We start from the raw sequence: 60,948 nt of genomic DNA, 5'->3' as shown, positions 1-60,948 counted from the left end.
TAAGTGCCTTTTATTTCAATTGTTTCAATTAGCCTTTAGATTCTGTTTATTTAACTGCATTTTGAATCCCTATCTTTTCTTTCCCTATGCTGAATATAGGGAAATAGGCAACATTTGAGTAAAAATTGGCAGGGCTCCCCCCCCCCAAATATAAGTTTTTATTAGTGTCATGTTGACTTGTAGCCTACTTTTGCCTAGCAAAATGGATTTACTTTGTGAATGTGAAATAAATCAGTACTTTATTGTTGTTGGCATTTAGTTATTAAACAATTTTAAACCTACAGAACATTGCACACATCAAATCAGTATTTTATTGTTATCTTGCCAGAACTGTAACATATCAAATTCCATGAGGAAGGCTTGGCTCTAAGTTGCCGTAACTTTTTGACTCGAAGATCATCTGATAAATACAGACTTGAACCTCAATTCTTTATTATAGATAATAGTTCAGTATGTACTGAAGATGGCCACAATTAGCTCATTATCTTTCGGTTTGTAGCTGCCAACACCTGCCAACATTAAAAAAAAAGATGTTGAAAAACTAGAGCATACCCTACATTAGATGTGTTCTAAGCCTTAATACGTATAGATGTTTAAAAACTAGTTTTAGATTAGATATATGAAGATACTCAGCTGCCTTGCTGGTTACAGCCATGATTATGAAAAAATAATACACATGCAATAATATCCCACTACAACATCATACTTTCATAGTTGCATCCTGATACTAGATGCAAAGGCATAAATTTTAGTATTTGAGTCATGAAGCACACCTTTTCACATGCCCTGTGCCCCCCCCCAAAGCATGCTTAAAATGCAGCTGCCATGTAACCCCCTAAAGTTATAGCTGCTTTAAAGAATAGAAAACAAATATTATATTCATATTTCCAAGTGCACTGAGGCATCTTTTTAGAATCAAATCAAAAGCATTGCATACCCCTATCCACTATTCCAGGCATGTCCAACACACAGCCCATGAGTTGCATGTGGCCTTGGACAGTTAATAATACAACCCCGCAGAATAATTAAAAAACCATAAAGGAAGCTTGTTATTTAGATTAGCCACATTATTAGCATTATGTGTGGTTCAATACAATTCCTCTTCATTCAATGTGGCCCAGGCAAGACAAAAAATTAGACAACTATGTTCTATGCTATTATATACTTATGTCAACTTTATGCACATCTATAACTGAACATCACTAATGTTACACAATCATTCATTAGTTTAGAAGACCAGTTAGACTTCTCAACCTTCTGTCCCTCTGTTTCCACTGAATCTTCACTTTGCTATTGTACTTCTCAACCTCTTCAACTTGATCCTTTGCTCAGTCTTTTTCCAGGACAACATTTCAGCCCTAACTTCATTTGATTGATGCCCTTGGTTGATGCCCTTGGTTATTATCTTCCTAGACTGTGTGCTGAACTGATTAACAACCTTGATTTTTCTTGAGTTGCATATCAGTCACTTCGGTAAATAGGTAAAATAGGTAAACAAATAGGTAAAATCTGTATATTGTGTTTCTTCTGTATACCTTGCCCTTTGGGAATTGGGCATTTGAATAGGCTCTCAATTAATTGCAGCATTTGGAAAACTTGTCTGGGGTCAAAAGCAGGGTCAAAGCTGATTAGTCTGAATAGGCTATTTCTAGGACATCACACATAATTTCAGTGTTGCACTGAGAAAACTACCTAGATATATGAGTGAAATCATGAGAAGTTCAGCTCGACTTGAAGACTTTGCCATATGAACAAGCATTATTATTTAGTCTAGTTGTTATTGTTGTTGATGATGATGATGATGATTATCCTATAGCTGCACATTCACTAACAAGTTAATCATAATTAAGATGTGTGATAAATGCTGCAGGTATCTGGAGGAACTATATTGTATCTTTCAGCACTTTCCTTCTTCCCAAGAAAATGTACCTTGTTCAAGGGGTGTTTTGCCACTGAGGAACCGCCAGTAGGTCTTCTCATTGGTGCTGCCTTGGAGGCCATTGATAGAGGTGACCATGGGGCCCCAAGAGGTCTCCTCTGTTTGGAAGCTGTAAGGTGCCAAATTCATTAAAATGTAGCAAGAAGGAAGGATGAATAAGAAAATGGTGAATTATATCACAGTAATTTAATATATGCACAAGAGAAAATGAAAGAACCAGAAAAGATCAAGAATGTTATAAGGGAAAATAGTTCATAGAAATCAAATATTCAAATTTATCCAGCCTCCAACCCAAAGACAGTTTAAAATACATTGATAAAGGTTTGAGGTTTCCTGAATTAAAAATTTGAACAGTTCGCTGAGGAACTGCCAGTAGGTCAGTAGTTCACATCCTGCTGGGTTGAATCCCTCCCCCTCCCTTAAATGACAGATAGAATCTAAGATGAATCTACCAGGAGTCTATTTACCTGAATTCATTCGCATTAAGTTGTTGAGCTGCTTCCAAGACAGCGAGCAGCACAGAACCCTTTGGCACTTTCACAGTTGTGGAATACTCGAAGTAAGGTTGTGTTCGCTTATTGATTACAGTATAATGCACTGTTACTGCAAAGAAGGAGAAAAGAAGGCAGATGAGAAATAACTCATTATACCCTTAGCATCTAATTAGCCAATCCTAGGCTTGAACAGTTGAGATGAGGGATAGACATGAGATGAGACTTGGAAGCACCAATTGGGATCCATTTGAAGATGCTTAAAATGTTACTATGGCTAGCAGCGGCAGTTGATTTTCATCATTATGGATGATCCATTCAGTAGAAGTGTCAGATCCATAACAGAGAGTTAAATGGATCACTCCAAAATAGGCAATCCTCAGCCCCACAACACCTTTCCTTTTTTTAAAAAAAAAATCCAGAATTAAGTGAAAGTTAGAATCAAGCTATGTGAAAGTCGCATAACTTCGTGGAGCATTATCTGATTGTTCCCAATGTTATTAGATACTAAATGACGCAACTGTGTTCTCTCCTTTTCATTTCCAACATTCATCAGTTCCTTTCTTCCAGAATAATTCCAGTGTCTCGAAGGTAATCAATAATAGCAAAACTGTACCTGTTCCTGGGATAGAAAGGTAGTGATGGGGAATGCAGACCTATAATGCAGAACTCATGACTCAATCTCACTCTAGATCAGTGGTTCTCAATCTGTGGGTCGGGACCCCTTTGCGGGTCGAACGACCCTTTCACAAGGGTCACCTAAGACCATTGGAAAACACATATTTTCAAAAAAAATACAGAAAACATAAAATAATTTTATGGTTGGGTGTCACCACTGTATTAAAGGGTCACGGTATTAGGAAGGTTGAGAACCACTGCTCTAGATGAATCTGCTGTTTTTTCTTCTTCAGACAACAAGGGAAGTGCCAGAGGAGTTTCTTTCTACCAAAAGAGGTTGCCTTACCAGTTTCGGAGCTGCAAATGGGACTTTTCACATCCAAATATGTTTTGCCCACCAGGGAAGGCAGGATCTGAGAAGCAGCAGCTGGAGTGCTAAAGGCTCCCTCAATGATCTCACTCAGCACTTCTTTCAAGGTCTTTGAGCAATTCCATGCATTAGCAGAGTAGAACTCAGAAGTAACACTGAGAGCCTGGGGGAGGGGGGAACAAAGAGAGAGGGGGGAGGGGAGAGAGGGGGGAGAGAGAGGGGGAGAGGGGGAGAGAGAAGGAAGGGGAGGAGAGAGAGATACTCAGTAAGATTCAAAGGGATAAAAGACCAGGTTGCTGGATTTTCATCCCTCCCAAATAAAAGGTCAAATGTACCTGCATTGCAAGGCCAGTGCTATAGATATTTCCAAGGAGGCCATTGGGCTGCTGTTCATTAAGGATTTGCTCTGTGATGTGGTTTAAGGCTGCATGTAGAGTTTCTGTAATTTTGCTCTGAGATGAGATCCTTCCTTCATACACACAGAACAGTGCCAGACTTGCTACGGCACCAGTATCTGTGAATTACATCAAACAATTGAGTGCACAGTGAGGAGAAAGTCAGGAGTATTTGCCAATCTAGGAAGAATCAGGGATCTCTTTGGTATAGGACCTGGACAATAGCAGATATCTGAGAGAAGCAATCCAAATTGGAAAAGACTACTTATTACAAGTTGTCATTGTGGATAGTGTAATGCAGTGGCCCCCAAAGTTTTTGGCACCAGGGACTGATTTTGTGGAAGACAATTTTTCCACAGATGGGGGGTGCAGGAGGGGGGAAAGAGGAAGAAGGTTTTGGTTTTGCTCACTCACAAATGGTACTGGTCTGTGGCCTGTGAGTTGGGGACCCTTGGTTTAATGGGTAATGGATTGCAAGCTTATCAATCACTTGTTCACCATGATGTTTCCCAAGGTCCCACTCACCATCTCTTAGTCCAGCCTATTTCCCAGGATCATTAAAGGGTATTATTAAGAGGTCTATCTTGAAGTCCTTCAAAGCTTAGAATAAAAGGTAATTTAAATCATATTCAAAATCATATATGTGTTTGTGTCTCCATGAAGCATTATCTTACCTACAGAGTAATGACCATCGAATTGGAAACGATTATCCAAGGCTGCCTTGGCCAGGGTGGTGCCAGCAATTTCTAATTCTGGACTTTTTTCTACACACAGAGCCAAAGTATCTAGAGCCAATTGGTAGTAGGTTGTCTTGGGAGTCCCAGTGGTATCTGAAAAGTAAGCAGGTTTAGCAGTTACTTCCTGTGTGGTCACAGAAGACATCTACCTTCAGCCTGTTACTGTTTGGAGGTTGAGTTCAAAACGAGGCAGAAATGGAAAACTAATTCTAAACAGTAGCTATTGGAGAAGGAGAGATCTGAAATCACAAACTTGCTATACTTCAGTGGGATCCCCATGGAATTGATAACCATAATGGTGTAGGATTCACGAAAAATAACCTTTTATCAACTAGCATTTTCCAAACCTCTCTTAATTGATATAATTTATAATACTACCTACTCCATAATATGGACAGTCGTTAACTTGAAATCATTTGTTTGGCAACTGTTCAAAGTTGCAATGCTACTGAATAAAGTGATGACTGGTCCTCACATTTATGGCTGTCCTGGTGTCTACATAGTCATGTGATCAAAATTCAGGACCTTGGCCACCAGTATGTACCGTATTTACAACCGTGGCTGTGTCCTGTGGTTAAGTGATTGCTATTTGCAACCTTCCCAGCCAGCTTTTGACAAGCAAAGTCAATAGGAGAAATCAGGTCTGAATAATGTCTACATGATTCACTTAACAACTGCAGTGGTTTACTTAACAGCCATGGCGAAAAAAAGGTTATGAAATCAAACATGACTCACTTAGCAACCATCCTGCTTAACAATGGAAATTCAGGTTCCAATTCTGATCATAAGTCAAAGACTACTTGTTCTGACTGTTAGAAATTCAGGATAGATGAGATTAATTGCTAGATTGCTAAACTGGATTTTGTACTTTATGAATTCTACTCTGTCTAGGATAGAATTGCCTGAACTAAGACAAATCTTCCCCACTATTTCATCAGTGCACCATCGCCTTTCAGAGATCTTGCAAAGATTTTGCTGTTTTCATTGGTTTTTATGTACAATGTTGATTGGCAGAAAATGTGGTATGTTGCATGGGAAAGTTTAGCTATAGTATCTGGTCTTTTGTTGTTAATGTTTTTATTGTACCTAGATAAAGATTTATTTTTGTGGACAGCTGCCAAGAATTTGGTTTAGGATGGGCAGCTATAGAAAAGTTTTGAATAAATAAATGCATGTTACAAATCCATCCTCAATTATCATTACCAGGCTGGATCAATTTTGCAGCTGTTATAAAAGTGCATTTTCTTCCTTTAAAAAATAGGAAAATATTGCAAAATGCAAAATGTGGGATCAGAATTCACAGCAGGCTCTGTATTCCAACCGCAGATTGATTCGCCTGTCATCTGCGTTATGAAATAGAGAGAAAGAGGATTTGAGTTATCTGGGGAAAGGTTGTACAGACAAGTTGTACCAGTCTTTCAAATGTAAAAAAGAAAATGTTACTTGCAACTGAGACAAAGAACAGACATTGCCAACATGGCTAAGAGAGCAACTATAATAGACTACCAATTGGGCATTTCAGTTCAATTGAATACCATCCTTGGAGGCAATGTTGGGGGAAGAGCACAGAGAGTCAAGAAGCCGTGCATTAATCATCCCTTTTGCATCTTTTTATTTGAGTGAAAGGCAGGAATCTAATGCCCATTTGTCTCCTTACCGATATGCGTAATCTCTTCCTTTGTTTTCTCTTCAAGGACTTGGACCAGGTTGACATGTTTTTCTGGCGTGCTGACATTAGCAGGATTCTGGCAGGAGGACCGAAGAGCTAGGACATAAAGGGCCACTTTGCCAGAGGTCATCTCTGCAAGAAGGGATAAGAGAGGACAAAGACTGAGTAAGCAATGCTTCAAAAGCAATTAAGAACCCTTTCCCATCCTGGCTGGAAGTCTAGACTGCAGCCCAAAACATCTGGGAGAACTGCTTTACAATTGGAGATATACAGTAACTGGAATCAGACTTGTGGAGGCTTTTCTACTGGTTCTCAAGGGATAGAGATGGGGAAAACTGTTGGATGAGATTCTTGTAATATAGGTGATCAACAATTAAAAAAATGTTTTGGCCTATTCATGAAATTGTTCTGGTTCCCTGTGCCAAACAGTAACAGGGAAACATTTAGCCAAGTTTGCCAAGTATGGATATATGGTCATAATGAAAACTTTGCATTGTACAGGTAATCCTCAAGTTACGAATGTAATTGAGCCTGCCAATTCGCGATCTGAGGATTTGTTAATTGGATCGCATTATATGAATGTGATCCCTCCCTGCTTTCCCCAATGCATTAGTTAGTAAAATGCACAGATTGTTAAATGCGCATGAGGTATTTTGGGGGGGAGGGGGAGACCATGGAGGCCCTGCTTCCAACCACCCAACACCTCCTCCCACCCACTGAGATATCTCATGCTCCCCTTACAATCTCCTGGAGTCCCCCTAGTTCCGTGATGGCGAACCTGTGCACACGGAGCCATTTGTCAGGGCACGCGAGGCGTTGCCCAGTCAGCTGGCCAGCACACATGCGCGTGCTGGCCAGCTGACTTCGGCCTTCTTTTGAGGCCATTTTTCGCCCTCCGGAGGCTTCCTTGGAGCTTCCAGAGCACGAAAAACCAGCCCTATAGGCAAACTGGAAGTTTGGGAACGTATTTCTGGTTTGCTTGAAAGGATGGTTTTAGCCCTCCGGAGCCTTCAGGAGGCTTCCCTGAAGACTCCAGAGGGCAAAAAAACGACCCTATGATCATACCGGAAGTCACTTCCTGAACTTCCGGTTTGCCCGTAGGGCTGGTTTGGCCAGCGCTGTTTTTGCCCTCCCCATGTTCCTATAAAGTCTCTGGACCTTGGGGAGGGTGAAAAAAGCACGCCTAAAAAGGGGCCGGGAATGCTGGTCGTACACGCATGCATGCTGGGGTCGTGCGCATAGCATTATGGGTGTGGCACACCCGCGCATGACCCCCCTGCACTCCCCCCGCTTTTGGCCGGTTTGCCCGAAGTGGTAGTAAAAAAAGGTTAACAAAGTAAAAAAAAGTTCCTACTATCAGCTGTGCTGCGCAATGGTAGGAACTTTTTTTAAAACTTTTTTTTAGCATTTGGAGTCCGTTTTTGCTCCTGGGAGGCTTCCCTGAGGCCTGCTAGCCAAAAGTGGAGTGGGGTGGGGGTGGGGGCGTTTTTGCTCCCAGGAGGCTTCCCTGAGGCCTGCTAGGCCAAAAACCAGTGGGTGAGGGGTGCTGTGAAAGGAAGGAAGGAAGGAAGGAAGGAAGGAAGGAAGGAAGGAAGGAAGGAAGGAAGGAAGGAAGGAAGGAAGGAAGGAAGGAAGGAAGGAAGGAAGGAGGAGGGGGGAGGGAGGGAGGGAAGGAGGGAGGGAGAAAGGAGAGGGAGGAAGGACCACACTGGCACTAGATGCAGTTTCAGAGGATACCTTGAAAGAGCACAGCAATCCAGGGCTGGAAGAGATCTGGAGATCATCTAGTCCAACCCCCTGCTCAGCAGGATATTGTTAAAGTGAGTTTCTGATTCTGACCCCCCAATCACATGACTACATAGCCATGCCACCAGTCACATGACACCCCCCCCACCAAGCCACACCCACAGAATCTGTAGGAAAAAAATTTAGATTTCACCACTGCAGCAGTGCCATTTCTTTGCAGAGGCAGGGTGGGGACAAGTGCATTTTGCTCAGTTTGGCTGACTCATCAAGGCTGCATGTGCAGGACACCAGATCCACTTTTGGGGCATTGGGCAGCCTTGGTGAGTCTGAAGGAGTGCAATCTCACGCTCCTTCAAGCTTCTGTCCTCTGAATCAAAATCTTTTGCAAAAGGGACGGACACCTGAAGGAGTGCAAGATTGCTCCACTGAAGGCTTCCATCCCCTTTGCAAAAACTTTGGTGTGGAGAACAGAAGCTCCTCTGCAGAACCTCCGTTCCCCATTCCAAAAGCCTTTTGCAAAGGGGACAGAAGGATGTGTAAGAACACAGGATCTAATGAAAACATCTTCACCATCGTCTGAGAAGTCGACCACTTTTCTGCCCCATGGCCCTGACTCTGCAGATGTTCGAAAGGTAAATGAGTGATCGATGATAGGATGGGGGCCAGTGGGCTAGCATAGCAGATCCAATGCCTGTTATGTCCCTGCGGGTGGATGGGGGAATAGGCAGGGGGAATGTTGCAGTGTCTCTGTGGTTGATCATAAGGGTGAACAACTGCTGCGGTGCTGCAACATTTGTAACTCCGGGACTGTATCATGAGTACTTTGGGGGATGGTGTCATAACTTTGAACCATTGCTAAGTGACCTATCATAACTTGAGGATTACCTGTAGTGTTCTCCCCATTATATTACCAAGAAAAAGTGGCAATTCTAGAAATAGAATTGGACTTACTAAGTTTTAATTAAGTTTGGGAGGTACATCGTAGTCAAAACTAGGATATACTAGTAAAAACAAAATAAATCATAAAGCTTCATGGTATTTTTCATTATCTCCTCAGCTTAGCGAGTTCCCTACAGTTTTCAAAAGTGACACATGAAAAACTATTTCCACATTTCCCTCTTTCCAAAATGGAACAAACTAAAGATATGAACTGGTTCAAAGCGGTTATAGAAATCAATAAACTCATTCATGTAAAAACTTCTCATTTCAACATCATACCTGTTCCAGCTGTTTCTTTTATCCGCCTCACCAACTGTGTTATCACACTAAGATTGTGGTCTTCAGCCAGGTTCAAAGCAATCAGGACACTGGGATCAGGTTTAATCTGTAGGCTGGCCCAATTTTCCAGTTGAGTTTGGAGGCCTCGAACCAACCATTGCTGATCACTTGGGACATCTATAACAAAGACACCAGAGGTTTATCAAGAACAGCACCTGTTCCTAGAGAACTCTGATGCAGCTTGTCAACAGAAGTACCCTTCAGCCTCAGAAATTGTCTCTATTATTTTTTTCCTCCTGCATTGGTAGCGTTTGGGGCTCTTGCTCTTTTTTTGTGCACCAAAATTTTTGTTCACTAGTGAGTTCTGTAATTATAATACGGAGAACTTCAAAGTCTTTGTGTATGTCATGCACGATCCATACAACTGAATTGTTAATATTCATGTCGCAGACTTGTTATTCATAAAGGTATCCAGATCTATGTGGATTTATCTGCTTTTGGGCAAAAGCATTGCACATGAACTTTATCACTGACTGTGAGCCAAAACAACAACAACATTATTTAGTTATCGGTATGCATTTAATTTTTTTCCCACTTTTGTTTCTCTCTGTACTTCTTTTTTTTTTTCTATTGAGGCTATATACAATTGTCTGAGCCTCACCTTCAGCTATGAATGTGGATAATTTGCTACGCTACAACCAAGGGATTGGATCCTAGCCAAAATTGCCATCCCACATACCCTCGTGCAAGGTTTTGTCAGAGGTCACGCAATCAAACTTACCCCTCTCTTGCTCTATTTAAGCTGAACTAACTTATTGAAATCAATGGCAGAAGATACAGTACATACAAGTTTAAGTGCCATTGTTTTCATTAGGAATACAGATCAAGTAAGTTAGAAAAATTAATCCAGTTCAATACACGTGAAGCATTTTTGCTCAATGAGGCACTAAGCCTTTGACTTTTTGTATATCGTCTTCTGATGGGCTACTTTTCTATTCTCTGTGTCTTCTACTGACTCACTGTGATCAATGAAGCAAATGAAGTCATAGTAATGGATCAGCAGGTGGTGGTAGTGGGATTTAGATAGGTTGCTGGTCATTATCTCTAAACAGCTGCTTCCCTAACTTCCTTCTGTCACTTCTTATATTCTTTGATAATTTTGTTGAAAATTATCCCATCGACACTCATTGGTGGGCATATCATACCAACACAAACATTTGGAAGGCTATTAGGTTAGGGAAGGTTGCACTATGATTTTATTACATTCCAGATCATATCAACAGCACATAAGGAGATAAACCAGTTTCTGCGTTGTACTACTTTATTTTTCTACATACAGTAAGTGATTATTTAGCTCTATAAATCTGTATTGAAACTATTTGTGTATTCAGAAAGCTAATGTGCATGCTGACTTGGAATCTTAGCTCTGCAGTTCAATTAGGTGGGAATCATATGAGAGAAAGCTTCCTCACCATGTCTTGTTTTTATTAAACATGAGATGATTTAGATAGGACAGTTTTTCAGCTTCATCATTAATGATGAATGGAGAACAGAAACTGGCAGTCATGATGGCTCAAGTTCACAGTTTAGTTACAAAACTATTTCATGAAGGAAAGTTGATCCAGCCTAAGTGCCCTCTACGCATCAATATTTTATTCAGCGCACAAACATTTGAAATGTTTACATAACATTATCCAGAGTTGTGCAAAGAGACATTTTGCACAGTACATTTGTACAAATGCAGCACTTCCTTTCGAATTGTTAAACAACTGGGTCCTTGGCGAAGCGCAGGTGGCTGCTGCAAAAGTTCATTCTAGTTGTCGTATGTGCACTGCAGACATTTTTGGTGAGGCTGTCAGTGAAATAATGTGACTGCATGAGCATATGGAGACTCTCAGTAATAGCCTTTGAAACATTTACATGAGCCTTGGAAAGGACATAGCTGCAAAGATGGGCTTTCAACTGTGTAAGAGACCTATTGCCACTTAGATATAGTGCAAACCCTGCCCCAACTTGATCACCGTGACCAACCCATTTGGAGATCTCCAAACGTGTTGGACTATAACTCCTTCAGTCAAGTTATAGACTGACTCTCATATCATCCTTCAGTCGAGTTATTAGGTTAATGGACAAGCATTAGGGTAAGGAAGGCTAATGCAAGAGGAAAATTAACTTGAAATACTTACAGCAAGTTCCTGAAGAACTGGAAGCGACATTAGTGACTGTGTAGAACACATACATGACAATAGTGAAGAGGAACATTTTGAGCTCAGATATGGGTATATCCTTTCTTAGATCAAATCTTCCTTGATGTGGCAGAATATTGGAAGTCAGGGGTGAAAACTTGCTTGTCTTCCTTTATATAAACTGCCAGGACAGCTCTGGATCCTCCCTACCAACCCTTTACCTTCGAATAGTCACTTCAGTTTCTAGCACTGTTGACTTTCCTTTGCTTATCTCAGTTTCCTCAACACTGGGTCTGACAAGGTGATGCCAAAGAATAAAAACCTTTCAGGAAAATTGGTGGGTGGCATATTAGCAGGAGGAAGGCTACTTGTATAACTTGGCAAGATGTTGCATACCATCTGTGAAAGAACAGCCACTTGCTAAGCAAGCATTTGATGAGTCATGTAGGTTAACGCCTAGGATGGGATAAATTTCACGGAAGAGAAGTTGTGTTGAGAAAGCTGTGACCTACCGACCTTTCTTGCCCAGGAAAAATAGCACTGTATCTTCCTCCAGGATTCATGCTTAAAAACACTAAAGAAAGGGCATTGCTAGGCTACTCTAGAGAAATAGAAGATGGCAACAGATCTTCTCCCAGGCCTTTCTGCTACCACCCATATGTCACTGTGTATGCCAAAACCGTGTCTCTTAAAAACATACTATTGCTATAAATGATCCTACATTCATAACCGTGGTGGGATCTGTATTCCATTCCAACCGGTACGGAACGGTTGGAATGGCCCCGGCATCACCCACATAGGTGATGCTCCAGATGCTCGGTGGAGTGTCACGCAGGTGCCGTACACGTCATGTGCTTGCGTGGAAGCACCAAAAGCTTAAAGCGCAGGTAAGGAGGTGGGTCCTCTGGAGCACTGTACCAGAACGATATCTGGTGCTCCGGGCAGGCTCCGGTACGCCCGTATCAGGGCGTACCGCCTGCAACCCACCACTGATACAGAAATAAGTTTGTTCAGGTTTTTTTTTAATGCAAGTGTAGAACCATGTGGAAAAACACAATGGTACAATTATCATTATAGCAATGTCATGCAGATACTAGAAGCTCTTCAGAAATGAGTGTTAAATTAACAGAATTAGATCAGGTATTAACAGATGAAAAATTAATAAAAAATATATAGCTATTTGTTAAGTATTAAGATGGAAGAGGAACAAGGAAAAGAGACAATGATAGCATGGTCTAAAAATTTTAGCTATTCGATTGAGTTAGATAAATGGCAGAAATTATGGGATAGAAATTATAAATTAACAATGTCTACTGCATACAAAGAACATCTTTATAAAATGTTTTATAGATGGCATTTTCCACCTTCAAGGTTAGCAAAGATGTTTAAAGATAAATCTGCAAAATGTTGGAAATGTCACGAGATACCTGGTTCATACTATCATATGTGGTGGACATGTCAAAAAGCAAAAAAATATTAGACAAAAATACATACATGGCTGGAAAAAATGATAAAACAACGTATAGATTTGAAACCAGAGACATTCTTGTTGGGCATTTTATCAGGAAAGTATAACAAAGGGAATGTATATCTGATTTTACATGTATTGACTGCAACAAGAATAGTTATTTGCACAACAATGGAAAAATGAAGAGATCCCAACAGATGAAGATGTGATTAGAAAAATATTAGAAAGTATGTATTAGATACTATGTAGGTATTAGAATTAGGTATTAGAATGATAGATAAGTTGACTAGAATATGATGGTGAGAAATTACTGTACACTAGCACTATTTAAAATAGTATATATGTTATTTTGTTTTTACCTTTGTTTTATGGCAAGTGGAACGCCAGGACAATTACATTGTACTCAATATATTTATATGACGACAATAAAAATATATTTTAAAAAGAAAAATATTATAATGTACAGAAATGGATAAGCTAATACTTACAATTAAGGAAAAGAAAGAAACTGAATTTTTTTTTACTTGGGACTTATTTTATGAATGGTTAGCTGACAAAAACAGGAGCTAGAAACAGGGAAATATATGGAAGGATCAATGATATAAGGAAGATATGTTAATTTGATTAAACAAATAGAATGATTATTATTGTTATTAATATAATTGATATTAATGCAATGAATATTGTTGTAAATACTTTGATTAGTTCCTAAAATGATTGGTACCCAGACAACACACTGTTCAATTGAAATTGGAATTTTTGTATGCTATAAAATAAAAACTTATTACAAAGAAAGAAAGAAAGAAAGAAAGAAGGAAGGAAGGAAGGAAGGAAGGAAGGAAGGAAGGAAGGAAGGAAAGAAAGAAAGAAAGAAAGAAAGAAAGAAAGAAAGAAAGAAAGAAAGAAAGAAAGAAGTGATCAAGGCCAGCCCAAATTGCAGAAATGCATCCTACTCTTCTTGAGCTTACCTCTCTGGAAGATCAAAGGCTTTTCCTTAAGTGTCAAAGCTTAAATGGAGCTTTTGGGGCAATTCCTCTGATTACTAAATAAGAGACCGGCAGTATGCATATATTTACAGTTAGTGTAATTCTGCTGATATTGTTTGGATTCTGAGTATGTTTTACTTTATTTTTCAAATCTCACACCTTAACCATGAAAGCCAGCTGGGTGACTTTAGGCTAGTCCCTCTCTCTTAGCCCAACCCAGCTCACAGGGTTTTTGTTGTGGGGAAAATAGGAGAAGGAAGTTATGTTCACTGCCTTGAGTCATATGTAAAAATAATAAATAGTAAAAATCAATACCACTTTGACTTATAATCTACCCCATAGTGCTTTAGAGACCTCTCTAAGTGGTTTACAGAGTCAGCATATTGCCCCCGACCATCTGGGTCCTCATTTTGCCGACCTCAGAAGGATGGGAGGCTTGCCTGACCTTCAACTAGATGTATTCTAGCAGAAAGAATGTAGGATTTGATGTCAAGAAGATGAAAAGGAGGGTGAATATGGAGATGGAGACAACTGGAGCTGACAAAATTGATATGAGAAAAATCTAATTCAGTCACCTAATCCAATTGCTGTATTAAAAATTCAACTTAATCGCCCAGTTTGTAGGAAATTGTTGAGGTTTTTCAGGGTATGAAGATAAGCTTTCGTCTCTGTGGATTGCTGCAGAGTCTCAGCAAAAGTTCAAGGAAATGATGTTGCATAAGACAGAACTGTATGAATGATCAGGTGAGCAATGAGTTTTAGAGGACAGATTAATCTGAATTCTTTTTGAGGATTCATTTCCAAAACATTTCCCTGAATGAAGAAATTAGTATGATTACCGCTGAGACAATCTGACTTAAGACACAACAAAGGAACAATTCAGAACCACTGTAGTCTTTTCAATGTCTCATAAATCAAGTTATTGCTGGAAAACTATAATAATACATTGGAAATGGAACCTGGACAATGATATTGGTGATAATTCATTTTTCTTACCCAACTAAGAATCTGGTGGTATGGATAGTAGTATAGTAGACTACTGTGCCAAATTGGGAACAGATAATAAAAGACATGGTAAGATATGTAATGCCAATAAGAGTTCCCTAAGGATCTGATATAAAACTAAGATCAGTTATAGTAAATCTGTTATTATTAAATTATGTGTACCTGTATAGTTGTATTAATTAATTATTTTATCATGGAAGGAGATTATGTTCTTCCTTCCAAGGAAATTGATGTTGAGCATCCATTAACATTCCCAAAATCACCCTTTAAAAGTGGAACACAGGCAGCTAACAGTCGGAAAGCACAATTTTTGAAGTTGATTACATCCATAATAAAGCTAGTGAAGCATAAGTTATCACAGCAGATATTTGGTACTGAGGAAAAATGTATTGTGTTTTCTAAGAGCACCCCTTGAAATAAAGGAAATAAGGACCTAAGGAACAAGGAATCCGAATGGCCACATCCAGTTTTTCCTACTTACCACAGTTAAAGCACTGCTGCCCTTGGCTGAGAAGCAGAAGCAGGAATCCTACTAGAACTCTCATTATCAAGCAGGACTATCATGCAATGTGAGGAGCACAGGGAAGTATTTATACTGTGATTGAAAAGCAGAGGCAGCAGGCTCCTCCCTTGTCCTGTTGTTTTCCCATAACAAAGCAAGAGGTGTTGAGTAATGCCTCCTAATGTGGACATGTCCTTCAAGACATGAAGGCTGACACAACTGTGATCGTAAGCCTGGAAGATGGGTGATGAGTACTACTGAAATATTATTCCCAGAGAGTCCTGTTTAATAATAAAACAAGGTTCAACTAAAACCACTGGATGAGCCAAATGTTTATCTTGCCCAGGTTTCAGTTTTGTAATCAAAGATCAGAGAAGAAAGAAAAGAAAGATGAGTTTCACCCCATTTTATGACTTTTCTTGCCACATTTGTTAAGTGAATCACTGTAGTTGCTAATAACACAACTTGTTAAATAAATCTGGTTTTTCCATTGACTTTGCTTGTCAGAAGGTTACAAAAGATGATCACATGACCCTGGGGCACTGCAACCATCATAAGTATGAGTCAGTTGCCAAGCATCTGAGTTTTGATCATGTGACCATAGGGATGCTGCAACAGTCATAAATGTGAAAACAAGTATCAAAATCTGGTGTGCTAGTTGCCTTGGGCCCCAAGGGGAGGGGTTACTGATGGAGGTAATTGATAGGGTAAAATCCTTGCTGTCTGTCCCTTTGGTTCTATTTTTACATATAGTCTTTAAAACTTGTTTTTAGGAACCAAAGCCTACTTAACCACTGCCTCACTTAGCAACAGAAACTTTGGGTTCAATTGTGGTCATAAGTCAAGAGCTACCTGTACTCAGGTAGGATAATGAATTGGAGGCTAAGATCTGTGCCTTCTCACTGGCAAATTTCAAAGATCCACAGAGTAAGAGAGGATGAGGTTAAAACTAGAACCCAATGTCCTTTTAAATAAGTTACCCAGGAAAAGGGTTGTTTCAATTAATACCTCTGCACATATTACATACTAATATGTAATTACATAGTGTAGGAAGTTAGCACATAGCCCTCTCCTAGAAAAATGAAATATCCTAGGAAATATTGAAAAGGCAGAATATTATATTTCCCCGGATGTGAAAAGAGAGAAACATGTTATAAAGTAGCTCCCTGCAGCTTCCTGCCCATTTGTCAATGGGCCATTAAGATGCCCAAGCCAGTCTATTCTACATAATAAAGAGTTCTCCCCATCAACTCTGTGGTGATGGGATTAAGGCATGATAGTATTAGCCCTTTACCCAACTCACCACATGGCATCTGAGAATTCAATCAAACTTGGGACTCAAAACACAGCCTAGAGAGGTGCCCCTACATGGCCCCATTGGAGTGACAACCAATCAGAATACATTTCTTACACAGAACCCTAACCCTAACCCTCTGCTCTCTTCTTCTTCACCCAACATTGAAGCATGTGATCACCTTTTCTATTCGGAACTCAAGCCATGTGGTCCTGTCCACCATTAAACCATCTTTCCAAGCAGCCTCCATGTCAACAATGTGTCTTTTTCCCCACTTGGAGCCGAACCCCGAAGGATATTAGGAAGTGAGCTCAGGTGATCTCTCATGGGTGAGATCATAGTGTTTATGGGCTGTTTTAGACAGATATGGATGTGTCCCCCTCCTCTCCGGTCCTTTTTTCTCTAGTCCTTCTGCTTTTATCTCCCTATAAAGTTGGATAGAGAAGTGCCACATTGGTGGTCTACAACATGACTATCATTAACACTAACATTAACATTAAGACTGCCATTGATACTAGATTATTTTGGCAGTATTCTAAAGAAATGAATTCTTATTTGATGGCCCAGTATTTCATGCCACACAACATTCTTGAAAGATGAACACATTGAAAATCCACGGACAAGTGTTTGAAAATAAATTATATTGAGCGTGTGTTATAAATTATCCCATTTGTAGCTCTTTTATTCCTTATAACACACAGTGAGCTTGATATAGCAATAGCGATAGCATTTAGACTTATATACCACTTCACAGTGCTTTCCAGCCCTCTCTAAGTGGTTTACAGTGTCAGCATAATGCCCCCAATAATCTGAGCCCTCATTTTACCCACCTCGGAAGACTGAGTCAGCCTTGAGCTGGTGAGCCCCGAAATGCCAAACTGCTGGCAGTGAGTGATCAGCAGAAGTAGCCTGCAGTATACTGCATTCTAACCACTGCACCACCATGGTTTGTTTTAGCCATGGTCTGCTAAACAAGCAAACTGCTGGCTTTAAATATCATACTATCCAAAGCCAAAGCAATTATTAGTTCTGTCTATGAGTTTACTTAGAATATATTGTAACAACTTTCTGTATACTTCAATCTATTGAACATACTAGAATGCTGAATTCAGAATAGCTGCCGTTTTGGATTAATAGAAACTAGAACGTGTAACCTTCAATAAATCTTGCTTACAAAGTTTATTCCTGGTTCCAAAATGTCTTAGTATTTGAACAACATGGTGGAATTGCTATTGACAAAAGTATATTGCATGAATTAAGCAAAAAGCAGCCTGTCTTTTATCCCAGAAAAGAGTGTGAACTTAGCCTGAATACCACTTTTAAATTCTCTCAGAGTAGAGGAAATGACTTCATCATTTAAGTAAGGAAATGGCTTCTAGAGTTTCATTGGAAGAAGCCACGGCACCTGAGTATTGCATGAGCTATAAATGAAGCCAATGAGAGGCCCCAGGACTTGGTTCCCACCTGAGAGAATTCCTGAGTAGACGCTGTGAACGATGGAGAATCATCTAAGAATATGGGTGTTGTTGCTTTTAATCACTGGTGTTTCTACTCAGAGCTCCTCAGGTAAATGCAGAGAGGGAATACAACTTGGAGAAATGAAAAGAAAAGGAAGAAAGATTAATTGATTGCTCCTTAACTAGCTATTGTAATTTGTTTTTGGTTTGTACTCAATCCAGAGAGAACCAGGCTTAAAAATTTTTGATCACAGGTTGTGAACCTAGGCTAGTGAACCAATGCTGGGAATGGGGAGAAAGTATATTTATTAGAACATCTTATCAAATTGTAAAATGGGGAAAAAGTGGAGAATTTTGGTTCAGAATTAGAAAGAAAACTCATTGGGTTTTTTAGTTCTGGGCATTTTGCTAGATTTAGTATGCTTTCAGATCAATGGACAAGCCTTATTGGAGAACATTTAATTAGATTAATTTGTGCAAAATCTTTAGTTGCATGAAGGTTTGCTGGCACTGAGTTAAGAAAAGCATTTTTTTAAAATAATGAGTAGATAGTGCATAGAATCTGTGAGTTACACGTAAAGAAATATGTTCAATTTATCTTCTGGAACTTTTAAAATGGAAGCTCAACTGTAATAGTAACCAGTGCTTGGGGATATGCAGTTTCTAAAAATATAAATCAACTGACAGCCCACCAATTTTAGTTTCATCTTTGCATGGTTTCCAAACTGGGCCAACCAGGAAAAAACCCAAAGAGATTTAAAAAAAAATAGATCCAGGGTAAGGTGTGCCTTAAGCTGTTTTATTTATAAAATGCTTGTAGGGTCTTAAGAGAATTTAAATGGTGTTAAATTAATGGTGTCAATTAGGTCATCTCTAGATACAGTAAAGGAAGTGTTAAATAAGTTCATGACTGTTAAGGGGGAATCTAATGGTCAACATTAAAAAAAATGTTACTACTGGAGACAACCTGACTTCACTATAGATTCATGCATAGGCAGTTTATATGTGCACATTATATATATATATTATATATATATATATATATATATATATATATATATATATATATATATATATATATATATATATATATATATATATATATATATATATATATATATATATATATATTTAAACAAACATAAAACAAACAGACATAGACACACACAATACATAAAAATCATCCTCCAGTTACATACAGTATGTCAATTGGTTACAAAGCTTTGTGCTTCCTCACAATAGTCCCCGCTTACAGTTTACACAAATTCTCATATCATCAATCCAATATATATATAAACAATTATTATGATTATTAAACATTGATTTGACTATAACTGTTATTACATCCTTTTATATAGAATATTCTAAATTTAAAGTAAATCTATATTATGGCATTTCATTACTTCCTCCTAAAATCATCCAATAATATTACATCTTTATACCATATTCTATATAAAAATTGTTTATCTTTAATAGCAATGCTTTTAAACATCCTCTCCATAGTCCTGACTCACAATTTGTATAAAATTTCATATTATCAATCTAGTGTATATATATGCATTATTATCAATGTTACTCATTTATTTGACTATAACTATTATATGTGCACATTCTTTAGCATAAGAGTTAGGTTACTTTTTCCTAGGAGTCCTTAATTGGGCCTGTTTGCTGATCAAACGTTTGTTTCTTAATTGTTAAGTAAAATACTGGAAGTTTTCCTACCATTGTCTGATTAATTGGGATAGCTGCTGGGCCACAATATTTGGAAACAGCCCATAAGACAAATGTGTGCATGTATATGTGTGTATACACGCACACACAAATTGAAAAAATAAAAACCTAAAAATGGAACAAAGAAAAAATAGAAAAAAAGTTGCAAAGAAGTAGTTTCTGACTTCTTTGCAGAAATTGTAAGTGCAGTTATAAGTTACATCAATATATTCTGTGCATTGGAAAAGAGGGTAAACCATATTAAAAGAATTGTATAAACTCAGCCAATGTATCGTTAAGGGGAGCTTAATGAGAAATGCATACAAGGTAAAACTCCCAGAACCACAAACTACTAATTACCTTTTAGATTTACATATTGTAATTAGTTCAGGGTTGACAATTGGGTCAATTGAATAAGTTGTAGTTTAGTTAAGCATGAGAAAACAGCAGGACATGTAAGCAAAGCCACAAAATGGCTTGATAGGACTGTCAAGTGCCCAAAGAGCTTAATGGCTTAGATATAACAAAGAGTTTGATCCTAATTTTCTGCCTGAGTAGTTACTTCATCTGAAGTGGCTGCTTCTGTGCACCTAAAATATACAACAAGCTTTGAATATGTGATTGCTTCAATTACTTGTTGGTTTTATTACAAAAGAATGAGGGATGTTTGAAAAGCTTTCTAGACCCTCTGATTTTTAAGCAGAGGCTTGTGGTTACAAAGATTTGATGGTGTTAGAACAGCACACTTCCGATGGCAGTAGATTTGACATAAGGACTTCAGACCAGCCAAGGTCCTCTCTTCCTCTTGTGGCTTTCTTCACTCTCCCCATTATCTACCCTCTGAGCTGGCTAGTTGCTTTGCCAGCAGTTCTGAAGCTAATTGGTGGGGGCCAACAACAAATGAGGCCCTTATGTCTTGGTTCTGACCTCTTGGAGGCATCTCATGCAATGTGTATAATGATAATCTCAATTGATTGGGGCTCTGATTTGATTCTCTGGATCCTCCATCTTTTCAGGAGCATAATGGTGCCATTTATGAAAAACCCTGCATGTTCCTGCTTGTGGAAAAATATGTTGCTACAGGTTGCTCTAGCCTGACCCCTCCTTATATCTTCTGCAGTTTCAGTGTCATGTGGAAGCTCGCATCTAGTGATCACCGTTCCTGTGAATCTCTTTGGGACTGGTGTGATGGTTAATGCCAATGAACTCATTCTGGGATCTGGCTGTACAGTGACAGCTGTACGTCCGAATGTTCTCCTGCTTGAATATCCTCTCTTTGCTTGTGGAGCCACCAGACAAGTAAGATAGCTCTCTGTTTGGAATTTTATGAATAGTTTTAATTATAGAGGTCTTTGCAATAACACTACTCAGGAAGGCAAGTACCCTTCTGGATAATAGCAGTAGAATGACAGAACCACTAGATCTCTAGAGGTCTAACCTGCACCTCCTTCCTTGTTATTTTAACCCTTTGGATATGGTTCTGCCATAAATGCACTGCTGCTTATATGCAACAATCTTCATGCTATCATTTCTCCCCTCAGTAATTTTTTTTATAGGTAGGACATACCCAGATGCTTTAATTACAGTTTGATTTCCATATCATCCATCTTGGTTGCACTTTTGTGAAGTTGTTTCAAGATGTCATTGTCATTTTTGAGCTGTATTGCCCAAACACTAAGTATGTCCTGATTTGTGCATAATAGAATGAAATGGTTGCTTTCCCATGATTTGAATTTATGACAAATTGTGTCTTGAAAATTATTTAGCAACAATTGTTGGATATTTTCTACAAGTGCAGATATTAGTATTGGGATATTATCAGTAATAAATAGTATTTACAAGCATAGCACAATATATACATTTCTCCAAAGTTTTCATTTAGTTTTATTTCTAGCCAAAAAACCCAAATAGCAAACTACAGATAAAATCTAAAATGTGGCATTAGATAAAGCAGTTTATACCTACCTTATAGTTCTTTATAATGGTTCTTCTTTTTCTTCGTGTTCTTATTTATTTAAAATTTTGAGATAATTGGTGTCATTTGTTTTCATTTGTAATTTCTTGTCTGGAAAGCAATGGTCTGTTTATAACCTTTGGGCATTTTGAAAGTTATTTCTCTTCCCAGATTCTTCTGCTATATCATATATCACCGTTTTCACCATTTGCTGAATCAGTTTGGTGAGGGTAAAAATTGTCCTTATACTCTGTTACAAAGTTTTTGATTAAGAGAAATGTGCACCCATTTTCTTACCTAATTTATTAATAGATGACTGAAGTTGCTCCAAAATATCTAACACCAAGTAGGAGGTTTTCTGTTGCAAAGTAATAATTCTAAATCTAGCTGACGAGGTTGCTTTGTCAAAAGATAAGCTGGTTTTATTTGTTATGTCATCCTCTACCCAACTATAGATGCCATTTTTGGGGATGAAGCTATAGCTTTGGTCTTGATTATTGGCAAGAGTGAGCTGCTTAACAAGAATCACATTAATTTCATTGATCCCCCCCCCCTGAAATCATAAAGAAGGGTCTGTTAATACAATCTTACTAGCCTTGGAAAAAATTGATTATTTGCAATCTGTTGGGATTTCTTTTCATTCTTCCCAATTCAGCAGAATGTTGGAACAAAATTATGCAATATCCAAATAATACTATACTGTTCACCCATGAGCAGAACAGAGGCATTAAACAGGATAAGGATCATTGGGGGGGGGGAGCTATATCCTCTTCAATTCATGTTTGTTTATTCAAGGATGGGTGAATGGCACTTTAATTCAGAAGTGGGGAAAGGCCCTTAGTCATCTTAGATTATAACCTTAAAATGAGCTTCTGTATATATTTTTTTATTTGATCTCATAGCTCCTTCCAGGAAGCCTCCATTATAAGAACATTCTCCACTATGTGCCTTCAGCTCCAGACGGGGTGATCAGAACCAATCCATTCTCCCATGCTATAAACTGTTTCTATCCTAGGTAAGTCATGGAATACTGGTGAAAGAAGTGAGATAGTCTCCGTTGTAATTACTCTGTGAATTTAGAGACTAAGTCTTAAATACTGAAACGTGGGAACCCAACTTTTGCCATTTGTTATTTATTTAAAGCAGACCAAGAAGCTACGTGCATAGAAAGTCTCTTGTATGATCAGAACTGGCATTCTTGCTAGCAGCATCCTAGAAGCTCTGAGAATTAATTTGAATTGGATTTGCACTTAGCTGCCTCTTTCCTTCTAGGAAATTATACAATGTCCTTTATTTTTACATTAAACCTATCTACTGCCCCTCTCACCTATAAGATGACTTTGGGCAGCTTACGGACAGTAAAATGATAAATGTAAAAACAATTAAAGAGCTTTGGAAATGCAAAGAGGATGTGAGGTTAACATGATGTCTAAATTTAGGTCCTGGAACGTGTCTTCCCGTGGACTCCGTCCTACTTGGGTCCCTTTCACTTCTACCGTGATGGAGCATCAGAGCCTGGTGTTTGCCCTGGAAGTCTATGACAGTGAGTGTGCTAGTCAAAATGAATACAGTTTCCATTGACTTATAGAAAGTTGTGGTACAGGTAGTTCTCGATTTACAACCACAATTGAGTCCAATTTTTTTTATTGCTAAATTAAGTGAATTTTGCCTCATTTTATGACATTTCTTGCCACAGTTGTTAAGTGAATCACTGCAATTGTTAAATTAGTAACATGACTGTTAAGTGGACCTGGCTCCCCCATTGCTTTGCTTGTCAGAAGTTTGCAAAAAGGAATCATGTCCCTGGGACACTGCAACCATCATTAATATGGGTCAGTCGCCAAGTGTCCGAATTTTGATCATGTGACCATGGGGATGCTGCAATGGTCATAAGTGTGAATAATGGTCATAAGTCACTTTTTTCAGTACCATTGTAACTTCAAATAATCATTGCATGTACTGTTGTAAGTTGAGGACTACCTGTATTAAGTAAATCTGATACATAGCCATTTTTAAATCCTTAATGAGCATTTTAAAGAGTATTTAAAGCAGAGGAACACTGACACTGACATCCCTTAAAGTCCACTGAAGATGTTACCTCGCCTGGTAGCGAAATGTTCAGAAACCAACCTACAAGCTGGGAGAACAAACTTTCACCCTCAGTATTTAAAGCATTAAATCCATACCATTGAAACTTGCATTGGGAAAGAACGAGCTTAAGAAATTATTAAGAAAAAAAAAGATTTCTGGGTTACTGGCAGGCTACCAGTTGCTTTTCTGTGATATTGATGATGCTCTATTAATATGTTGTTTTTCAGGTAGCTGGTCACAACTGGTGCCTAACCCTACTTACTATCTTGGGGACTTCATCAACATCCAGGCATCAGTAAGAAAGGATAACCATGTTCCATTGAGAATCTATGTGGATGAATGTGTCGCCCGGCCAAGTGCAGAATCCTCTGTGAAATATGAAGTCATCACAAATCATGGGTAAGTCTCTGGGAGTTTGGGCCCAGCAGAATGAGAGGTGGTAGTCATTATCTGTACAGGTAAGCCTCATGTTTCCTAGTAGAAGTAAGCATTTATAACTGAGTTCCTGTGTTTGTGAAAATAAGCTCATACTCATTGGACTTTGAGGGTAAATGGTGTTCAGTTATTTTCTTGGAATTGAGTGGCGACTACCCCACTTGGAAACTAAAATAGCCGAGAAAGCAGAATGTTTGGTAAAGTCAATGGTTGAGAACTTGACAGCTTATAATCTTTTACCACTGGAAGGCCCCATAACGTTTTAGCACACTTGCACTATGTATAAAAAGCATGTAGGTGCCCCAAAATGGCTGCTGGAGAACTCTGAGTTGAATTGTGTCCAAAGACACATCTTTCTTGTTTTTCTTCCTGTCTGTTCTCAGACTAAACCTGAGAAAAAAGAAGTGAGAGGGACCAGCCCTTTGGGAGGTGTATGGAGACCTGTAGAAAACATGGTTATTGTTTATTGGTCCTAAAATGAACCTCCACAACCAACCCTTCCTTTGACCCACTGAAATGTCTAAGGCTAAGCCATAGAATGAGGTTGTAGTTTAGCGTGATGAAAGAAGCTGGCCACTATTTCATCATTATGTCAACTTGAACTTAGATTTGTAGGAAATTATTTTTGTTTCCAAAATGTGTAGAAATGGCAATGATTTCCTGTTTCTCAAAATAGTGTCTTTCTAAAGTAAGGGGTTTATGTGGAAATCTACCACTTCTACTGCCACTAGCTTACATGCAGAGGTCAAAATGGTGATTTATTTTGTGATCCCACTTTATTTTGTACAACTTAATGTGTGGTACATAATGTTCCCACCTCCTGTGTTCCAATAGACAGTAAAGAACATGACCTTGATGGAGATATGCACAATGCTGTTTCCTAAGCAAAGGGGCCTAAACATATTTAAACTCAGCAAAGTCTAGATAACATTGAGAAGCAGCTCAGGCACCTCCCATAATTCGCTGAACTATAGAAAGGAGGTGGGATGCAGCACAATCAGATTTGCAAGTTTATGTTGTAACCAATCTCAGTAAGAGTAGTTTTAGCCATCCCAATGGAGTTTATCATGGTCTGTTCCACCTAATAGACATTTTCGCACAACAAGAATCCTGTGATGTGGGCTGGACCTAAGAGAAGGTTTCTGGCTCAAAATCACCCAGCTTGCAGTTGTGTTCATCATTGCAATACTGTTGACAAAAAACAAAGAAAGCCATAATTAAAAGGTATTGATAACCTGGGGAAGGAAAATGAGCCCATTCATGTTGTCTCTGTCTATTCTGCAGATGCTTTGTAGATGGGCTGCAAAGTGGCTCCCATTTTCTTGCCACGCGAGAAGACGGGTTTCTCCGTTTCCAGCTGGATACATTTACCTTCATTGGAGCCTCCAATGATCAGGTTAAGAAAGAAGATGGGAAGAAATGGAAGTTGAATTTCTAAATGTAGGGCTAGTATATTTGATTAATGTGTGGATATGAGTTGGAGTGAAAAATCTAAGCATATATTTATATATAGATATGATATCTTCAAAAGGTGAGGAATAAAGCCATCCTCCTAATTTAGTTCTGGAGCTGACTGTATTGAGGGGGAGGTAGTGAAATGGAGCAAGTCCTCCTTATGCATCACAACCCAATGTCAATTATTATTATTAATAGTAATTATGCCAATAATAGCAGATACGTTGGTGTAAGGAATTACTATGGATTCTTTGGTACCCTGTCTTCCCTTTCCCAAATACAGGATAGTTACAGTTACTAGCTAATACCTATTCTGATTCTTTTAGATCTACCTCATCTGCCACTTGAAGGCAGTACCTGTGGGCTCAGCAAACCTTCTCAATAAGGCATGCTCCTATGATCAGACAACTGCAACCTGGAACTCTCACGAAGGGGTTGACTGCTCCTGTTGTGCATCTAATACTGGCTGTGGCAGCAAAAGAAGAAAAAGGAGACAGCAGCAGAGGAGAGGTAGTGGGATCTCCCCTATTAGAATGCTCCATCTCAGGCATCTGGTGGACTTGGTCCAGTGATCCCACTTTGGCCTCTGGTACCAGGAGGACAGTTGGGCCCTTGACAAGATTGCTTCTTGGTTGGTCAGTCTCAGCAAGTCATCTCATTTTCTGCATTGCTCTGAGATATGAAGTGCTAGAATCAATACTTGGACAATGAGTAAAAAAGGGGGGGAGGAGAGGTAGAGAGCTCCTGAAATTGCTGGTTTTAATTTAAAAACTCTTATACCTTGGTGGCCAGATATCTCTTCTCCAGCCAGAATCAACCCATCCAATGTAGCTGTCCTGGGGGAAAAGGCTTGTGGTGCCACACTTTCATGAGGCGAGAGGTTGAAGCTACAAGATATTATTTCTGGATAATGGTACCCATATTTGGAAATAGCCTCTTGGAAGCAAGAGTAGGTCTCTCTGTGGTAGCTTTCCAGAGGCTGGTGAAAACAGAGCTCAGGACATTTTTCAGCTGATATTTGGGGATTAATGAAGATATTGCCATCTGGGTTTATTGGTTATTGTTTTTTCTTTTCCACTGTAATTTTGGGTCAGTTTTTTAAAAAAATTATTACTGTAGACCCCAAGATCTCCAAGAGTCCAATATATAAATTTAATAGATAATATCCACTTTGCAGGGGATAATCCTTGAGCTTAATACGGGTTATTTAAAAGTTCATCAAAACCATGCTTTGTTTACTGGCACCTGTTCAAATAGAAGCATCCAGTTTGTTCCTCTACATTCAGGCTAATTTGGGAATTCTAAAGTCCATAAAATTTATTTCCCTATCTAATTTCTACACCAACAATCTTGCATGTATCCCAAGTAGAATTAAAAGAACAGCATGGAGAAATTGAATCCCATTGTGTGAGAGACATTATGGTAATAATGTATGGAACTGCAGGGCTGAATTCTAAGCTGTTGTTTTGCTCTTTCCAGGAACACTTGGAGAAGGAGATCTCAAACTTGGTCCCATTGAACTGAAAGGGGAGCAGGCCCACACCTCTTTGCAGAACGACTCCAGAAGGACCTTGGAGCTGGTGTCCATTGTGACCAACTCTGCCCCTACTGTATCCAGCACATCTCCTGCTGCTGGGCCATCGCTGAACCAGATGGTGAATATTATCGTAAGGAAAGAAGGAATGAAAGAAGATGTCTCCAGTGAGAATACCACATTTTTCCATTTTTTGATGGGTTGAGATTTGGGGCAGGGGGTGGGACAGAACTGAGACCGTGGATATGACAATGTGTTTTATAGAGCAATTGGTAAGATGGCAAATTGCACATTTATTCTTTCATGCTGCAGTGGCCAATGAATCTGGTCACAAAGCATCTGCAAATGTCTGTCAGAAACAGTTGTAAACATAATTGTCAGGGAGAGTAAGCCTTTAATTATAAGCTAGCTTGTTTTGGAAAGCTGCTGATAAATACTGAATTCTGCTTGTGGTTCTTGAGAACCCAGTAGCTGTTATCAGGAGGGTTTTTCCTTCTGATCTATTGGCAATAATGCAAAGTAAACATTTCTTTTTTCCAGAGAAGTAAGCTTTTTATAGCGAAGAACAACATGGTCTTGTGAAATCTTTTAACTTTTAACTAATTTATTATGGTAAGGTTTCATAGCTAGATTAGGCTTAATTGGGCACATGAAATATTGTCATTAGGCTAAATATTTGAAGCAGGGCTTTGTTACGGAATCTTATAATTGGCAAATGGCTCGGCTATGAAAAACTGTTGATCAGTTTTTCATAGCCGAGCCATTTGCCAATTGTTGATCAAAATACAGATTCTGGTTCTTTCTGTAGTAATAATGTATTCCTGACGCATGAAGGAGCAAGTCCTTTATATAGACTCAACTTGGTCTTCTCCAAAGGAGGTACATGGCAGATCCCAGGGCTTTTCCTCTTTGCCAAATTAAAGTTTTCAGCAGAAAACTTTAACCCAAGTGAAATTTGTTGTCCCCATTGTGGACCCTTTTCCTGCCTCTGTTTTGTCTGTTCTCAGTCAGTGTCCATCACCTGATTTTCCTTTTAAGGGGTCCTTTCACTTGAAAGCTGCCTTTGGACTGCATCGAAATAAGGAAGCATTATGTTAATACTGATATGACTAAGGGCCGCTTCAGCCTGTCTTGCTAATAAATGAAGGCAAAATCATGGGCACACAACCATAAAGATCTGTTGCCAGGGCATGTTTGTTCTCCAGTTAGGTGCAAGTGGGGAAAGCACCCAACACCGGGGCAGGAAAGGCTGCCCCAATAGAGTATTTTTTCCCCCAATGGTCTTTAAAACCGAAAGAGATATTCAAAGAGAAAGCCACAGCTGTGTCCATACTGCACAGTTAACAATTGCCTTGTGACATTTGCATTAGACCAGATATTATCTACACAGCAAATATTCTGTGTAAAAACACCAAGACTTTCTTTGAAGCCTTGGTTTTAATCAGAGAACCTGTGTTTGAACTCAAAAATTAGTGCATGAAACAAGTGTGCACTGGCATTTCTGCAGCACATATTTGGAACCGAGTAGCAAGAGGCACTACAATGTGGAGTGGAAATGAAGAAAATTCTTTGGATCTGATATGATTTTCAATTAGCCATCTAAAAAGGTTGAGAGAACGAACAGGTCTAGGAGGCATTTGGTTTTCTAGCTGATATACTGGCAATGATTCAGTTTGTCTTCTCTGTGAATTGGCATTCTAACTTTCCATTCTCTCTTTGCCTCCTTTATTCTCCTTACAGGATTTCATTTCCCCTTTTCCACTGCCACCATGGTCATATCAGTTGCCTGCTCCTTCATTGTCTTGGTGTCCATCCTGGCCTGTTTCTATTCCAACAAACATTCACGCAGAAGATACCAAATGGGGATGATCCAGCCAGTTCTGGGTGAAACTAGTGCTGTGGCCATGGCGCCTGCTTCAGCTGGAACATCTGGCGCTGGAACCTCTGGGCAGTCCAGCATTGCTTCTAAGAAACCCGATGACCTAGTAGCTGTATTTTAGAAGGGCAAACCTACTCCTTTCTGTATAGCAAGTATTTAAGAAAATAAAGATGCCAGTGCAAAACAGAAAGTGTAATTATGCAATGTGTAACAATTTTTTGTTATAGTCGTAGACCAAGGTAGTATGCATACTCAACTCAATTCTAATCTACAAAATGTTTCAGAGGTCCCAGTATATGAGTTCGTAATAACAATCCACAAACGTTTCTAAGGAAACTCAGGGTAAGCTCCAAAACCAGAACTAGCTTGCTGGTTTTGCACTCTGCAAATATATATTTCATCTGTTACCATTGCAAATACATTTCTTATCACAAAAACATCACTAGCTATTAATTGCTTTGTTGATCAGCTGAAACACAACTGCAGATATCATCTGACTCCTTGTCACACTTTAAGCGGCTTACCTTCAGCCATCCACATGGAGAGCTATATTTAGAAATCTTTAATGCTCAAGAATTAGAGAGTACAGGATTAAATGTCCTTCTTGGTTCTTGTGGCCCCTTCCTCCAAAGCTCATTATAATACATCTCACACATGTAATCTTCAAAAGGCAGGGGTGGGAGACTAATGTAGAATTTGAAGGATGCTCAAGATATTCCTAACATGGCTTACATATATAGTACGGGCATAACTGAACATTTACAGCAACAAGACTTCAATAACTTACTTTGTTCTTAAATTCAGGTTTGGGGTGGGAGTGGAGAATCAGTAGCACCCAGATTTCTATTGATGGAGAACTCAGCTACCTGTTTCTCTTTTAGTCTCATCCCCAAAATGTCAGGCTTGTGTGTTTACCCCAAACCAGGTTTACTTCTTTCCTTTCTCTGAAGGTTGTGTGATAGGAGAACAAAAAAAGAAGAAAGAAAAAAGGAAGGAAGGAGGGAGGGAGGAAGGAAGGAAGGAAAGAACCCTTTTTCATTTGCATCCAAATGCAGCACAGTCCTGCCCCTAAACCTCAGCTGCCTTCATTTGATTCCCCAGGTCATACCTGAGGCAGTGTAAAAATTGTTCTTAGCTGTAGCAGGGTTAAAGTTGTATTTTCTCTTATCCAAATACAGATTTTGCCATGGATACACAACGATGCGTTTCATCCAGTGACTACTACCCTATTGGTGACAAAGTCAAGTGACTAGAGAGGGCAGGCTTCCTCCCCTCAGATCAGTGTCCTTCCAGGGCTATGCTGCTTGAATAGCAAGAGAGTCTGTTTTCTTTCAAAATAAGGTCTTCCCCTGTGTCTGCCAGATCTCTGAGCAAATCCCAACTTAGAAACCTTGATCAGCCTGAACAGTGTCTAATAACTGGAGGTAGCCAGGAAGTAGAGGCTGCATGGAAACAATGAGCCAAGCCAACTATTGTTTCTGATGACTCCCTTAACCTGTCAGTTGCTATTTTTCCCCCACTGCTGGTTAATGCTCTTCTAGAATTGTTCAATTCTGTGTCCAAAAGGGATCCAACTATAGTTGTTTGATTGTCAGGCTTCTTTGGAGAAGGAAAGAAACATTTGCATAAAACCACAGTGGGTTTTGACAGGTGGTTAAACCCATGTTTTTGTACTGGCTGATGACTTTTGTTAGACATGGCTGGGAAACAAAGCTGGGGTAATTCACCAGTCTCCCAATCTTTGTCTTAACATGCCCTTTACACTGTAAAAAAAGAAAGCACTGTTTGCCAAGTGTGCATTATGCACATTTAGGTTCCACCAATGACAGCATATATTTGGTAGGCATAATATCTGCCAGCTCAAGGTTGGGTGGGTAGCCCTAACTCTTTTGTGGAGAGGGTTCTCTCCATGTTTCTCATTCAGATGGGTTCTCATCAATCATTTGCCAGATAGATAATCAGAATAGTTATCTTCATCATCACCTTAAAAATACCTTGGCAAGAGCATATAGGACAAAATCCATGTGTACTGTTAAAAGTGCAGATATGAAACAAGTACTGTATAGCAGATTTCCCTTTTATGCCCTTAAAAGTAGAGCTATGAAAAAATTTGAGAAGACTATTTTTTAAAAAAGCATTTTAGTAGAAAATTACAACATACAACACGGCTACAAATGCAGAATTGCAGTGTTGAAATGTAACTTTAAAAGGCATAGAGGGGAAATTGCTTGAAAATACATAAAGCTGAATCACCACCCTGTCTTTCGCCATTCCTGCCTTTGCCAATACAGACATCTGATTCGTATTGCTCCATTTTGACTTGCTTTTTCTTTCAGCCTGATCTTGTAAAAGAGAGCTTTGCTTTCCATCTGGAAATCCACTCTTTCCTGATCTAACCAGTACCATTTGCTTCTGCAGCAACTCTCAAGTTTAACTTTAATTTTGTTTTTTGATTCATTCTCTATTAGCAATAGCGATAGCATTTAGACTTATATACCACTTGACAGTGCTTACATTTTAAGTGGTTTACAGAGTCAGCCCACAACAATCTGGGTCCTCATTTTACTCACCTCAGAAAGATGGAAGGCTGAGTCAACCTTGAGCCTGGTGGGATTTGAACGGCCAAATTGCAGGCAGCTGGCAGGCAGCCGAAGTAGCCGGCAATACTGTACTCTAACCATTGCGTCACTGTGGCTATTGGTGCTTCTTTGATACAAATGTAAATATAAGAAAGTCATTCAATGCTTGGGAGCCATTGACTCGATGGTTGCAATCAAGCCTGTTTCAACTTGCTGTGCTTTACTAAGATAAGAAAATCAATTTTTTCTGTTCGGTATTGCCAAAAAAGGATTGTGTTGAAAGTTGCGCACTACAGAAAGAGTGGTCGCCTGTGGGAGAGACTGGGACACTTCCTTCTCTGTAACAGTGCTCCTGTCCAAACAGAAACATCTGTCTATCCTCAATGGGGAGAGAATAGTTGATGAGAAACTGGAGGGAAAAGAATCTAAGTTCTATGCTACAGGCAGTGCCATAGGTGAATGCTAGACTAACTGGGGCAGGGATTGGTAGTCCAAAGATATCCAGCTCAATAGGAGCAACTTCCCCTTAATATGGACAGCCCTCCTGGTCTTTCATTGAGTTTGAAGCACCAACTTCAGTGCAGAATTATTTTAGTTTCATCCCATTTAAAACCAGGATTGTGGATTGTGGAGCTAGCCTTGACAAAGGTATGCAGGAGCTGCTGGAAGGGGGTAAATGGAAATGAAAACCAGGGGTCAGTTCTTCTGGCAGGCATTACTGCCAGTTTGCTCATGGGAGCTCCGCTTGTGTGTGCACACTTGATGCGTGCCACGCACGCATGCACAGTGCAATAAAAATTATTCCGTGCATATGCAGAAGCGAAAAACAAAATGGCGGCACCTATGGCGCCGCCCAGAGAATCAGGTGTGGCAGGTCTCGGTCGCTGCCAGTTCCAGCAAACCACTACTGATTTGCCTGAACCAGTCCGAACCGGTAGGAACCCACCACTGATGACAGCTCAATCCTGGAAGCAGGGAGAGCAGGAGACTTAAAATAAGCCCACTTTTATTCTGGTTGGTAAAAGAGGAGACACGCGGAAAGACTGCTAGTAGCCTTTTAAGATCTTGTGAATATATCCTACAACATAGAAATTGAAATCTATTGAAGTTCACTAATTTTCATTGTTTTCTAGTATTTTTTAAAATGTTTTATTACATTGTAGGCTGGCCAAATTCTCATTGAGATGGGTGGCATAGAAGTTAAACTAACAAACATTTTTGTAGCCCTAATGATATCTGTGTCTCGAGCAGGCCTACCTCAAAGTGCTGATATTAATCTTAACTTGAAGATTCTTAATTCAAAGTCTTGAATTTATGTATATCCTTATAGAGAGCATAGTCTCTGCAGACTAATGTGAATGGACGGAACCTTGTTTTTGGAATGGATAGAATAGGTTTTAATGGAAGGATGGGAACTACAAAGACATTTCTTGCAACTTGCTAGGAATGATGGTAAGGTTGGAGTTCCATCTAACTCATCAGCTGCAAACTTACAAATAATGTGACATAACTAAGATGGACTTTTGTTTTCCTAACTCCTACTTACTCTGTAACACTCATAGGTGCTAGGCTACAGAAGCTATAACCAGTAGTGGAAAACATGCTGGAGACAGCACCCTTGTTACAGAAATTTCTTGGGATTCAGCCAAGAACATTTGGGGTGAGTGACAATGTATCTTCTGTCGCTCTCTTTTAGGACAAGATCAGAAAGAATTGTGAGACCAACTCAATTTGGAAGTACACAAGTACTACCTTGGGGTGTTTTTAGGCGCAGAAAAGCAGCACTACCATTCTAAAGGTGCTGTGCCATGTTCCCCCCTTGTTTCTCCTTCATGGATTTTCTGTGGTCAGAAAAAAGTTGGAAAGTGGTGGTGGGAGACTTGAGTGGGCTCTGGTGTGTGCAAACTGCCTATGGATGAGGCAGGATAGATGCATGACAACATTCTGCTCTGGAGGTAGCTGACACAGTTCTGCTACTAACCTCAAGGCTGAGGTATTGAAAGGTGGAGGGAAACAGGTAGCATAGCCTTAGAATTTCTCTATCATTTTCTAATTTGGCTTTAAGTCTAGACCTTGAGGCTGATCCTCTTCTCATATTAAGAACAGAGTTTGGGGTGCTTTAATAGGAATTCCTGCTTCATAAGGCCACACTCTATGTCCAATGATCAACAATAAAAATAAAATGATAAAAACCTTATCAATTTGTCTGTCCTTGAGGCCATGGTCCCTGTTATTTGCCTTAGTCATCTTGCTTACTGCTTTCCCCCATATTGTACCTAACAAAGAAAATGTTACAGTCTGCTGCTTTCCCTATTTTTCCCTTTCTGTTTTAATTTTTTATTTTAACTTTTTATTTTTGAGATTTAATAAATATTTCAAAATAATCTTTCTGTGATTTCACTTATCCTTAAAGTTTTGAAAGTGGAAAGTGAAAGTAAAACTTAGCAACAGCCTTATCCTCATTATAAAATGACTTAGAATTCCTGCTTTCCCCAAATATAAAATCCATAGGCTTACAAAATGACTCCTTCTGACCAATATAAGTCTCTCCTCCTCTCACCCCAAATTCTGAATCCCTGAGGACCATGTACTTGTTTTAAAGAAAATGAAGATGAGTATCTAGTTCAACTCGTGCTCTAAGTTCCAGGTATTGTATTTGAATTCTGTACATATAACTCCATGGACTCTCTTTTTCAGGCTGTGATGGTAATACTTGGCCTGCAACAGGTGACTTTGGTGTCCTCTTTCTAACTGTCCGCTGTTCTTATACAGATGACCTTGGCATTCACTTCTTCTCAGTTCCCTGAGAAGTGAATTAATGTGGATGAGCAGAAAATTCAGAAACAGAAGAAAACATTGATTCCACACTTTTTGTAAGATTGTACAAAGGAGAAAATCAGTGGGAGAAATGGCAAGCTATAGCTGATGAAATTATGTTTTTCTCTCTTTGATTAAAGCTACAAATGCCTTATCTTCTTTTTCTTACTGTCTTAAGAGGCTCACTTTCACATGAGTGCCTGCTAAATGCTTCATCTTCATAATTCTTTACAAAGTTTTAAATAAAACTTTCTAACTCAAATATGTATTGACGAATAAGTAAGCTTCAATGATTATGCCCTGCTTATTGGGCTAAAAACCCCATAATAATTAGTGGGATCTATTTTTAAGTAGTTATATGTTGACCTGAATTACATAAAGTCCTTTCCTTTGTCAGGATTTTCTTGGACAGCGACTTTCATCATCCACCATTGGCTATGCTAGGCATGATGGTTGGAAGTTGGAACTAAACCACAGCCCAATGTTGTTATTATTAATTATTAATTATTAATTAAATTTATTAGCCGCTCCCTTTCCAGATAGGACTCGGGGCGGTGTACAATGGAGCATATAAAACATATACAAACACAAAAACATACATATATACAGAACATACATGCACGGAGGAGGTAACAAATTACATCACATTGGACAATTAAAAGTCACCATTAAAATACCCCAATTGTAAAACACAATTTAAAATTTAAAATTTAAGATTTAAAAGGACTGTCAGGAGGAGTAAGAAAAATTTACGGTTGAGCCAGGCCAGATAATTGAAAGAGGTGGGTCTTCAGCTGTACACGGAAGGAGCGGAGATCGGAAGTAGTCCTGATGTCACGGGGGAGGTCATTCCACAGGGCTGGGCCCATCACAGAGAAGGCTCTGCTCCTGGGTGTCGCCCCCCGACACTGTTTGGCAGACGGCACCCGAAGAAGTCCCTCTCTGTGTGAGCGGATTGGTCGTAGGGATGTATGGGGCAGGATGCGATCCTGCATGTAACTAGGCCCTGTGCCATGAAGCGCTTTAAAGATCATAATCAAAACCTTGAAACGCACTCGGTAGACTACAGGAAGCCAGTGCAGCTCGCGCAGGAGAGGTGTTACAGGGGAGTATCTAGTCCTCCCCATAATCACCCGCGCGGCCGCGTTCTGGACCAACTGTAGTCTCCGAGTGCATCTCAAGGGAAGCCCCATGTAGAGAGCATTGCAGTAGTCCAGGCGAGACGTCACTAGCGCATGGGTGACTGTGCGTAGGGCATCCCGGTCCAATAAGGGGCGCAATTGGCGCATCAGGCGAACCTGATGGAACGCCCCCCTTGCCACGGCTGTTACATGGTCATCCATGGACAGCCGGGCATCTAGGAGGACGCCCAAATTGCGCACCTGTTCCATGGGGGCCAGTTGCACGCCCCCAATGGCCAGAGATGGGAGCCACTGGTTGAACCAGGAGGCCGGAAGCCACAGCCACTCCGTCTTGGAAGGGTTGAGTTTTAGTCGGTTGTCATCCATCCAGACCCGTACGGCCTCCAAACACCGGGACATCATTTCGACGGCCTCATTGGGGTGGTTCGGGGTGGAAATGTATAGCTGAGTATCGTCAGCATACAGATGATATCCCACCCCAAAACCACGGATGATCTCGCCCAGCGGTTTCATGTATGTGTTGAAAAGGAGGGGCGAGAGCACCGACCCCTGAGGCACCCCACATGTGAGTGGCCTCCGGGTCAATCTCTGCTCCCCTGCCAACACACGTTGCATCCGGTCAGAGAGGTAGGAGCCAAACCACCGTAGAACGGTGCCCCTGACTCCCAGCCCCTCTAGCCGGTGCAACAGGATACCATGGTCGATGGTATCGAACGCCGCCGAGAGATCTAATAGGACCAGGATAGAGGAACAGCCCCTATCTCTGGCCCTCCAGAGATCATCAACCAATGCGACCAAGGCCGTCTCCGTGCTGTGCCCGGGTCGGAAGCCGGACTGGCGCGGGTCTAGATAATCATGTCCTCAATGCTATGAAATTCCATAGCCATAGCCAAGAACAATAACATTTGTTTTGAGGTTTTAAGCTGTTTCTTGCTTCTTATTATTATCATCGTGTACTTATACATTTATTTAACAAATGTACAATATCTGCTCCCCATTCCCAAAGTTTTGGGTGTCTTACAAATCTGCAATGATAGTCCCCTAATTAAAATCATGAACACTCTAAATTAGTGCTCATTATTCCTTCTTTTTCCTTTTGGTAGTTGTTTCTGGCTGGTGTTATTTTGGATATAGCTGATCCATTTCCCTCTATATTGGTTTGGTGAGTCCTGCCTTTCTTTTCTCTTTGGAGATCTCATCTATTTATAAGCCTAATTTAGCCTGGGATTCTATAGGAATGAATTAAATGTCCCTCTCTTCTAGCTAAAAAGCCTGTTTGATCTTCTGCATTATATCAAGCTACCACTGCAGATGCAATCAACTTTCTGTATCTGAGAGATATACTTTATTTTCTTCCTTCCTCTTGTCCCTTTACTGACAAGTTCCAACATGGTTGCAGAGTGAGTGCTCAGTTGGTAGTAAGACGCTTGTGAATTCAGCTCTCTCTCAACCAATCAAGTCCTCATGTTCTGCCTGGCCATACTTCTATAGAATCTTAGATCATTCTGAACAGAGTAAGTGAGGTTACTTCCACACCCCAGTGCTTCCATCATTTTTCACTCCCGTTACAACAGGGGTAGGCAACTATGGCACCTTTACAACCTGTCAACTCCTAATTCATGAGCCAGCATGACAGTTCTTGTGGAAGTTGAAATCCACAGGTTGTAAAGTTGCCACAGCGATCCACCCCTGCTTTACAACAGTGGCTAAGCTGTCTTACAGTCTTCTTTATTTCTTCTTGACCTTGAAAGGTGAACAGGAGAGAAAAGAGCAAGGAGACAGGGTGACTTAAATTGCCACCAGGAGGGGAATGGACTATTTCAATGTTCTGTATAGTTAAAGAGGGTGGGGGATGGCTCACTGTGGTTTTGTATGTCCAGCAGCAAAATCAGCAAATCAGTCTCTGCAACAGTCAGCATTGCACTGATTTTGCACTACTGTTGTTGGCTTGCTTTAAAAGAGAGCTTATTTTCTTCCCTCTGGAGGAGGGTGCTTATGCCTTGTGCAGGTGCTCTGTTCCATCAGTGGTACAGATAGTTAACAGTAGACTGTACTATCCCAGGAACAGAGGATGGGGAGATGTTTACATCACCAGACATCTTAATTGGAAATAGGCATCATGCTTGTTTTTTCTTAAAAGGAATATACAAATAATAATAATAATAAAATGAATAACTGTATTTATTTAGGCAGCTACATTTTTTTACTACAAATCTTTTGAAACAGAAAAGCAACCCTCAACAAGTTATGTTGGGATGAGCTGCCTCTTGTCAAAATCAGCCCAGATATTCAGACTGGGTCTCTGTCCAATCATCTACAGTGGTGTTTTTTGAACTTGACAACATTACGGTGTGTGGATATCAACTCCCAGAATTCCTCAGCTAGCATCCTTTGGCATCCCCCTAATTATTTTAGGCTGCCCCTAGAGCCAAACATCTAGCCATGATCATTGTAATCCCTAAAATAGTCTTAATTGAGCTCTGAAAGCAAGAAAGAGCCTCCCAAAATCCAGAAAACAGACACAAGTCAAAACCTCTGCCACTTGCATCACCACCAGGCCTGCAGTTCTTAGTCTGCTCACACATATCAAACGTCACCACCAAAATCTCACCACCTCCCTAATCTGCACTGTAACTTTGGAAGAACTTTGCTGCAAGGCCAAGATATGATTATGGAAAGAGTTGCATTGAGATTATGGAAGATGAAATTGTCATTTCAATTCTCCTTCTCCATCACCAAGTAAACAGGAGGGAATGTGGAGACAGCAGGTAGAATAAATATTCCCACAAATGTTGTTGCCATCCGCAAGATGCAACATTATGGGCTTTCAGGCTGTTCGGTCATCCACAATTAAAAAGAAAACTCTCAAGGGCTGTCTCTTCATCTTTCCTTCTCTGGCTTCCTCTCTAGTTTCATTGTACTGGACTCCATGGTCTGGCATTCGCAGCTGGTACCGTAGGCATCTGCCTAACCATCGTTTTGGCAGGTTTTGGCTGTAAAACTGCCTGCTACAACACCTCAGAAGATACTGTGGTAATTCCATAAGAATTCCAAACAGGAAACAATAAAGAGTGGATTCTGTTCCTTAAAAGAATAAACATAATTCTTGACATCTCATAAATTGTAATAGTGAAGCTAAGGAATAGATCAAGTTACCCCTACGCAAGAAGGCTACAGCCTGCTTTCTCAGGGACATTTTCCTTTATTGGTACAGCAGCCTTTTGATGCTGCTTGTAAAAATGTATGAATGAAGACAGATCAATCAAAAGTCAGCCTGGAAGCATCCAGCTGAGTATAATTAGCTTATCTGGAAAAATGGGGGGGGGGGGGGGGGAGATCCCAACTTGTCTACTGCTTTGTGTTGGCATACTGACATCTTGTGGCTAAGTAAAGAGCTGCTGTAAAATGCTTATATTAAAACTAAAAATATACCAATCATGAGATAAGTACCTGGAAAAACATATTGCCACAGCAGCCAAGATGGGTCAGTGGGAAATCCAAAAGCAAGAAGGTGAGTGTTAGATTGGGTAATGGATAGGCACACACAGGATTAATGGTAACAACAGCTCTTTATTATAACACAACAAATAAGAACAATCCAGCGAAGGTTGAGTCTGACAGCAGCCCTTTTATAGGGAGCTGTCAGACCCTTTGACCAATAGGAACAAACCTCTGTTCCCGCCGGAACAGAGGACCTTGGTGGAAACCACTGTAGTTAGTATGAGTATCTAACAGTGAGGACTTGCAGTAACGCCCTGCTGTTTCTGTTCTCTGATACACAATGTGATAGTAGAGCCAGTTTCCAATTTCTCAACGAAAGAAAAAACCAAAAAGTTCAGTTGCCTCTTGAAAAAGCATCTTTGGAACATGATTTAATGCTTTGACACACAACAGGACACTCACTTCTCCCTGCTTAAAGTTCCAGAGCCCCACTTGAGCCCTGCTGTCCTTCTTTTTGAAGTAAAACTCAGGCCATCCTTGAGTTTTACTGGTGAATTCTCTTGTTCAGGTGATATCAACACAAAGGAGGCATCTCTGTCTTAGGAAACTTGGTGGAAAATACATGCAGATTCCACTAGCTATTCAGCACCCTCATAATATATACCTAATCGATCAGTCAATTTTGTCCCAAATATCTAGAGAGGTGGCCACCTCAACCTTTTGGGCACCAGGGTTTGTCTCCATGATGAGAGGTTTTCCATGGACTGGAGAGGTCATGGTTTCACATGCTGCCTGCATCTCGCAGCTGGGGCTTTGCTTGTTTGCGCGACCCTGTTTCTGGCATGCTGGTGCCCAGTGCCAGTCTATAAACCAGGGGCTGGGGACCCCTGACCTAGAGCCACAACAAAATTAGGCCAGTATTTCTCCTGCAGATCATTAGATAGCCAAAGCAAGCCAGGAATTCCATGAAGGCTAGCTAGAAAGGAAAGTCTTCCTGTTGCCAAAATTGTGCAGAGAGCTGGCCACATCTGAATATTTTAAGTCTGCAGCAGAGTGCATTTGGGGTCAAACCATGTCTACATTTCACATTCACATCTAGCTTCTGTGTTACATCTTCTGAAGCGTCCTTTTCTGTGGCAGGTTTGATACAATGAATTTTTTTAAAAAATTATTACATTTTTATCCTGCCTTTATTATCTTATTAGAAACCCAAGACAAAGAACATACCTAACACTCCTTGTTCCTCCTACTTTTCCCACAACAGCAATCCTGTGAGGTATGGTAGGTTAGGCTGAGAAAGAATAACTAGCCCTTAGTCTCCCAGCTGGATTTCATGCCTAAGGTTGGACTAGAACTCACAATCTACTGGTTTCTAGGTCAACACCTTAACCACTGCACCAAATTTGTCATTGGAATTTAGACAATTGCTGCATGTTGCAGTTGGGCTATCTGTGTGTTAAAGGCTTTTCTGTTTTGTTTTGTTCTTAAATATTTTAATTGTTATATTTAGCTTTAAATTGAAACTTTAGCTGAAGCCATTTAGTGTTATAGTTAAAATCATGGAAAACAGAGTAGAGTTGCATGTATGGATGAAAGGGTACCTTAATGTTTGATTTAGGGATGTGTGGAATTAAAGCACCCTTATAAAGAAAAAATACAATCAGGGAAATAGTGTCACGTTTGTTTGCTTGTTTGTTTATTTATATCCCATCCATCTCCCCCACAAGGTGATTCTGGTTACATGTTGACTTGAGGAAGCTCATGAAAATAAGAGGTTAGCCATGAGATTCATGACTAATATATGCCCCATTGGTTTTCTGGGCTCTGTTTTTACCTTAATGAACCCCCCCCCCCCAATAAAATGTTTTTCAGGCAGCTAAAATTATAACCAAATAGAGAAGCAAGGGATAATACCTCAATAATGACTGCATCAAGTATGTCATTAGATTCCATGAACTTATTGAGATTTGAACACACTTTTCCATTCTGTTCCCCCGCCCCCTGGTAGCTTGTCATTGCTTTTCAATCTCAAAATGGCAAAAGAAATCCAGAGTAAAAATTGCCTGAAGAAGAGACACCAAAGAAGTTTGCTTCTTCATCCTGTGTTTGATATTTTTTTTATCATTTCATTCCTTTATTCCTATCTACATTAAAATAAATAAAGCCTGCTCAGACATGTGAAGCTGCCATGTCAGAAGCTGGAGGTCTTCTGCAGAGATTCCTCCAGGGACATTCCACATTATTTGGGGTAAGCACTAGGCATGGGACTTTTAGAGGTTCAAGGACACACAAGTTATTCCTCACACAACTTACCAGTATTGTATGTCCTTGTCCAAATTTCCTGGGTGCAGCTAATACAAAAGTGCTCTTTGTGAATATCCTTGAGAGCATCCCATTCCCTATCCACTTTCTGGTATAAGTTGTCATTCTTCTCCATGTTTTCTCTATACTTGGAAAATAAATAAAAAAAAAAAACCCACCATGTTTATCTTTTGCTTTGCAGGCATTCCTGTTGATGATTGGGCTCCTCCAATCAGCTTTTGGAATCATCTTATTCCTGTCCCCTTGTGCTTATAGGGATGAGCTGGGCACGCATTTCAGTTCAGCTGCAGTGGTGAGTCACCAGCCTCTGCTTCTCCTGCTCTTTGCAGTCTCTGAATCAGCAACAATATTTTACATTTTCCATGACCTTACTTCAACAACTTTATCTCTCAAACCCCACAAAGCTGGCCAAACAGCCAGTATTGTTAGATCTGGGCAACGAGAGACAGACTGCGGACGCGAAGTGACTTAACAGCTCTTTATTAGTAGTAATAGTGATCCAGCTTGTTTGGTAGTCGGAGGGTTCCCCTTTTATAGGGATTGGGCACGCCCCTCGACCAATCAGAGGGATACCTGTTTCCCGCTGTAGGAGCGGACCAGAGGGAAGACTTATCCCAATATATGTTAATATCTAACACCCCTCCCCTCCTAGATGGGACGTTGCGGTAGGTAACATAATCTTTTAGGTAGGTGGGTGTTTGTCTTGCTCGGGAGGAACGTCGTAGTTCGGGTTGGCTTGAAGTGGTTGCAGGACTGGGTGCGGGTTGGTTTGAAGTAGTTGCAGGATCGGGTGCTTTTTCTATTTCCCGTTCTGGAGGTCTTGTGCCTTCGTTGCTCGGGCGTTCAGGAGTTTGCTCGGCTGCGCTGTCTGGGGGTTGCTCTGCTACGTGTGTGTAGTCTTGTTCCACGCTTGGCTCGCCGGCGTCGTTGTTTCCTATGCTGGGGTTTTCTTGTGGCTGACTTTCCATAGACAGGAAACTTTCGCCTTCATTTCTAAGGTTGTAGTTTGCTAGGCGACCCCGCAGTTGATCGATGTGCCTTTTCCAATTCCGCCCATCTTCTAGCTCTAGCAAATACGATCGTGGACCCGTGATGCCTATGACCTTTGCCGGCATCCATAATGTTCCCCCCGTGTAGTTGTGAGCGTATACTGAATCCCCTACTCTGAAAGACCGGACCTTACTTGTAGAGTCTGGGGGAGCCGTGGCAGAGTAATTCGGGTGGAGCCGGTCTAGGTGAGACCGTAGGCGACGGCCCATGAGTAGTTCAGCGGGGCTCCTACCCGTCGTTGCGCTCGGGGTAATGTGTTGAATGAGGAGGTAATGGTCAATGCGTGTTTGCCAATCACCTGGACCCATCCTGGCGAGGGCCTCTTTTGCGAATCGCACCATTCTCTCCGCCTGTCCGTTTGATGCCGGATGGAATGGCGCGATGAGGGCATGCCGGATTCCCAACCCTGCTAAAAATGTTTCAAAGTGCATGGCCGTGAATTGGGGCCCGTTATCGGATACGAGGAGATCTGGCAGGCCATGGGTGGCGAAGAGTCACCGTAGAACCTTTATGACTGCCTCTGCCGTGGTTGAAGTCATTAGGACTACATCTAGCCACTTTGAGTATGCATCCACAACTATAAGGAAAGTCTGACCTTGGAATGGCCCTGCGAAATCGATGTGTATTCGCGACCAGGGTGCTTTGGGTTTCTCCCATTCTGTGGCGGGCGCTTCCGGGGGTGCTGGTCTCGATTCCTGGCATGGGTCACAAGTGGCCACCCACTCCTCTATTTCTTTGTCCATGTTTGGCCACCACACGTAACTTCTTGCTAACGCCTTCATTCTAACAATCCCCGGATGACCCATATGTAAAGCATCTAATACATTTTTACGTAAAGCCTGCGGAATAACAACTCGATCCCCCCACAACAAACATCCTTGTAGTACTGAGAGCTCGTCCCGTTTCGACCAAAACATTTTGAATTCCGGGCCCACATTTCCCTTTGGCCACCCCCTCCAAACCCAAGTTTGAACTTGCTTTATTAAATTGTCTTTAGAGGAGAACCTTGCAACATCGTAGGAAGAAACCGGTCCCGAATCCAAACAGTCAATGAGCAATACCGGTACTTCTGGAGTGGGGTCTGGCAGAATGTCAGGTAATGGGCAACGGCTGAGTGCGTCTGCGTGTCCAAGAGTGGAGCCCGGTCGATGTATCAATTTGTATGAATATGCAGCCAGGAAAACAGTCCACCTGGTCATGCGAGGAGAAAGGGAGACCGGAGTGGGGCGGTTTCCCGCCAAAAGTCCCAACAGCGGTTTATGATCTGTGATCAGTTCAAAATCGCAGCCGTAGAGGTATTCGTGGAAACGCTTTACTCCCGCGACGGCAGCCAGCGCTTCCCTGTCCATTTGGCTGTAATTTCTTTCGGCCGATGAAAGAGTTCTGGAGTAGAACGCGATGGGTGCTTCTTTTCCGTCGGGCATCCTGTGGCTGAGGACTGCTCCAACTCCGAAAGGTGATGCGTCGCAGGTCAATACCAGCGGTAGGGTCTGGCTGTATTGAACAAGCAATGAGTCAGTGGTGAGTAGACGCTTTACTCCGGCGAAAGCTGCAGCTTCGGATCGTCCCCATTTCCATGGTGCGTTCCTCTGGAGTAGACGGTGTAGTGGCTCAGCAACGGTCGCCTTCTGTCTCAGAAAAACGCTGTAGAAGTTAAGTAATCCGAGGAAGGCCTGCAACTCGGTCTGATTTCGTGGTGTGGGGGCGTCCTGGATCGCCTTAATTTTCTTTGAAGTGGGGTGTATTCCCTGACCATCGATTCTATAACCCAGGAATTCTACGCTAGGCACGTTAATTTGGCATTTTTCTTTTTTAAGGCGGAGACCCTTTTCTCTGATTCTGGCCAAAACAGATCTGACTCTTTTGTTTAATTGCTCCTCGTTTGCAGCTGACACCAAGATGTCGTCAAAATAGGGGACGACTCCTGGTATCCCTTGCAACAGTCGTTCCATAACGCTCTGGAACAATCCTGGGGCAATGCTAACGCCGAATTGTAGCCGGTTGCATTTGAATGCTCCTCTATGCGTCACTATCGTTTGGGCCTCCGCTGTGGCGCTATCAACTGGCAGTTGCTGGTAAGCTTGTGCCATGTCTAACTTTGCAAATACCTTTCCTGGCCCCAACGAGTGCAATAAGTGCTGTACTACTGGCACAGGATATGCGCTCTGTTGTAGCGCGACATTAATTGTGCACTTATAGTCCGCACAGATGCGGACTGATCCGTCTGGCTTGACTGGGGTCACGATGGGCGTTTCCCAGCGCGCGTGATCTACCGGCTCAAGGATTCCTTGCTCCACTAACTTATCTATCTCTTTGTCTATTTTAGGGCGGAGTGCAAAAGGCACTCGTCTCGGTTTAAGTCGGATTGGCGCCACTTTAGGGTCTAAATTGAATGATATTGGTTTACCCACATACTTACCAAGACCGGGGCTGAACACATCCTCGAATTCCTTAAAAATCTGTTCAGCGCTGCTGTTTCTTACGGCGTTGATCCCGGTGACTTCTAACCCCAGGGCTTCAAACCAATCAAGTCCCAGAAGGTTCTGCAATGGCGCGCTGGCGATGGTCACGGGCAGCTGGGCTTCGATGTCCTTGAAACGGATGTGGAATGTGCCTTGGCCCACGATGGGGACTTGGTTCCCCTGGTAGTCTCGTAGCAGGACGTCTGGAGCGTGTAGTTGGCTCTTTCTGAGGCTAGGGATAGCCTGTTTCATGGATGCCCATGAAATGATCGTCAGGGTCGATCCTGTGTCGACTTCTAGCTCGCAGGGTGAGCCCTCCAAGAGGACTGTGACTCTCAGCCTTTTGGGCCGCTTAGGGCGGACTTGATGTATTGTGGTGAGATACGTTCGCAACTCCTCTCTCTGGGTCAACTCTATCTCATCGTCTACATCCTGAAAATACTCTCGTTGAGCGTCTTGATAGAACGCTCGTTCAGCTCTTTGTGTGTATTCTCTCTGGGGATACGCTCGCTCAACTCCTTGTGAGTAATCTCTCTGGGGATACGCTCGTTCAGCTCTTTGGAAATGTTCTCTCTGGGTAAACACTTGTGGATTTCTCTCTGGGCGCCCTTTTTGATTTCGCCAAGCCCCTGGGTTGGGCTTCTGTTGGCGGTACATGGGTGGCTGCCGTGAGGCAGGGACTCCGCTCCGGCACACTCGTGCGATGTGCCCAAGTTTGTTGCAATGCGAACAAACAACGTTCCTGAACCTACAAGTAGACCTGGGGTGATTCCCTCCGCAACTTGCGCAGGGCGGCAAACGGGATCCGGTCTCCCCCCAGGCCTCAAGTGACTGCTCTGCATCAGGTGACTGTCCTCGAACTCGGGATTCTCGTAGTCAGGGCTTGCGTCCTCGTAGTGCACTCTGGTTTGCCTTGCTGCTGGCTGGTTTATGTTGGCCCCTCGTTGTATGGTCACAGATGATTTCTCCGCTGATTCTGACGCTCTTGCTTCGTTTAACGCTGTCTGTAGGGTTAAATTCGGGTTTGCCAACAGCTTCTTTTGCAGCGAAATGTCTCTTAACCCACAGATGAGTTGCTCTAAGATGTGTTCTTCCAGATCCCTGTATTCGCAGTGAGCTGCTGCTTTTCGTAGGGCTGCAACATATTGATTAATGGATTCTCCCGCCTTCTGAGTCCTCATGTTGAATTCTTTGCGGCAGACATGGCGGGAAGGTTTTGGCGCGTAGTGAGTTTGCAGAGTCTGTTGCAACGTTGTCCACGATACTGCTTGTATTGGAGTAGGCGCGGTGAGGTCTCTGGCCGTATTGAAGACTTCTTTTCCGCAGTAGCCGAGGAAGATGTTTTTCTTCCTCGCATCGGTGATCCCCGTGTATTCGTTCGCTTCGAGGAAACACTCGAAACGAATCATGAAGGCTTCCCATTCGTCGTTTGCTGGGTCGAAAGGAGCGGGGGGAGCATGCATCGCCATCTTCTCTGTTTGAATTTGCCGCGCTGCGGTGATCTGAGATGGCTGTCGGAATTGCTGCCGAATTCCTGGGCTGGATCAAATCCGGAGATTCTGGAGGTAGCGTTCTTCGTCCTATCTGTCTCTCGATCCCACCTTCGTCGCCAATGTTAGATCTGGGCAACGAGAGACAGACTGCGGACGCGAAGTGACTTAACAGCTCTTTATTAGTAGTAATAGTGATCCAGCTTGTTTGGTAGTCGGAGGGTTCCCCTTTTATAGGGATTGGGCACGCCCCTCGACCAATCAGAGGGATACCTGTTTCCCGCTGTAGGAGCGGACCAGAGGGAAGACTTATCCCAATATATGTTAATATCTAACAAGTATGGTATAGTAGCTAAGACTCTAAGGCTAAACCCCAAGTGGTTGAGAGTTCCCCAGGTCAGCTGAGTGGCCTTGGGCCAGTTGATCTCTCCCTCCCTCCCTCTCTGCCTTAGGAAGCAGGCAATAACAAACTATTTCTGAAAAATTTTGCCAGGAAAACTGCAGTGACCTGTTCAAGCAGTCACCAGGAGTCAAATACTGACTCAAAGTACATGCATATGCATTCACACACAGACGTGCACACACACGAACACAGGTAAGATAGCAAGACCAAGAAAGCAACAATGACACAGATTTCGGTGAAGGATCTTTAATGCAACAACCTTGAAAACTATATGTGGAGTTTCCCAACCTCAGTTATCGTGAGTTAAAATAAAATAGCATTTTTTTCTAAAGCTTTCCTTACCTTTCCGAGCAGCTAGACTGAAGTGTTGTTTCTAAGCTAAAACTTTGACTGCCTCCCATTTGGCTTTTCTACAATTTTTCATCTGTGCATCATGTAAAACAGAGGTCCCCGACACCCCCATCCCTGGGTCTGGGAACAATGCATGAAACCTCATTTGCCCACGCATGGGATTTACGTTGCACTCAAAACCATTCCCACCTCAACCACCAAAACCACTGAAGTTGCCACCTCAACCACCGGTCCACAGTACCAAAAAGGTTGGGGACCCCTGATGTAAAACACATGCAACCGTATTTCAATTTATGAGAGTAGAGACAGACAGCTGGGGTCTTGCAGTCCAACCAGGATGGTCCTCAATTCATTCTTCTCCCCCATAACATTTGCAAGCAAAGGCCCCATTTTCAATCCTGCTGCCCCTGGGAAACAGTTCAGGTAGCATATGATGAGAAAGACTCCTGAGACTTTGGCCAGCAAGCGGAGGGGATAGTATCGAATTAGCCGGACAGTTGCTTTACAACTAAGATGCAGTAACTTCTCTTGTTTCTAGTCTTCCAAGGGGAGGGAATAATTCACAGGATTGTATTTGGACATGATAAATAAATACACAAGTACGCTTGTGACATTAATATCCACAATGGCAAGCATTTCCCAACCTTGGCAACATTAAGACTACTGGACTTTAACTCCCATGGCTGGCTAGGGAATTCTGGGAGTTGAAGTCCACCCATCTTAAAGTTGCCAAGGTTGAGAAATTCTATCTTAAGGTATCTAAATAACAGAATGATAAGAATCCTTATTATATTACATAAATGTAAATTATATATATTATTGTCAGGTGCAATAAGTCATGGACCAAGATAAGAGTTCAAAAGTACTACACGTTTATTTCATGCTATTTATACACAAGATTCTGATCTACTAATGGTCAAGGGGAATTGGTGGCAGACAAGGTTCAGTGGACTTCAAGGTCAGGGACTGGACTTAGGTCTCTTATGGATTCCAAACTGATGACCTTGGCATTTGACCTTGGTCTCAGCCTGGTTGTCTCCTGAAATTATTTTAAATATGTAATATAGATTATGTGTACATTATAAATATAGTCATTGTACTAAAATAATATATTGAATTAAAACTGAGAAAAGGGATAGAGCAATAGATCATCTAAATGACGAGATTTAATAATATGTTAAAGGCTGAACTAGCTGGGTATAATACTCTATAGGTGTATCTTTTATTTCTTTAAATCTCACTCATTTAATTACTTATTAATTATTTTTATTACATTAGCAACATTATATTTTGGGGTGTGTTTCATTTTATCTTCTAGTTGTTATACTTAACCAATAAAATATGTAAATGTGAACCACAACTAGGATTTATAATGTTACCTACCACTCTTCCTCCTCAACGAGCATGGAGTAGTAGAGTGCAAATAAATGCAATATAAATAAGTAGCTAATCATAACAGTGAAATGCCAAGCTGTTCAGGAATGAAGAACAGCCGTCTGGTTTTATGTGCTCACCCCCTGAACTGCTTGAAGCCTTTCAACCTCCTACCTCCATAATGGGAGGCGACTCCAACTCCCAGGCTGCTGTTTTTATTTCCTAAGTCTTTGGATTTACTTTCCAAATAGTGTGTTACTGTTCTTCCTGAATAGGAACCTGAACATTCTGAGATCATGACAAGAACCAGGCCAGCTCAGCCTTCCTTCCAAGGTGACAACTGCAAAAATTTGCTTCCATTCTCCCATGTTCTGGTCAAAAAAGATGGCAATTTGGCAGGTCTTTGATTCTATTGTTGTAACCGCCATCTTGATTTTTTTTTTTTGGGGGGGGGGGGATCAGAATCTGCAGATATCCTGATACATCAGTTCTCTGCTTAGACCCCTGTCTGTACTTCAGGTTTCATGTACTTCTTCAAAGATTATTTTTATTTTAAAAAAACGGACATCCCCAGGAATTGGGAGGGGTGGTAAGAAGAGAATTCTTAACCATGTGTCCTGCCTTCTCCCCAAACTCCAGTATTCCACTGCATCTGCATTTTTTATTTTATTTTCATCTTTTTAAGTGCTAGAAATTGTTGGGAAGTTGTCACCAGGATTGTCCATCCATATAAATGTATGGTAAGAAGATGTTTTTTTAAAAAAAATTCTGTTTAATCATGTCTGATTCTCAAAGACCATCTGGAGAGGTTCCCCCAATTTTCAATTTTCTTGGTGACTGTTTTTTCAGACATTGTTGGCCATTCCCTCCTTCCTAGAGCTGAGAGTGAATGACTGGTCTTCGTACCCTAGGTGGGGCTAGAACTCACAATCTCCCAGTTTCTAGCCTGATGCCTTAACTATTATACCAAACTGGCTGTCCTAATAAGAAGATAGATGTTCTCATTTAGATCTTTGAAGTGAGGTAGCAACTTGTCAGCTATTCTGAAGTCAGTGTTCGATTTTGCATAGGGATCTTGAATCAATCACATTCTTATTCTTTTCATTCTTTGTCTCCAGCTGTTTCTGGCAGGTATCCTCACCCTTGCTGCAGACAAAGCCAAAAGCCTGAACTTGCTAAGTATGTGAGGAGTAAGTATGTGAGAAGGCAAGGGAGGCCAATTCCAGTCATGTTGATCAAAACGTATTGGTCTTGTTCATTGAAGGTTACAGGGTAATCAGCCATTGTTTTCCAGTAGTCCTTCAAGATATTTCATGTTATCTTCTCTCTGCTCTTACTGTGTCTCGGTAACTTCATTAAAGAAGAGAAGAACAGTACAATTGTCAGGGGAAAATATTTCACCCTGAACTAGATGAGGTCTTAGATCGCGGCTTTTTCCAAACAGGCATATCTTCAAGGTGCGAAAAATAAAATAAAATCCCGGAAACATATTCTAATGAGAAACAAAACTTTTAATACAAAAATAAGAAATAGAAAATAAAACAAATCTATCTAATTGTTACATTTTGGCAAGAGCAGTTTTGTCTACCAGCTTCCTGGCAGATGGACAAAGATCAAAAGGGAAGAAGTCTCTGGAATGTGTGATGTAATAAACATGTTAAGCATGCGCAATAAATCATTGTCAGATAAGGCTTATGACCTGCGCAGTAACTCTTTCAGTTCAGCTTATCAGTTCAGGCTAGCAAACATTTAACGCAGTGACAACAATGTCTTTTGACTGGACATTGTCCAATCACCTATAAGTCCCCTTTGCTCCTCCTTAGAGAGTGGGGATTTTCAGATACATTGATAGTTCTCATGATACTGAAATGGTTCCACCTCCTACGTGATTCATATTTCCTCCTCCTGTCACTTTATCAATTTCTTTGGAGGGAGATATTGCTGGCTGCTGTTCAGAAGCTCCCGTGGTAGTTCTGCAGCCTGTCTACTGATCTATTTTCACATTTTATCTCAATTCGCTTTCTAATCTCAGTCAGCCAAATAGCATGACGTTTCTTCCTTGGCCTTGCAATAGAAATGTAGGGCCTAGTCGATGTGTATTCCTCCAGTCCCTGAGTCAGCCAACAAGTATGCCAGCATAATTTGTGCTGCTCTGACAGCAAAGCTCTATTTTGCTTCAATTACAGGACAGCCAGAGGAATTCTCCTCAGAAATCTAATATGAGACATTTTAAGGACAATGGTGGGTGGATTACTCTCTTTAAGGTGTAGTGGCAGAGATGGGAACATTCAGGCAAAGGAAGTTGTCCAGCTGAATTTATCCCTGGCACAGAGAGTTTGCCAGGACTGCATCAGGAAAAGGCTGCTGGAAAAGGGTGCAGGGTGAAGTGAGGGATGGATCTCCACTGCATTCGCGAAGCTTCCCTCCAGAGGCCACTAGTTGTTTTCCTAAACATTGGTTTAAAAAAGAAGTCTAGCAAAACTATTTCTGTACACGTAAGAAAGCTATGTTTAGCACTTGGCAAAGGGTAGTAAAATCTTACTCAAGCAGAAGCCTCTGTTGCATCTAGAAGTCTGGTCTCCCCTGCTGCCAGAGCCGAAATACCACTGCAGGGCGGTGTCCCCAGAGTTAGGAAGGGGCTCGCTTGCAACAGCATCCAGAGTTGGACTGTTCTCAGTTCCCGGATGCCCCATTACCAACTGGTCCATGAGTTAGTCATAAAATGAGACTTGTATCAAGAGAAGATGGAAATCATTGCTTTAAAAGGGCAACAGTTAAATATGAACTTGGGCTGAGCCCAGAGTTCGGGCTAGGAATGAGAGAAAGAGGATATGAGCTTAATGTAAAACTTGGAGAAGCATGTGGTACTGAACCATAGTAGGGTGAATACTGGCAGTCCTCAACCTACAACCACAATTGAGCCCCAAATTTTTGTTGGTAAGTGAGACTGCTGGTAAGTGAATTTTGCCACATTTTTTGACCTTTCCTGCCACAGTTGATAAGCAAATCACTGCAGTTGTTCAGTTAGTAACAAGGTTAATTAAATCTGTCTCCCTCATCGACTTCTCTTGTCAGAACTTCACCAAAGGGGAGCCCCAATCGTCATAAATATGAGTGAATTGCCAAGCATCTGAATTTTGATGACATGATCATTGTGATGCCGCAGTGTGAAAAACGGTCATAAGCCACTTTTTTCAGTGCTGTTACAACCTTGAAAGATCATTAAATGAACTGTTGTAGGTCGAGGACTGCCTGCAGGAGCATTACCATTTAATATTTTTTCTAAAGAGCTCCCTGTGCTATTTCACTTCACTTTTCCCCTAAAGGTGTCAGCATGAATTCTTTTCTTTCAGGTGAAAGCATGCCTTGTCATCTACATTATCTGCATTGTGGTAAGTAGCTATGGTCAATATTTTCTATTTGATTGATTAGTTCTACAACTCCCGTTTCCAATACACTCAATGCAATACTAGTGTTGATTTTTGTCAACTGCTACAGCAGATTGCGGTGAGTTCTCCTTGGGGCCAAGTTTCTGTTTTCTTTGTGAAGAATATCTGAATATCCAGGGCTAATACAATTGGCAGAAATTGGATCGAGCACTGGGGTGGTTGTTTTCTCTGGTAGAATATTGAATGTCCTCAGGGAGGACATTAATATTGAATTTATACATGGCACACACACCAATTCTACAAGAAGAAAATCCATCTTCTATGGAAAGGACATACTATGGATTTTATTTGTTTATTTTTTTGGTGGAGCATTTCTGATTAGAACCAGCCCAAGCTTAATTGACTCTGGCTACTGTGAAATCACTCTTCACATTTTCTGTGGTATCCATTTTATGACTTTGTCACTAAGTACAACCTTATTCACATCACAGATCGTATTCCCAAAAGCAGTTAAAGCCTGAACTAAAACAAAATGTGATTGAATTAAAGATAATAGGATAGTTAATAGGATTACTGCTTGTGTATTGGGGAGACTCTGAGAGATACAGCCCTAGAAGTTGCGTGCATAATTGCAACACTCTCTGTCAACTCCAGCCCTAAGTAGTCTTGAGATTTCCGAGAGAGATTGTTAACCCCCCTCAATAGACTTATATTTCTCAATCTTGTGAGAAGTTCTGTTTTGTGAAAAGATGGAATAAAGGCTGAACTGCTTAATCATAATGTCAAGTGCCAAGGAAATCAGGAGATCCAGGCGGTTCAAATGGGTATAAACAGAGGTGGGCTGCTGCCATTACAGACCCGTTCGCCAGAACCAGTGATTTCTGTGCTGTTCGTAGAACCAACAAATCAGACCACCGGTTGGCCCTGCCCCCGCCTGTTTTTCAGGGTGTTTTCGATCATTTGTCAGGTAAAAAATGGCCTGAAAATGCCCAAAAAGCAGGCTGTTTTTTTGGGTTGTTCTCAGGCTGTTTTTTGGGCCATTTTCTGACCAAAATCTCCCCCCAAAACAGCCTGAAAATGGCCCAAAAATGGCCTGGAAAATTATATAATTTTATTTTTAATTAAAAAAACATTTATATTTAATATAATTTTATATTTAATAAAAATAATATTTAAAAAAGATACTGTGGGAAAAATACTGCATACTGCATTCAGTTCTGGTCGCCACGATGTAAAAAAGATGTGGAGACTCTAGAAAGAGTGCAGAGAAGAGCAACAAAGATGATTAGGGGACTGGAGACTAAAACATATGAAGAACGGTTGCAGGAACTGGGTATGTCTAGTTTAATGAAAAGAAGGACTAGGGGAGACATGATAGCAGTGTTCCAATATCTCAGGGAGGGAGGGAGTCAAACTATTCTCCAAAGCACCTGAGGGTAGAACAAGAAGCAATGGGTGGAAACTAATCAAGGAGAGAAGCAACTTAGAACTGAAGAGAAACTTCCTGACAGTTAGAACAATTAATCAGTGGAACAGCTTGCCTCCAGAAGTTGTGAATGCCCCAACACTGGAGGTCTTTAAGAAGATGTTGGATAGCCATTTGTCTGGAACGGTATAGGGTTTCCTGCCTAGGCAGGGGGTTGGACTAGAAGACCTCCAAGGTCCCTTCCAACTCTACTATTGTATTATTGTATTAAAAAAAGAATCTGAACTATGAACAGTCAAAGGTAGCTAAGGGTTGTGGCACAGCAGCGGCCGGTTGAGCTGTTGGTGGACTCTGACAGCTCAGACCATTGTGGGACTGCTCTGGAGGATGAGGAAGACTCTGGAGGGTGTTTGGAGTCAGAGCAGGAACTAGAGAAGCCTGTTGGCCATCAAGTGGCATCTGAGTCAGAGAGCAATGAGGAGGAACAGAGGGAGGTTGTCCTTGATGTACGTAGAGGTCGAATTGATCGGAGACAGGAACAGCTATGGAGAAGACGTTATAGAAAGAAGTAGGGACAGCTGGTTAAGGGTGTGGCCCCTCCCAAAGAGTTTATAAGTGGAGCGAAGGGAGGGGGATCTTTGCAGGAGACAACAGTCCATATTCAAGCCATTGCGAAAGCCTTCTGTTAAGTGTTATCTTGTGTTTGTGAACAGAACTTTCTAGGCTCCCAGCCAAGGGGTGCCTTTATCTCTGTAATTTAGTCGTGGCAGACAGCCAAGCCTGGGTCTGCATATTCCTTGGATTCATGGGACACAACACTAAGGTACTTAGATGTCTTGTGAGTGCATAGGCCAGGGGTGTCCAAACTTGGCAACTTTAAGACTTGTGGACTTCAACTCCCAGAATTCCCCAGCCAGCTCTGCTGGCTGGGGAATTCTGGGAGTTGAAGTCCACAAGTCTTAAAGTTGCCAAGTTTGGACACCCCTGGCATAGGGACTCAGGACTGATGACATGTCCCCCAGGCTCAGCCTGGTCATCTCCTACAAATATATTATGCATTTTACTTTATACACAGAAGCTAAAAAAGTTTCAACTGAATTGGGGGTGGGCGGTACCCAGTGATCACTACTACCTCATGAGTAATGAGGTAATAGTGATCACTGGTCCCCACCCCCAACCACCATTCATGGTTCCTGATTTTTGTTGCCTTTGTAAAACCTGTGTGAATGCTTCAAGAATTGGTTTCTATCCCCAGTCCTATCTCTTAGCCCTCTGGTCCCTACAGTTGAGCCAGAATGACTTAAGAATGCCTTAAAATCAATAAGACTTTAGTACTGCTATTAAATCTGCTTCAGAAACATTTGGGGGAAAGGCTGATTACTCTTGAATCTCTCTAAAGGGAGGGCAACAAACAATGCAACTTCTTGACCTTAATTTCCTGTTGTTTTTCAGGCCTGTTGCAGGGCCATACATGACATTATCCTAGTTTTAACTTCCCTGGGATTTTTTTTTTTTTGCATTTCCATGGCAGCCTTTGGATGCAAAGCAGGGTATAGGTAAAACGCAACCGCAGATTAGGAGATAATTTGTTTCCATTTGTTTTGATGCAGAGAGAAGGGTTACGGATTAGTAAGGTCAAAGAATGTTGAAAGGGAGATGGGTGAGGGGTACAGAGATGACAAAAAAGATAGGTTAGGAATAGGTCACTAATACCTTCTTCTGTACCTCTAGCAGGCAGTGGGCAATTATGGCAACTTTGCAATCTGTGGACTTGAGTGGCTGGCTCAGGAATTCTTGAAGTCCACAGATTGTAAAGTTGACGTACCGGTACTTCCCCACTCCTGCTTCAGCAAGTACCAAGGCAGGTCCACACAATTGAGATGAAAATCCAGTGGTAGAGCCAGCATTAACCAGTTGTGCTGCGAATCAACTCCATGTGTGAATTTCAAGATAAAGTAATAATGGAACAAAAATAAAGAAAACAAAAATATTTCTACATGTATGACAGATAGGAATACCTAGTTGCTAATAAAATGGAAATAGCCAAGATGATGATTTGAGGACAATTTGAACAGTATAGTTTAAATTTAGGCTACCTAAAATTTAATAAATGCAACTGTCCACCTCATGGGTTAGCTTTGACTACAAAATGTATTGGCTATGAGATGCAACTCCCAGCAGTAAGATTTCCAGGTAAAAGCTATAAAATAAAGTGAGAATGAAAAGCATCTGCAAAGCAGCTGTGAATTGAAGTCTTCTACTGCCATCTTGGCATGCGGTGACTCAGTGGCTAAGATGCTGAGCTTGTCTATCGGTCGGCAGTTCGGCGGTTCGAATCCCTAGCGCCGCATAACCGAGTGAGCGCACTTTACTTGTCCCAGCTTCTGCCAGCCAAGCAGTTTGAAAGCATGTAAAATGCAAGTAGAAAAATAGGGACCACCTTGGTGGGAAGGTAACAGCGTTCTGTGCGCCTTCGGCGTTTAGTAATGCCGGCCACCTGACCATGGAGATGTCTTCCGACAGCACTGGTTCTTCGGCTTTGAAACCGAGATGAGCACCCCACCCCTCAGTGTAGGAAATGATTAGCACATACTATATGTACGAGGGGAACCTTTACCTTTACCTTACTGCCATCTTGCTCATTCTCCCAGGCAACAAAAACCCCAAACCAAACCAAACACATATTTAGTCCTGCCCTTTCTAGAGATGTTCCTTAATCATCAGAATGTATCTTATGGACTGCCAACCAACTTGAAGTTTAAGTTGGTGCTTTAAGCTAAAAAAATGTTGCCTAGCCTTGCCTTAACTTCTCAAGTAAACCCAACAAATCATGATTAAAGCATGATTTGTATTTTTGTTTCTTTCAGAGACCATTGTTGCTATTTTCCTAGTCCTACTAAAGTCAACAAAGAACCTGAACATGTTTATTGTCCAAATTTCAATGTCTAGAGCAGTGTTTCCCAAACTGTGAGGTAAGCCTCCCTTGGAGAGGTACAGACAGAATCCAGGGAAAATGTAAAGAACCATTTAGTTGAACATTGTTGCAACAAACCCACCTTTCCCAAAGTTTCATTGTATTGTTTTCATTCCTTGTGTTCAATTTGGTGTTTGGATTGCTACTTTTTTGTCATTTGTGTACATTGATAAATGGAAGCATGAGAGCAAAAAGTTTCTGATCTAAAGGAAATTTGAAGTAACCATCCACATCTGTCCACATTCTCAACTAGTGCCCTTGTTCCTTTTTATCCAGTCCATTTCTCTAAACGTTGATCGTACTGTTAGTGTTTCTAAAGCCCATTTGCCTTTCTAAATGCAAATTTAGTAAACTGAACTGAAGGCAGTTCAATATGTATTGTAAATAGCAAAGTTCCTGCTGAGTTTATATTCCACCTCTTATAATTATTTACCTCTCCTCCTGATTCTTTCTGTTTCAAATTCTGCAAGGGGAAAGCTTCCTCGATAGCCTCGAATCTCCTCAGTAGTTCAGACAAAATGAATGGGCATGAAATTAAGAAATAGCTTGTCAATTCCTTCTCCAACAATGGACAAGAGGGAAGCAGTAGGCTAGCAGTGTGAGGGCTCTTTTGTGGGTGAACAGATTTCTATTCCTGCAGGAACGTTTGGCAAGCAGCAATCCTCACTCCTTGTTTTCAGCATTTCATGGCCCAGAAGTGAAGAAAACCACAGAACACAATGCTTTTGAAGCTTTTCAGAGTCTTCCTTTATTTCTCACTTGGGTCCCTCTCCAACGGCTCAAAGTTAACTTGAAAATGATCTGTGATCATTTTTCAAACCTGCTTGCTTTACAGTGGTGAGGATTGGGAGCAAAAGTGTAACCTTCCCCAATCTCCCCTAACATCCCAAGATGGAAACATGTCAAATTACTTTTCCTCTTCTTACAACACTCTTCACTCAGATTCTGTAGAATTACAGTATTAGAAACCACACACACAAATCATTCTAATCTAGGGCACTCCCACATGCACTTTGCAATTTATATCAGGATCATCTCTGAGTATCTTTAATCCCATGACAGCTTCTCTGCTTAGTAGTTGAGCCTATTGATGCCTGGCTTTATAAATCTAAATTTACTTCCCTTGAACATATTGTTGCTTCAGGACTTAGGGCAGCTGGAACAGGAGAGCAATTTTCATTCCTTGTTCTCAAAATATCTGTTTCAGCATCTATGAAGCCAATGGCAGGTCATCTAGCAATAGGGAAGGAAAAGCCAAAGTTGTCGTTCCTGGAAAATGAAAGAGCTCTTGACTTAGCAAAAACCACTTTGTTTCAGCACTAATTGAACCCTGCTGTCAGTAAGAAGGCCTTCCTAAAATTTGTATTGTTTGTGACAGGGAAGGATCAAGCATTTCACTTAAGCAGATAAAAAGAGTTGACTTTGTAGTTAAGTAGAAGTTAGAAAAATGGAAAGAAAAGTGTTGGCCAGGTTGAACCTAGAATAGAAAAAGGAAAGAGATGATTACTGATTGCCAGAATGCCTCCAGTTTGTTGAGAAATGCATACACGTCAAGATTGGGAATCTTGGAAATATTTAAACCTTTGCTTTATTTCAAATGTACTGCAGCTGAGTTGGAAATAATAAAACTGAGTTCTCCTGAGCCAGTTTGATAGGATCACAACTCTGCTTTTCAACTGGGGCAGAGTCCTCCTGAGAAAGTAGCCAGAAGGTCATTTTTTCATATCCTGCCTTTGGGGATAGTAAAGAACAAGTCACATCCTTCTTCTACATATCCTCCACCCTCCTTCCTGGAACTAAAAAAACATTGATAACTCCTCCATACTCAGATTTCTTTTTCTTTTTGGCTCAACATAACCAGTTTTTCAATCTCTCTTTGGAAGACTTAATTCTCAGCCCCTTGGTGAAACTTCCTCTGAACCTTCCATATGTGTTTGAGTCCTTCTTAGGCCTAAAACCACATGTTAAATCTGCACTCCGGCCCTTCCTCTGAGTGGTAATTTATACTCAAAACAGGACTGGTAAGATCAGTTTTTTGGACTGGGTGTTTCCAGGTTTCACGTTAAAGATGCTGTCCTCAGCCGCTACACCTTACAAGAAAAAGGGAGCATTTCCATCTCACTGCTATTCCTTGTTTGCTGGAGAGGCTACAGAAGACCACTCACAATGGGGCTAAAAAGAGAAAGCAGCAACAGCATTGTTTGCATGTTCCAAAACTGATTTTTGGAGTGGTTTAGGCCTTATGCAAATGCATAACCTCTGCAATTTATTAAAGCTGTCTGATTTTTTCCCAGGCTCCCACATAAACCTAGGAAATAAAGTGCTTCTGCTTTAAGAATTAGATTAACTTTAAAAAGCAGATTCTCTGAATAAGATTTCAACAGCCCCAGGGAGATTTATGGCATCTTAAATGTAAACAACTTTATTGCCGCAAAGACCTTGCTCATGTCATCATGCCTCTGGCCACCTGGGGGTTTCCAGGCAGCAGTTGGAAACAAAATCAAGCTGTTGCCTGATTTTGTGCCATTTCTTGTTTGAGGAAAGCACAACAGCACACAATACATAGCAAAAGAAATGTATCTGCTTACTGTTTTGAACCATGTTTTTAAATCATGCCATTACAGCTTGAAAGAAAGGAAAGGAAAAATATATACTGAAACTCAACTCTTCATGTATTTCTTTTCAGGGTAGCAACATTTTGTCTAGGTGGTCACCCCCTTTTCTTGGGGATTCGTTTCAAACATGCAATGATTGAGCTATAATCATGATTTATGATCATGATCATAACTCATCATTTACAGAACAAATACAGCTGCCTGGGCTGGCACTGCAGCATCTTAAATCATCAGGTAACTGCACTGAGCCATAAACTAACCCAACTACAGCAGGGGTGTCCAAACTTGGGAACTTTAAGACTTGTGGACTTCAACTCCCAGAATTCCCCAGCCAGCATGGCTGGCTGGGGAATTCTGGGAGTTGAAGTCCACAAGTCTTAAAGTTCCCAAGTTTGGACACCCCTGAACTACAGTATATTTTAGTGTAGTGTTTATACGAACCCACCCAGATAATAAGCAAGGATGAGGTCACTAGCACTTTCAAACCAGTTGTTATATTTTAGCCTGATCTATCTTACAGGTTTGCTGTGAGAATAAAATGGGCAAAGAAGCAAACTGGGTCTATTAAATCAGATGAAGGACAAAATAGTAGAATGATACGAAGTATATTACGCAGTCAGTCTCCACAGTGTAGGAAACCAGCAGGTTTAGACTGTAGTCTTAAGTGTACAGAAATAGACCCTATCAAACTAGAACTTAATTTAAAAACAAATATACCGGTAGTCTGGCACTACACAGATCTCTCCACTGCCCCAGCTTTTTTTTCCAATCATGTGCAACACTGCTAATATAATACCTGCCTACATTATCAACCAATGTCACATTTGTGTTTTATATATGTAGTCTTTACGTATCAGCAGACTATCATCTCATATAAGCAGATTTAGTCAAGTTTCCGAATGGTTGCATTACCCCAAGTGATAGGCAAACAACATAATGTATACACAGTTGGCTGGGACCTCAGCTACTTTAGCATTTTTAGCAACCTACTTTATGGCAAGCAGGTGTTTTCAGCACTCACAAAATAATTGGAATAGCAGAGATGTAGCTTAAATGGAAAGTACTGGAGGAGTTATTTAGAATGAATTAGACCTGCAGGAATGTGTGATTCCAACAGGGTGATTGTTAGTTATCCACACAAGCTACAGTGGTTTCCACTCCAGTCCTCCATTTAGGCGGGAGCCTAGGTTTAACCTGATTGGTTGAGAGGCCTGACAGCTCCCTATAAAAGGGGAGCTGTCAGACCTCGCAGTTGCTGGATTGTACATACTTGTCTGATAATAAAGAGCTGTTGTTGCCTTCAGTCTGGAGTCTGTCCTCTCATTGCCCTGATCTAACAGTGATGAAGGCGTGACTGACTTTCCCAGACTAGGAAAGTCTGCAACTTGACCACTAACTAAAACTGGGCAGTTTATTTGCCTTGGCTTCAGTCTCTATCTCCTTGAGCAGGAACGGAGTCTAAGAGAATTGTAACACCATTGCAAATCAACCTCAGAAATGGAACTGGGTCAGAGTGATCCTTTACAAAATGTAATTTTGTACCAGGATTTAATTTAAACACAAACTGTTTGACACATACTGTCCTTGAATGCATGGAGTAGCAAGAATGGGAGATGAAATGCTGCAAGGGACAAACTGCAATGCATTGCAGGCAATCATTCTGTTGATTTTCATTGGAAAACCCTGCTGGAATATGTGGAGCCTAATTCTAAATAAACATTTGGTTGACTTACCACCGCTACCCTTAATTAGGAGACTAGTCTGCTCCAAAAATCTACAGCATTCTATAGTCCGAGGAAAGGGTTTTCTAGTTACTCAAACATTATATTAGATATTAGAACTACTACCGACTTCCACTCCTTCCGACAAAAACTTAAGACTCACCTGTTCCAACTAGCCGGCCTGGCCCACTTATAGTTCTACTCTTACCTCCTGGAGGATATTTTATTTGGGATAGCTTTTAAGGTTAATGTT

The 60,948-nt window shown here is 41.1% G+C and overlaps 3 protein-coding genes across 3 annotated transcripts; 2 read left to right on the top strand and 1 right to left on the bottom strand.

The window, feature by feature from the left end:
• Positions 1-288: 288 nt before the first annotated feature.
• On the bottom strand, positions 289-11,608 carry LOC309388417 (cobalamin binding intrinsic factor-like). The gene is made up of 9 exons (XM_081945701.1): positions 11,370-11,608; positions 9,184-9,360; positions 6,208-6,351; positions 4,488-4,643; positions 3,754-3,932; positions 3,395-3,581; positions 2,407-2,542; positions 1,930-2,048; positions 289-509 (listed from the first exon to the last, which is right to left on the bottom strand). Exons 1-9 carry the CDS (start codon positions 11,443-11,445, stop codon positions 448-450), a joined length of 1,236 nt encoding a protein of 411 aa, XP_081801827.1. The 5' UTR covers positions 11,446-11,608; the 3' UTR covers positions 289-447.
• A 6,426-nt stretch (positions 11,609-18,034) lies between these two features.
• Positions 18,035-29,329, top strand: LOC309390497 (zona pellucida sperm-binding protein 3-like). The gene is made up of 9 exons (XM_081949880.1): positions 18,035-18,190; positions 20,912-21,090; positions 22,648-22,760; positions 23,185-23,288; positions 24,064-24,235; positions 25,556-25,667; positions 26,053-26,236; positions 27,206-27,427; positions 29,001-29,329. Exons 1-9 carry the CDS (start codon positions 18,121-18,123, stop codon positions 29,258-29,260), a joined length of 1,416 nt encoding a protein of 471 aa, XP_081806006.1. The 5' UTR covers positions 18,035-18,120; the 3' UTR covers positions 29,261-29,329.
• An 11,977-nt stretch (positions 29,330-41,306) lies between these two features.
• On the top strand, positions 41,307-54,945 carry LOC309390422 (uncharacterized protein; the record flags this gene model as incomplete). The annotated part of the gene is made up of 5 exons (XM_081949758.1): positions 41,307-41,366; positions 41,622-41,732; positions 49,689-49,745; positions 51,924-51,962; positions 54,838-54,945. 5 exons carry the CDS (start codon positions 41,307-41,309, stop codon positions 54,943-54,945), a joined length of 375 nt encoding a protein of 124 aa, XP_081805884.1.
• Positions 54,946-60,948: the final 6,003 nt, after the last annotated feature.

The sequence above is a fragment of the Natrix helvetica genome (genome assembly GCF_964273705.1).
Source record: "Natrix helvetica genome assembly, chromosome: 1".
In the NCBI taxonomy this organism is placed as follows: Eukaryota; Metazoa; Chordata; class Lepidosauria; order Squamata; family Natricidae; genus Natrix; species Natrix helvetica.
The sequence above is the reverse complement of the archived record's forward strand: the minus strand, read 5'-3'. Positions and strand labels throughout refer to the sequence as shown.

Bases quoted from the DNA above. Each gene is read 5' to 3' on its own strand.
- LOC309390497 (XM_081949880.1), top strand. From the start codon at position 18,121: ATGGAGAATCATCTAAGAATATGGGTGTTGTTGCTTTTAATCACTGGT. The intron at 18,191-20,911 runs GTAAATGCAGAG...TATCTTCTGCAG, and splicing joins TTCTACTCAGAGCTCCTCAG to TTTCAGTGTCATGTGGAAGC. The intron at 24,236-25,555 runs GTAAGTCTCTGG...TCTATTCTGCAG, and splicing joins GAAGTCATCACAAATCATGG to ATGCTTTGTAGATGGGCTGC.
- LOC309388417 (XM_081945701.1), bottom strand. From the start codon at position 11,445: ATGTTCCTCTTCACTATTGTCATGTATGTGTTCTACACAGTCACTAAT. The intron at 9,361-11,369 runs GTAAGTATTTCA...TCTTTGTTATAG, and splicing joins CAGTTCTTCAGGAACTTGCT to ATGTCCCAAGTGATCAGCAA. The intron at 6,352-9,183 runs GTATGATGTTGA...CCCTTCTTGCAG, and splicing joins AAAAGAAACAGCTGGAACAG to AGATGACCTCTGGCAAAGTG.